The 72,089-nt window shown below is 36.3% G+C and overlaps 2 protein-coding genes across 4 annotated transcripts; both read left to right on the forward strand.

Annotated features, from left to right (window-relative positions):
- The first annotated feature begins 19,429 nt into the window (after positions 1 to 19,429).
- On the forward strand, positions 19,430 to 33,065 carry LOC107878036 (N-acetyl-D-glucosamine kinase). 3 transcript variants are annotated; one of them, XM_047393717.1, is made up of 8 exons: positions 19,430 to 19,947; positions 20,125 to 20,199; positions 28,477 to 28,624; positions 29,165 to 29,356; positions 29,846 to 29,974; positions 31,195 to 31,364; positions 32,380 to 32,510; positions 32,706 to 33,065. In XM_047393717.1, the coding sequence occupies exons 1-8, from the start codon at positions 19,818 to 19,820 to the stop codon at positions 32,799 to 32,801; spliced, it is 1,071 nt and encodes a 356-aa protein (XP_047249673.1). In that variant the 5' UTR covers positions 19,430 to 19,817; the 3' UTR covers positions 32,802 to 33,065. The 3 variants fall into 3 exon arrangements, with proteins under 3 accessions (XP_047249673.1, XP_047249672.1, XP_016580393.1); XM_047393716.1 differs by having other exon boundaries at positions 19,591 to 20,043; XM_016724907.2 differs by lacking the exon at positions 20,125 to 20,199 and having other exon boundaries at positions 19,595 to 20,043.
- LOC107878037 lies at positions 21,437 to 24,339 on the forward strand. The gene has a single exon (XM_016724908.2). The coding sequence runs from the start codon at positions 22,515 to 22,517 to the stop codon at positions 23,028 to 23,030; it is 516 nt and encodes a 171-aa protein (XP_016580394.1). The 5' UTR covers positions 21,437 to 22,514; the 3' UTR covers positions 23,031 to 24,339.
- Positions 33,066 to 72,089: the final 39,024 nt, after the last annotated feature.

Genomic DNA, 72,089 nt, shown 5'->3' on the forward strand with positions numbered 1-72,089 from the left:
TATTTCCTTTGGCATATGGTGTGCTTGATTCTGAAAATGATGCATCTTGAACTTGGTTCTTTGAGAATCTAAAGAAAGCGTACGGGAAGGACAAAACATGTGTGTTATATCTGATCGGAATCTAAGTATCATAAAGGTTGTTGGTAATGTGTACAAAGATGTTTCACATTATGCATGTATGTGGCATCTATGGGGGAATGTGAAATTTTTTTATAGAAAGTCACACGATGCATTATCAAAGATCTTTTATACAATGGCCAAAGGAAATTCAAAGTCAGAATTTCACATGTTAATGAAAGAGGTTGAGGCAGTTGATATTAGGGTGAAGAAATATTTGGAATTGGCTGGTTACGAAAAGTGGGCTAGGTCCTATGCAACAGTTCACCGAGGATGGACTTTGACTTCAAACATTGCGGAGTCAATAAATGGAGTACTTGTATCAGCTAGAGAACTGCTAATTTATGATTTTCTTAAGGAAGTTCGATTGCTGTTTGCAAAATGAAATTGCAAAAATAGGCAGGAGGCTTCATATACCTTCACACCACTCATTGGAAAGTTTAATGACATACTTAAAGAGAACGAGTCTTTGTGTGCTCGTATGACGGTATGACCTTTAAGATTTGTGAAATTTATAATTATGAAAACATAAGTAAGAAAATACCTTTCCTTCAGTTCTAAATTAATGAAAACATATACAACATAAACAATATGAACATTAAAAAATATATTATGTATTCTGCATATGTATTTTTTGTATTGAAAATTCTTAACATTGCATATGTATTTAGATGGCCAGTAAAAATGATGTACTCTGCATATGTATTTTTATTGCAAAATATTGGTATGGTTACAACATATCAGAGAATATGGTTTGCATCTTTTTGTAGTAATGCATTTACCTTTTTCTTTTGATATCAGGTTATATCAGCCACAGAATATATGTATACGGTGTACGATAAATAAAATCACTTCATCGTTTACCTCAAGGAAAGAAAGTGCTCATGTAATGCATTTCAACTCCATGAGATACCATGTGCACATGTTTGTGCGGTGTTGCACAACAAAATTTTTTTGAAGAGGTCATATTGTTGTGATTTGTTTAAACCAAAAACTGTGTTGAAGATATATGATGTTCCAATCTATCCGTCACTACACCAAGATGACTGGATAATTCCAGATAGCGTACTTAGTGAAATAGTACTGCCTCCAAAGTTCAAATGACCTCCAGAAAGACCTGCAAAGAAGGATCATAAAAAATCAGGCCAGAATATGTTTAGAAAGAAGAACATTAACTTATACGGTGGTTGTGGGGCTAAGGATCACAATAGGAGTTCTTGTAGGAAATATCAGAAATGATATATTTGTTCTTCCGTTTTATTTCTTAAAACTTTCTTTTTCATCTTTTATAATAATGAACTATTTTTTGGGGTTAATACATTTATGCATCATTTGATAACTGAACACAGTCAGATCTGAATATTGCATATGTATATGTTGCAAAATCTGAACATTGTATATGTATTTTGAAGCTACATTTTATATGTATTTTTAACATTGTATATGTAGTTTAGGGCAAAGTTAGCAACTTTGATTAACCAAACATGTATTTAGGTCCTAAATGATCAAAGATTTAAATATATATGACATATTCTGCATATATATGTTTGAATTGAAAAATCATATCACTGCATATGTATTTTTAGGTTAAATACATCTGATGTATACTGCATACGTATTTTTAAGCAAAATGTGAACACTGTATATGTATTTTTTAAATAAATGTCACAGTAAAAAAGGAAACTACATAAAATACTCAAATTAATCTTTAATTCAAATAAAAATTTAAAAGTTTGATTTACACCAAATGTATTTTGAAAAATTGATCTAGCTCAAATTTATTTTGATAATAAATGAACACATTTTAAAATACATGCATATTGAATTACTTACAAGCTTCCACTAGGTTTTTGAGGCAAATTCTCTTCAAATAACACATCAAACATATTTGTAGAGTTTTTATCTTTGTATCTTGGATGATTGTTAAGATCAATTCCTTTCTTATCGTAGAAATCACACGCTTGGAGACACAAAAGGATAATCTCAGCTAATTTCTCAATCTCAGCAAGAACAGTCGGATAATGACCAAATGATTCATATGAATCATATAAGAATATACACCTCTCTGAGAAGGATAAAACTGCAAGCACCCAATGATGTTTTTTCTTTATATTGACTGGAATATAAATGTCTTCCATTGTATGCCATGGGACAGAAGCATGCATACGAATCCCATTAATGTATTCATTAAGATAAACCTTCTGCCCTCCCGCCGTAAGATTTGGATCATCCACAGAATAAACATCATGAACAGACCTAATTATGTTCATAAAGTTGCAATCTACTGTGCTGAATTTGTAAGACCTGTTGGGGTCATACTTCGACTTCTTCTTCAAGTAGTAGAAGCAAACATTAATTTGCTGCAGTAATTAACTCCACAAATCTTAGAACATTCAAACAATTTGTATACTAATTTAGCATGTGTATGTAATATAAAATACATATGCATTTTATAGTTTAATGACTACAATTTATGTATGTATAATTATAATTGTAAACTACACTTATATATAGACAATGAAAGAAAATGGATATTCCACAGTATGTGATTGGATAGAAATTCATATGTATATTAATAAGTTATATATGTATTTTTAACACATCATTTGTAAAATAATAAAAAAATATAGTAAATATACATATGTGTACCTCCATATGTATTTACAGGTAATATAATATGTATTTTAAATAGTGCTACAACTGTAAGTAAAAAATTATCAAAATAATATACTAACCGAGTCTGTCCATGACTGATCAAGGAATCCCATTGTGTAGAACCAATTTTTATCTTCAACTGTCTCAACTTTGAAATGCATCATTGGAATGACTGATTTGCCCTTTTTGTAATGATCAATATTTCCCTTCCTGTTTTTTATTAATATATGTTAAATCATGAAAACATAATGAAATTAAGAAAAAAAAAAGTTGAAACAGTTCAAAAGAAATACCTTTTAGCATGACGTTTTAGAAGGTCAACCGAAATCCAATCCATGAACTTCTTGACAATCTTCGTATCCACTATCCCATCAATCGAGTGATAAACAAATGGATGTTTTTGGAGGAATATACGTATATGCCCTACTGAGCTCTCTATATAGTTACAGAATACAAAAACATAATTAGTAAAAACGTATTTGCATAACATATTACAATGAAAACTATATATATAACTTAGTGTACTTACCGGCTGCTGAACCAAACTTAATCGTGTATGATGACTCCTTGAATTTGGATGGTGCCTAATCCTTAACTTTTGAATGGGAGTTTGAAGTTCACGATAAGCAGAGGGTTGAACAATGATACTTTTACTACTGTAGACATTCAGACTAGGAAGCAGCTCATCAGGGATTATGTTTTGTGAATCAGGCCAAACTGATTCATCCCTTTGTTCATTAGTGGTTAGTTCTTGTATTTTAGGAGGTATCGTAATTTTCTCCTCTATACCAAGGTCAACCTCTACATACATCTCTGATTTTGAACTCAATCCAACGTTCTCTTTGTTTGTCTTCAAAAAATGAGAAAAAGTTTAGTTTGTTTTGTCCAAAATAACCCACAACCTCAAAAATATGTTCATTATACATACTTGACAATGATCTTCAACAACATACTCTGACTTTTTATCATTCAAATGTTCATCAGTATGTTCTTCTTCACGGGTTGTCGATAATGTGTGGTGATGCTTTCTCTACGGTAGGCATTTAGACTTGGTAACAACTCACCTGGGATTGTAAACTGTGAATCAGAAAAATTTGTTTCATCCATTTTATCATCACTGGTCTGCAAAAAAAATGCAAAAAATAGATAATCATCCTCTGAATTGTTAGGATTGTTATATCACATAAACTCAAAATTTAATTAATTATACATACTCGACCATCATGATGAACAATCTTCTCAGAATGTATATAATTCAAATTTATACTTCGGAGAAGCTCATCAGGGATTAAAAGTTGAGAATCAATTTTAACGTTTGTTTTATCTGGATGCAAATCAGTGCACCCCTTGCAAACAAGTAAAAAAAATTAAAACAACATCAAAGAAAAATACAATTGTGTATGTTTATATAAGTCTATATATAAAATAACATATAACTGCTAAAAAACTAAAATTACATATGTGCACTCAAATGAAAAAACATAAGTTAGTTATTATTTACCTTTGTACCATCCTGATTTTCACCCAAATTCTGATCAACATTCGGACTGAATCGTTGTGGTGATGTTTCAGCACTAGCATAATCCATATGTTAGAGTTCAGAATCTTTATTTTCATATTGTTGCTACAAATACAAGTTCAATAAACTATTAATATTTTTGTTCACTGAATATGTATATACCAAACCACTTAAAATACATATTGCTATAAACATCATTCACAAAATACATAATAATATACAAAACTAAAAAGAAACTATTTTAAATATTATAATATTTGTAATCAACCTAACAAGACATATTCTTATAACAAAATACTCACAAATACATATGTATTTTTAAATGCACTGCATATGTATTTTCGAATACACTGCATGTGTAGTTTTGAATACACTACATATATATTTCTGAATACCCTGTATATGTATTTTTGAATATTCTACATATGTATTTTTGAATACTCTGCATATGTAATAATAAATATTTTACCTTGATTTTTTACCTCATCGTGGAATGCATCAAAAACATTCTTAGAAATGAAGGATTCTTTCTTTACAAGACTATCTGGCTTTGACACGACTTCTACATCTACAGGACTTTCTGGCTTTGACTGTACCAGAGGAAAAATAGCCCTTGCTGTTTAATTCACTTTTTTCTGAAGAAGTTATCTGTCATGTTTGAATTGGCTTTAAAATTAGTGTCTTCATACCAACAGCCTTTGCAGCGCGAGGAGCTGGTGTCCTCTTTCGGGTATGCTCGTCAACAATATTGATTGGCTTTTTCCTTGATGGTTTCTTCACTGCTGGGGTTGATGAATCAACCTTTTGTTTTTTTGGATGTTCATTGATCTATTTTTGTGGTGGATCCTGGAAGTTATCATCCGAATCAACTGAACGTTCATCTTCAATTATATCCTCCTGTGGTATTTAAAACTTTGCCAATTCCGTTTGAGTTGGCTCTATGTTCTTAAATACAACCTAGGAATATAGATAAAATATGTTAAAGAATCTATTAAACAATTGTAAAAGAAAATGTATATATGTATACTATAAAATACATATTAGTGCATATGTATTTATTAACAACAAACCTTGCCATCGTTATTGTAATACCCCGTATTTTTGTGCTGGAATTCTAACCATCGTTCCTGCGCGTCTAAGCTCTAATCCAAGTGATTATCACATAAATACAAGTTGCATTATCATTATCCTAGTCTATAGAGTAGTTTAGAGGTGAAAAATGTTCATAGCAATGACCTAGAACAAAGTTGAGCTAAGACCAATTGATTCATCCAAAGTTTGACATTTGATTCTACAAGGGTTAACTTCAAACGTGAATATCTCTTAATATACATGGAATTTTTTATCCCAAGACCTATTAAATTGTAGATAATTGAATTATCTTTCCAACGATACCAATTTCATCAAAATCCGACACCCGATCAAGGAGTTATGGCTTTATGAAGTAGAGTGTGTCGTCTAACCAATCGCACATGGCTACTGGAATAGGTGTGCGATAAGCAATGAGACGCATACTTAAATGTGTGCGATAAGTAATACGACGCATACTTAAATGTGTGCGATAGCAATGCGGTGCATACTTAAATGTGTGCGATAAGCAATGCATCGTATACCTCACTTCCAAGTGCCAAAAACACCCTTATATATGTCTATAACACGAGATTAAACTCCCATAACACCAAAATAAGTTTAATTTCTCTCAAAATCACCAAGAACATTCATTAGGATTTCAACCTAAAAATTCAAATATCTCAAGATTCAACCATGAGTTTTCAATAATTCTTCGAGATTCGGAATCCCCATTCTGAGGGCTACAAGAAACACTCATTATTTTCACGAATAGAGTCCCAAGGTCAAGAGTTCATTCAAAGCTTCAAGTTTAAGGTATGTGGGATTTTTCAGCAAGAACTTCCTTTCGTTCTTGTGCCCAAAATTTGTATTATTTTACAAAGATATATGATTTTACATGCTTTGATATGAATTTGCTATAGAAACTATTATCCTACGTTCTTGTTCAAAAGACTATTATATTTTTATGATGTCTTGAAGATAAATTCCTTGAGTTTTGATGTTAATATCATGTTTGAAGTTGAATCTCCAGATTTTCATATGAATTAGACATGTTTGCTACATAAAGTGTGAATCTTGAAATATTTTGCTCAAGTATTGATATATGGGTTTTGAACCCTATTTGAGAATTATGATTTTTGTGAAAGTAATGTGTTATGCACACCTTGAGATTTGAATGATTTGACCTTTTGGTCTTGAAAGAGTTATTTTTGAACTCGAATGGGAAAAGAAATCCACATTTTGATTTATTATGAAAAAGGGGTAGCATGGTGGCTCCCGTTGTGAATTGCTGAATTATTTAGTGGTGAATTTTCTTTGAAAAGATCTGAGCTAAGTCCGGGAGTAGTCTTTAGCACCGAGTGGGAGGTATAGCTGTGTTGGTACTTCCCTAGAACTATGTGCCCCCGTAGGAGCCAAAATTGAGGCTGATTATATATAGTGATCACTAGTTTTTAGATTTGATACTTATAGTCCTACTCCGATGGCAAGGATAGGACGGCTCTCCCCAACGTGGGTTGTACGTTGGACTCCATGTGGCTCACATGGTTTATGTCGGTTATGAGATCTCCCAATGTGTGTGTGTGTGTGTATTCTCCTATCTAATATGAAAAGTCTTATTCTTCTATCTGAGATGAAAACATATTTGTTTGAAAGACTGAGTTTGAGAAAGTCATTGTTTTCAAAAGATTTAATGAACATATATTCCAAAGAGAATTGTTATGATATTTGATTGCTTTGATGATTTAGAATCGAGATGGAAGTGAATTGTGATTTATTAGAATGACTCACATGTTTCACCCGATATATTTTAATCTCTTATGATTATGATGATTTTAATTCGAGCTAAGTGAGTCATTTATATCAGCATGCATAATTTTATAAACTATGATGATATTAAGACATTATTTTATATATGCATTGCACCTCCATATGCTCGATACGTTTCCATGGTACTGACCCACATATTCGTATGTGGATTATATTTTCTCAAAATATAGGTACAAGGTATAGTGTACATCTTCAGATCCAGTCAGTTCGCGACATCCAGTTAGTTCGCGACATCCAGTCAGCAGGTGATGAGTCCTTTTGATTCAAGGGCTTGAGTTAGTTGTATAGTTCGAGAAGTGTTGTAGTTTCTTTATTCAATTGTATTGAGTTGGTTTAGTCGGGAGTCATGACCCGGCTATCTACAATCAGTACTAGTAGAGGCTTCATAGACAGTCAGTAGAAGTTGATGTAATCCATTTTAGTTTTGGTTGTTAAAGCAGAGTTGTAATCTTATAAATTTTGTTTTGTATCTATCATATTCAGAAAAGAGTTATTTTTTGCGGATTTGTATAGATTTATACTTTTCGTTCAGTTGCTTATGAGTTATGCCAGTAGAAGGGTTAGCTTGGGGTCACTTGTGATCCTAAGCACCGTGTGACGTCTCGGGATCCGATTTTGGGGCGTTACAGTTATTGAACATAACATCCATCAAATACTCAAAACATGGTTGAGGTGCATTTATCTTCCAATTTAATAATCAAAAAATTCGATTATCAACCTTCGATGCAATCTTTCGTGGGATATTTGAACAACACTCGTAAAGCCGCACTTGAATAGCAGTGGCATTCCTTGAATCAAATAAAATTTACCACCAGCTTTTAACCTATTGTTCAAACTCTTGCTAGATCGTCAAATGATAAAGTACCCCATGAAAAATTCTTATATCTTCCACTATCTACCAAATTAAAATGTAGTCGGGGTATAACTAGAGCTATCAATATCTATTGGCCCAGCCCATCTGGGCTAGCCCATACAGGCTTTGAGTTTGACAGGTTAGACCGAGCTGGCCCATTTAAATGACGGGCCAAAAAATACTAAGCCCATGCTATTACCCTGTGGGCTGCGGGCCTCTCGGTCCAGCCCACTTTTTAAAAAATAATATTTTATAATTTAATTTTACACTGTTAATAAACATAAATATTTATCACACAATAACACATAGTATTAATGTTTGTTAATCAAAAGGGAGCCAGAGCTCGAATCACCCAAAGTAGGAAGAAAACGAAGAGGTGGCACTACTCAATCAAAAATATCACGGTTGAAAGTCAAATGGCGCGTTGAGGGAGATATAGTGAAGAGGAGGCGGCTAGATGAACTAAGGAAATTAGGAAAGTGAAGAGTACAATGTACTCTTTATGTTTTAGTGGTAGATATTTAATTATTTAATTATTTATTAGATAGGAAAGTAGGAAACTTTTCAGTTTCCATTTTCTTTGTTAATGGAACCGGTCAATGGTCATCATTGGACTTGATTGTTTTTAACTCTTTTATTATTTTTCAGTATTTTATTTTATTTTTAAATTATTTATTGTTTGAATGATGGGCCGGCCCATGGGCTATCCCAACCTACATTCCTCAAGCCCTACGGGCCATGGGCTTATCCGGGCCAGGCTAAAAAACCCTGTTCTTAAATGGGCTGCAAAACTTGAAGTCCACCCCATCAAATTACAGGCTGGCCCACCGGTCCTTGGTCCATATTGACGGCTCTAGGTATAACCACAGTATCAGCATTAGATAACAAAAAAGAATGCAGGAAATACAGAATTGCAAACTTCTCAGCATCCTCGTCATTGTTCTCCCCCCAAACTTTCTCCGTGAATGCTAGAAATAGTTGCCTTTTCTGTATAAATTCTGCACCATTGAAATACTTCTTAACAATCCTGTTTGGTACGCCCTCGTCAAAAACAAAGTCGTACCTATTAGACACATAATTCAATCCAGTAACAATGGCAAATTCCCTAGGAGTAAAATTAAAAGAGGTGCCATTAGGGGTGGGCGTTCGGTACTTTGATTCGGGTTCATTTTTTTTATTTTGGTTTTTTCGATTTTCGGTTTTGAAATTATATAAACCGAAAACCGAACCGAATTTGTTTGGTTTGGTTCGATTTATATAATTTTTTTGTTTGATTTTATTTCACTTTAATAATTTTGGTTTTTCGGTTTTAAGCCGTTAAACAATTTGGAGGACCAACACAGATATACTTTAGACTAGAGAAAATAATTTGGAGGACCACCACAGATGTTAAACAATATTATATAGTCTTGTATTATACAAACAACAACATTCATGGAAACAACAAAGGAAACAACAGCAGTCATGAAAGTTGGGACCATTTTCTATCAACGTTCCAATTTACAGCAGCAGCCAGCAGTCACAGAGAAATGGTTAACACAAAATCTTTAAACACAACACTAACCTCTACATTTGATAGGCAGAGAGCAGATGCTACATATAGATTTTACTCTGATAGAAAATTCATCAGTTCTCTTGAGTCGAAATTAGTCTTAAAAAATGTGTTTTCTTTGTCCCACTTATCCTGGTATTTTGCTAATTGATATTTGATCGACCTTCAACCGTAATCCTTTTTGCAAATATCCACTAACATTAAATTCATCTTACATTATATTTCAAGACTGTATACATCTTTCACAATGATGGTACATAGTTTTTCTTTGATGATATCCGAATAAGTTTTCACAGTGATGGTACATGGTTTTGATGGACTACAGAAATAGTAGTAGTCACTGACATAACTCAACAACAACATCAAATACTCGTTAGCCAGTCACATACAACGCACTAACGCAGAAACAGGCTCACAGTCCATACATATACGCAGAAATAGGCTCACAGGCCACACATATACGTTGTCATAGGCTCACAAGCCACACATATAAGCTTCCACAGGCCCATAGGCCACACATATTCACTGTCAAAGGCTCACATGCCACACATATTCACTATCAAAGGCTCACAGGCCACACATATTCACTATCAAAGGCTCACAGGCCATACATATTCACTGTCAAAGGATCACAGGCCACACATATTCATTGTCAAAGGATCATAGGCCATACATATTCACTGTCAAAGGCTTACATGCCACAACAGATGTAATCAGCAAATCAACACACAATTAAATGGTAAATCAACACACATAAGATGTAAAAATAGTAGTAGCCTAAAAGGTTAAAACAGTAGCCGACTAGAAACCCACAAATAAAAAAAATAGTAGCAACAAGAAGTTTAAAAGTTAAAAACAACTAGGGAGTAGGGAGAATCATCTCAACTCTCAAGTGTTTAAAGACGAAGGAACTTATTCTCATCTCTTGTAACACACTTTTTGAACTGTTTACACAAATGAAATGTGCCACATTTTTTTGGATGACAATTAAATATTAAGCCATATCTCAGGCATCTTGCTTTACATACTTCTTCATTATCTTCAACCACCTCATAATGTTCCCAAATAGCCGCGTACGCTTTAGGTTTAGGAGGTATCACATGACCGTTCAACATGAAATCAAAAGTTAGGATGTATCTTATAATTTACAAGATAAACAAATAACCAAACAAATAAAATGTTGAGCTCACTAATGATCACCAATACTAAGTACTAGCAAATCACAATCATACATTAATAATGCAAGAGTCTCGTCCACTAATTGCCATCTCTAAAAATATTTTAAACAAATACGTTAAATTATAACACGAATAAGTATTTTAAAATTTTCTTGCAAAAACACTCAAAAAATACAAAGTTTTACGTACCAAGTTCAATTTTCTCAAGAAACTCCAAATTTTCTTCAACACAAATAGGACTAGTCTCTTGTCTAAGCCAATCTTGAACACAAATAAGATATTGCACACATTTAGAAGTCAATGAACTTCTAAATGGATCAAGAATACGACCACCTGTGCTAAACGCATATTTTGATGCCACACTTGACATTGGAATGGCTAATACATCACGAGCCAACTGTGAAATGATGGGAAATCTAGGAGAATTAACTTTCCACCAATTTAAGATATCAAAATCCTCAGATTCACATTCGGATCCAGGCTCGAGCACAGGCTCTTGGTCTTCACCAAGGTATTTATCCAACTCAGATTTAGTACCTCTGGTGCTACCACAATCTTTAGACTTTTTCTTTATGTGAAGATTATTTCTCAAAGTATTTGTCTTCGAACTTTGAGGATGGCCAGAATTAGATGAATCAGATCCAGATAAGTCAGATGAAGTATATCCGGGTAAAGATGAATTATTTTTAAAACTTTTTGAATACTTTCTTACATAGAAAGCAAACAAATCCTTCAAATACGATTCTACTTCATCACTTACTTACTTTTCCTTTTCTTTTCCTAACAACTCTTCAAGCGCAAAGCTAACATACTCAAACTTATTATGAGAATCCAACACAGAAGCAATAAAAATCATTTTGTTCATATTTTCAAGAGTCCCCCAATAAGTCTTGAACTTTTCTTTCATCCCCATAGCCATTTTGCGCAACTCAAGATCATCACTAGTCATATTCACTTTCAAATAAGCATCAAGTTCACATGTATCCTCAAAATGAAAATTATAAGTAACATACCGTAAACCTGAAAACTTTAGGGTGAGCTCATAAAATCTTTCAAGAAACTTGATGACATTTCTCACATTTACCCAATCATCATTTTGAATTGAACCTGCAACAGTACCATCTTGACAAACATAAAATAAAAGATAAGAATTGAAGTTATCATCATAAAGATCAAACCTCTCAAAAGCCTTCTTAGACTTTTTTGCTGCCTTTAACATCAAATAGGTGGAATTCCACCTAGTAGGCACATCCAATGATAATATCTTGCTACATTCTATTTTTTGCATTTCATAACATTTTATGAAGTTTCTTGTTCTTGCAGGAGAGAATCTAACATACTTAACAATTTGTCTTACCCGTTTGATAGAAGGACCAATTTTCTTCAAACCATCTTGCACAATTAGATTAAGTATGTGAGCCATACATCTCACGTGGAGATGATTATCATCCATGATATTAGTTCCCCATATGTCTAACTTCTTAGACAAAGCTGAAATCGCAACATTATTTGAAGAAGCATTGTCAACAGTAACACTAAAAACATTATCCAAATTCCAATAAAGAAAACAATTGCTAATACACTCCGCCAAATGCTCACCTTTATGACTAGTGATAGGACAAAAATTCAATATTCTTTTATAAAGCACCCAATCTCTGTCAATAAAGTGAGCAGTCAAACACATATAGTTAATTTTTTGCACTGATGTCCATGCGTCTATTGTAAGATAAATTCTTGGTTGCATTTCTCTAAAAAAACTCTTCAAGCTTAGTCTCAATTCACCATACACATCATAACAATCCCTTGTTATTGTTCTACAAGAAGGAATCCAAAACAAAGGTTGGGCTTTACTCATAAAATGTCTAAAGCCTTCATTTTCTATGAAGCTAAATGGTAGTTCATCTACAATTATCATCTCGACTAAAGCTCTCCTAACTACCCCTTGCTTAAATTTCTAATATTCTCCCGATGACTTCTTTGTTTGAAAGTTTAACAATGTTTGACCACTAGATGGGGTGGGCGGACGCTTATATATTTTCCATCTATTCAAATGTTGTTTCAGTCCACTTGTTCTATTTCTTGAATGAGTTGCATAATTTTGATGGCAATGCAGACAATTTACTTTAACTAATTTACCATTTTCAAATATCTTTTCAAAATATTCCCAAGAAGCAGATCTACTTTCTATTTCTTTCCTTTTCTTTTGATCAAGAATGTCAATTGAATTATTATTACTATTCATGGGTATACTATTAGATGAACCAGCCATACTAACTCGACTTTAATCAGCCATCTATGTAAAATTGAAAGAGAAAACAAAATTGTATACATCATATTAGGAGGAGCATAATAATCAAAACAATACTCTCCTAAAACACAGTTAATGAGATTATCAATACATTCATAACTTTTAAAAAGATAAAAATCTCACAAACAGAAGATAAAATTGAAATCGTGTATTCAGTCAAACATCACACATAAACTCTACATTCAGTCAAACTATCTGTATATTGTTTGTTAGTTGTTCAGATAAGAAAATGTCATGTTAAGCAAAGTGCGTCGCTAGCTAAATTAAACTAAAAACTCTTGTATCTGCAGTTTAAGGTTGAAAGTTGAAACTTTTGATTTTTCCAGAAAGAAAAGTTAGAAAGTTGAAAGAATTTAGAAGGGATCGATGAGTCAAGATTAAAAAGGTCAAATCTCACAAACAGAAGATAAACAAATGCCAAAGGCCAAAGGGTACCTGGTTCATTGGACTTGGTTCACCCGTTCGTCGTTCCCCTTCGCCACTCATTGCTCCGGTGCTCCCCTTCGTAAGTTCTTACGAGAGTTAATTTAGGAATTAGGGTTCTTGCCTTGGCTTCTTGCTGAATAATGAACGATGAAGAAATAACGGCCTTTAGGAATTTAGGAATTAGTGTTCGTTCATTCTTTGCCTTTTGGAATCAATTTTAAATTTTAGGGCCTTTTGGTTTTGGAATATATTAATTTAATAATATAAATATATTAAATAATATACACTATACAGTAATGGGCCCAGGCAGGCAGTGTGTTCCTTTAGGCTTTAATGGATTCAATTCATATCTAAATTCTAAGCCTTAAAGTTAAAAGTTAAATATATATTATTCTATTATATATATATATTATATAATTAAATAAAAGTATATTAAAAATTTTGGTTTAAACCGAAAACCAAATTATGTGAACCTAAAACCCGTAACTCGAACCAAATTACCGAAATTGTAAAAAAAAAAAAACCCGAACCAAAAAATCTAAACTGAAAAACCAAAATGATTCGGTTCGGTTCGGTATTTTGGTTTTTCGGTATTTATGCCCACCCCTAGATGCCATTAGCCCGAATGACTATCCTAGAGAAAGAACTACCCTTAACCCCGAGTGTCATAACACATTAGCACAACTGTGCTTGAACTACACAGCGCTTCTTATTCATGAAATAACCAAAAATGATATTGTCGCAAAACATTTTATACTATTCCTTGTTTAATATGGAGCGCATGCTTCCATCAATATCATTATCACTGTACGAGCACATATGTGGTGCAAATCTTGGAAGTTTTCTGACAATGAATATTTCGTCACACATCACCTATACAAAGTAAAACTAGAACTTATTAAACTGTAAAAAAATAAAATTAAATCAGCAAAAAAATATATATAATATGCATATGTATTTTGATCAGATAAAAAATGCAACTAATACTGAAAAATACATATCAAGTATACTAAAAATACATATAGCCAAAAGACTCTTCATGATTAGTTAATATAACAATATATTTTCACAATTACACTATCATCTTCACAAATCAGCTTTGTACTGAATTTTGCCCTCCTAATATCATCATAAAATAAACAACATATTAAATACTTGAAAAAAATACATATAACTCCCAAATTTGATACAAACATCTTTACTCAGAGCAAAACAAAAATTAACAGTCAATAATAGAATATTCATTCACAGCAAAAAATACCTCTTCCTCACTATCTTCTTCAGAATCATCAGCAAAAAAGTTCTGAACATCGTCATCATCCTTACTTAATTCTTCAATTTCTTTAGCTTTCCTTTTCTTCACGTATTTTTTAATTTTTTGTTTCTTTGGAGAAGGAGTTTTCTCCAACCTTTTTTTTTAAATTTCAGTCATCTTCACCTGGTCGTTGTGAAACTTTGACTTAATCTCCTATGATCTCCCAGATTTCTTCGACTGTATAGGATTTGAAACAACTTTAACTACATCTTCTTGAGTTAACCCAAGAGTAAAAGATGGTCCATAATCAGACACCAAATTAATATTCCGTATACCACTATTTGTTCGTAATTTTGGTGTTTGTTCAGCCATTAAAGCATAAAAACCTTAAAATCTAATTTTGAGATGTGTTACAGTTGAAAAAAAAGAGAAAACGCTAACATACAATAGCTAAATTAAAGAGTTACCTGAAATAGAGGAAATAATCCTTATCAAATGGTGCTAAAGTCGTGCAAAAGGAAAAAAAAAATTGAAGCGAGAAGTGATTGTTAATGGCGAAAAAAAGGAAAAAATAATTTAAATTAAGAAAAGAGAAGAATAGTGGCGTGAAAAGGGGGAAATATGCACGGTAACTTCTCTTAGGCGGTAAAAGTAGGGGACCACATTAAAATAATGCTACAGATGCTACACAATGTAATTTGATATAAGTGTTGCTATTTTTTATAATTTAATACTTAGGTATGTTACTCTATGTAGTTTTTCCTATTATTAATTCGATTTTTCAAAGCACGTCCCAATTGTATTGTAATTACTCATTACACATGTACAAATATTCCAAAAAAAAAAAATTAAAGTTCAAATAACTCCTTTTATTAGTCAATTAAACAAAAAAAACATTAAAATCAAGATAGGGTAACCAAAGTTCCAATGTCTTAATATTTTGATATTTCGATATGTCATTTATAGTCTGTTGCTTGTGATTTTAGTTTTGACGGGCTGCTTTCGCTTATTGGTGGATAGTGTTGTGTTGTTCTAGCTATTAGGCCGGATAGCGTATTTTGTGCATGCCTTCTGTTTTCCTACTATTTCTCGATTTTTCCTATTTTCCTATTATTGCTTTGTTTGTTTGTTGGTTTAGGGTTTTATCAAATTTTGAGTGGTGGCTGTGGGGATTGATAGTGAAATAAGGTCATGTCCGAGGGGGTTGGGGTTGAAGGCTATTTTGGGTGGGGGTGAAGAAGAAAGGGCAGGGTGGGGGGATGGGCGATCCGGGTCGGATGGTAGGGCTGGTGCGGTGAGGGGAGGTAGAGGTAGGCGGGAGGCGAGAGAATATAGGTTGAGGGTTGGGTCTTGGAACATAGGGACCCTTCAGGGTAAGTTCGTAGAGCTGGTGAAGATTCTTAAGAAGAAGAGGATTAATATTGCGTGTGTTCAGGAGACTAAGTGGGTAGGTTTAAGGCTAGGGATATGGATGGGTACAAGTTGTGGTACTCAGGGAGTGAAAGGCATTAGAATGGAGTAGGAATTTTAGTGGATGAGGTGCTTAGAGAGCTAGTGGTGAAGATTAAGAGGATCAGTGATAGGCTGATGACGATTAAGTTGGTTATTGAGAGGGTTTTTGCTGCATGTGTGTAGTGTTTATGAGCCGCAGGTGGGTTTGGAAGAGGAAGTGAAAATGAGATTTTAGGAGGCGTTGGGCGAGGTGGTGAGAAACGTGCATAGCTCGGAGAAGATTGTCATTGCGAGAGACTGTAATGGGCACATTAGGGTTCTATCGGGAGGTTATGACGATGTGCATGAAGGTTTTGATTTTGGTGATAGAAATGGCGAGGGAGCTGCTCTGTTGGACTTTGCGAGGGCTTTTGGGCTGGTGGTGGTGAATTCGAGCTTTTCGAAGAATAAGGATCACCTGATTACTTTCAGAAGCGTGATAGCCAAGACTCAGATTGACTTTCTGGTGCTTAGGAAGGGGCATAGGATTTTATGTAAGGACTGTAAAATCATTCCGAGTGAGCATCTTTGACCCATCACAGGCTTCTGGTGATGGACTTGATTATCAAGAAGAGCAAGAAGAGAAGGGTCAGGGAGGGTCGACCTAGAATTAAGTGGGGTGGCTTAACGCGAGTTAGTGCATTGGAGATAGAAGAGAAGGTGACAGGGTTGGGTATATGGAAGTGTAGGGGGGATGTGGATGTTAGGTGGGATAAGGTTGCCAGCTGCATCACGTAGACTGCTAGAGAAGTGTTGGGTGTTTCGAGGGGGCAGACAGGAAGGCATGAGGGAGACTGGTAGTGGAATGAAGATGTTATAAAGAAAGTGGAGATTAAGAAGAGGGCGTATGTTAAGTTGATTGAGAGTAAAGATGAAGAAGAGAAGCACGTGAATAGGGAGGTTTACAAAAAATCAAAGAAGAGGCTAAGTTAGAAGTTACGAATGCTAAGACAACAATATTTAAGAGCTTGTATGCGGGGTTAGAGGAGAAAGAAGGGGAAAAAATATTGTATAGGCTTGCTAAGGCTAGGGAGCGGAAGGGTCGTGACCTCGACCAAGTAAAGTGCATTAAGGGGGGGGATGGTAAAGTTTTGGTGGATCATGTTCATATTAAGAAGAGATGACAGGAGTATTTCCATAGATTTTTGAACGAGGAAGGGGATAGAGGCATTGAGTTAGGGGAGCTAGAGCACTCGAAGGAGAGCCGTGATTTCAGCTAGTGTAGACGTTTTAAGGTGTAGGAGGCCAGAGAGTCTATTCGTAAGATGCGGAGGGGTAGGGTGACGGGGCCCAACGAGATTTTGGTAGAATTTTAAAAGTTTATGGGAGGGGAAGGCTTAAGGTGGTTGATTGATTTGTTTAACAATATTTTTAAGACTGCGAGAATGCCTGAGGCTTGGAGATGGTGTACGATGATTCCGTTATATAAAAATAAGGGTGACATTCAGAGTTGCAACAACTATAGGGGTATTAAGTTGTTGAGTTATACTATGAAAATTTAAGAGAGGGTGGTTGAGCGGAGATTGAGGAGGATTGTGTCCATTTTGAATAATTAGTTTGGTTTTATGCCTGGTCGCTCGACGACAGAAGCAATCCACCCAGTGAGGAGATTGGTGGAGCAGTATAGGGAAAGAAAGAGGGATTTGCACATGGTGTTCATCGACCTAGAGAAAGCTTATGACAAAGTCTCTAGGGAGGTTCTTTGGAGATGCTTGGAGGTGAGAGGGGTCCCGGTAGAGTACATCAGAGCTATTAAGGACATGTATGATGGAGGCAAGACTCGGGTGAGAACATCGGGAGAAGACTCAGAGCATTTTTGATCGAGATAGGGTTGCATCAGGGTTCGACTCTTAGTCCGTTCCTGTTTGCATTGGTGATGGACGTATTGACACGGAGTATTCAAGGTGAGGTGCCTTGGTGTATGTTATTTGCGGATGATGTAGTGCTGATTGATGAGACTCAGGGGGGTGAATAAAAAATTGAAGGTATGGAGGCAAACCATAGAATCTAAGGGGTTCAGGTTGAGTAGGTCCAAGACGGAGTATTTGGAGTGCAAGTTTAGTGACTTGAGACAGGAAGACGAAGTGGTAGTGAGGTTGGATTCCTAAGATATCTGTAAGAGGGATAGTTTTAAGTATCTTGGGTCTATGATTCAGGGGAATGAAGAGATTGATGAGGATGCCTCTAATCGTATTAGAGCAGGTTGGATGAAGTGGAGGCTCGCCTCAGGAGTGTTGTGCGATAGGAAGGTACCCCTTAAGCTTATAGACAAATTTTATAGAGTGGCAGTCCGTCCAGCCGTGCTGTATGGAGCAGAGTGTTGGCCTGTCAAGAACTCCCATATTCAAAAATTAAAGGTAGCGGAAATGAGAATGTTGTGCTGGATGTGTTGGCTTACTAGAGGGGATAGAGTTAGGAATATGATTGTCTAGGAGAAAGTAGGAGTGACTTCGGTGGAGGACAAGATGCGGGAAGGAAGGTTGAGATAGTTTGGACATGTGATGAGGAAGGGAAAGGATGCCCTGTTCGTAGGTGTGAGAGGCTAGCTTTGGATGACTTCAGGAGGAGCAGGGGTAGGCCGAAGAAATACTGGAGGGAAGTGATTAAACATGACATGGAACAACTTCAGCTCACCGAGGATATGACCCTAGATAGGAAGGTGTGGAGGTCGCGGATAAGGGTAGAAGGCTAGGGTGAGTGGATGGGTTGTAGCAAGTAGTTAGGAGAGTCCTGTTAGCCAGGTTAGTAATTGTAGGACTGTGTCAAAGGTAGGAGACGCTAGTCACGAGAGTTTGGGTGTGGTGGGTGGCTTTGGTCTGTGAGTGTAGGTACTACTAGACGAGTGTCCTATTTCATATTTCTTATTTCTTATTTCTTTTTGCTTATGACTCTTAGTTCTCCTATTTCGTATTGCTCTGAGTTCTATTTTACTATTTCTGGTTCTTTACTCCTGTTAAGCCATCCATCATGCTTCACGTTTCACCACGACTTTATTTACTATTATTTATCTTGAGCCGGGGGTCTATCGGAAACAACCTCTTTACCTCTTCGGAGGTAGCGGTATGGACTGCATATATTTTACCCTCTCCAGACCCCACTGTGCGGGAATACACTGGGCTTCTTGTTGTTGTTCGGTGTGTCATTTATAAATATCAAATACCATATTGTATATCAAAAAAATTTAAGATATATATCATATACCATATCAAATATTATAATATCAAAAATTTTTAATTCAATATGATAATTTGATATATACCATGTCATACCCGTCCAAACTACGTTTTGCATCTGTCCCAGCTTTGTATAAAATTATCTAATTTGTGTTGCTGCTGAGGGCACCACTATTAAAATACGAAAACATCCGTCAATTTCACTCGCCCATGTTAGCATTAGCACTTGTCTTTTCATTGCCGTCCCAATATTCTATTCTTCTTATCAAATTAAAATATGGGTCTTTCCCTCTTCTTCTTCACCTTCAAGAACCCCCTATTTCACTTGCCAACTTCACTGGGAATTCTTGAGGGTTTTTCTTTGTTTTTGGGAGAGTAATAATATTGGGAAAATGAAGAGGTATAGGAATGGAGAAATATGGGATTTTGAGCAAGAACTGCAGCTTCTAGGAGATGGGTTTTGTGATCAAAGAGAAGTGATATTGGGATTGGATGGTGATACAACGTGTACTGTCTGTGTTTGTATGCCGTTCATCCCGTTTGCTCATTCACTACCTGACCCTCCTCCGATCCTCTCACGCGCTGTGGCTGGATGCTCTAACCACAATAGCGTGGGAGGTATTTGATTTCGCTTTTTCTTTTGATATAATGATAACAGACAATTTGATTTCGCTTTTTCTTTTGATATAATGCTAACAGACAAACTTGAAGTATTACATTTTTGTGGATTTTTTGGGCCGTTCCACTGTAAAATAATCAACAATAGCGTGGGAGGTACTTACTACTGAAATTCATGTGTTTACTTTTACTACATGCACCAACTATTTATCAAAATACATCTTGAAATTAATTAAGTTGTCACCTGCCTTTTGACTATAGTATTCAACAGCTTCGAAATGTGTTTTGAAAATTAATGGGTGATACTTCAGGTAGGAAATGCAAAGACTTGTAGTTCGGGTATGAATCGAGAAAAAGTGATACTTTATGCTTGTTTTTCACCATTATCTCTCCCTCTCTCTCTTTCTGTTGTTGTAACTTGGAAACATTTCGATATATAATCGGGGTTTGGGGATTTAGGTGAATCATGTATTGCAGCACTGGCAGTGTTAATAACTGAAAATAACCTGTCTTCATAAACAGCTAAAAAAGAACAGAAATTTCTTGGATATGTATATAATTCTGAAGGATTCTAACTGTATGCACTGACTGTGCAATTAACGTTTTATATGATTATTGTGGTTTAACTCGTGATAGCACGCTCGTTTCCGTTCTTACTAGGTTAACAATTTAATGTTTATCACAAAAATTTACTTCTACGACAAGATAATACTTAAGTTCCTTACTTTAGATACTACTGTAATACCTACGGTGAAAATATTGTAATTTTGGTTGACCACCAGTCCATCACCATTATTGACGAATGAATGGTGTCTAGTATGAATGTTTCATTTCAAGGAACAACATATTATGATACTTTGTGATAGCCCCATGGGCAATGATGATGCTATTGAAGCCCTAAGAAGAACTTCGTCAAAGCCTCAAGCTCATATTATTGGGCTTCAATGTGAAATCAAGAAGATGCTTATGATGGAAGCAGAGTTCAAGAATGAGTCCAAGAATTATGGGGAAGAATGGGCAGAGTGGTACACATATTTTATGATTCAAGTCCAACTTCAAAAGGAAGAAGATTGGGCCCATATGGGTTGTGAGTAAATTTAGAAATTTTTCCTTATTTTCTTAGGGGAGAATTCTTGGTATTATTTTTATATGCTTTCCTAGTCCTAGTAGGATTTTATTTATTATTTTCATAATAGTAGATCCTAATCCCATGCGATTTGGAATAGTTTTTTCCTAGTCCTAGTTAGATTTGATAAAGGTAGATCCCAATCCCATGTTATTTGGGATAGGTTTTTTTTCCCTATATATAGGGATTGATTTTGTTATTTTCAATTAGACAATATTATTATTAATTGAGAGTTTCTCTTATTTACACCTTTGTGTGTGGCTACTTGGGATTTATCTTGCAACCCTATAAGAATGATTCTTTAGGAGGTAAGATTAATTTTTAATTTGATATCTTTGGTTTCTATTAAAGTTAATTAAGGAGGTGATTAGTCATATACTAATTGTTGTCTTTAGTTTCTTTGAGATAGGGGTTTAGATCACTTTTGATCTAAGTTTTTGAATTGACTCTATTAGTATCATAATTAGTCTTAATCCACTAATTTTAAATACTAAGATCAATTAGGGTTCTTAGCACTTAACCTCGAAATTGGGGATTTTATTCTCCAATTTTGTTTATCTTTAATTTCTTACCTTTAATCTTAGTATTTTCTCTTCCGCATTATTTTCTTGTTTATTAACGTAACTTGATTCTTATTAAGTGGTATCAGAGTGGTTCTATCAAGGTTCCGTTCTTGATAATTCTTGGGAGTTTCCTAGTAAAAAAAAAAGAGGTTGCTTTAGATCAAGAAATTCCAAATTTATTGTGTTCTTGTTTTCCAACATCAAGGAGGAAAAATCAAGAGGAATTTTTTTTTTTTTAATTGGTCTTTTGCTTGTCTCACCAAACCCAATCCGTTTGGGAGTTGGTAATTTTTTTTATTTCTACATCTTACTTCTAAGGGATTGTTACTAGTAGGGTTAATATATAAATCCTAAAGAAATCAGCCAAAGGTTGTAATTTGAGTAGGAAAAGGCAAGAGGGGTGAGATAAAAAAAAGGGCCAAATTGAGAGTTTTTGTTTTCTTTAACTTTTGGAGATTTCTCAAACCGGAAAGGATACTGATGCTGAGACTCAAAACAATGACATAGCCGAGGCACTTAGAAGGATTTCCGCGCGATTTGGTGCATTGGAGGTCACCCACAATCCTCCTAATCCGGTGAACATAGCCGATGTAAGGAGAATGCATCAAAACCCGATGCCTCAAGTTAGGAGACAAGCGGTTCGAGCTCCTCAGTTCCAACAAGATGAGAATCCTTTTGGCGACTATGAGGATGAATTGGAGGAAGCTTACCAAAGAAGAAACGAAAGGAGAGCACCATGAGCTAGGGTTGAAGACGACAATCTTAGTAGCATTAAGTTGAAGATGCCTGCTTTCAAAGGAACAAGAGATCCAGACTTATATCTTGATTGGGAGAGAAAGGTGGAGGTTATCTTTGACTGTCATAACTACACTGAAGTTAAGAAAGTTAAACTTGCTGTTGTTGAGTTTTCAGACTATGCTGCTAGTTGGTGGAAGAAATTTAGCAGAGACAGATTAGACAATGGAGAGCTTCCTATTGCAACATGGGATGAGATGAGGAGGGTTATGAGGAAGCCCTTTGTGCCATCACACTTTCAAAGAGATCTGCAAAAACGCCTTCAAAATTTAAGGCAAGGCTCTATGTTCGTGGATGATTATTTTAAGGCTATGGATATGGCTATGATCCAAGCAAATTGTAATGAGGACGAGGAGGCCACTATGGCTAGGTTTCTTAATGGGTTAAATGGAGAAATTTCCGATGTAGTAGAATTGCAACAATATGTTGATTTAGACAAGTTAGTAGAGTTGGCTGTAAAGGTAGAAAAACAAAATAAAAGGAAGCAACAAACTAGCTCATAGAAAAATTGGTCTACTACAACTCCAAGGAAGCCATGGATGTTCTACGAGGATAAAACTATGCCTAAATCACAAGATAATAAGGGCAAAGGTAAATTGGAAGCCAAAGATGGAGGTAAAACTTTCAACTAAAAAACTTCTACTCCTTCTAGTGCTATACAATGTCACAACTGTCAAGGGAGGGGACATAAGGCATTTGAGTGTCCAAATAGAAGAGTTATCATCATTAAAGATAATGGGGAATATGAAAGTGAAAAAAGTGAAGAAGTAGAAGAAGTAGAAGAAGAAGAAAAGGGTGTTGGGAGTAAAGATGGAATATATGTGGTTGCTCATAATGAGGAAAAATTTTTGGGGGTAGTTAGGCGTCTTATGCACATTGATATGGGAGAGCTTGATGAGGCACAACGAGAAAATATTTTTCATACACGATGTGGGATAAAGGGTAGAATTTGCTCAATGATTATTGACAATGGTAGTTGTGCTAATGTGGTGAGTACATATGCGGTGGAAAGATTAGGGATTCCATGCATAAAACGTAAGGGAAATTATAAGCTCCAATGGTTGAATGAATGTGGAGAGCTCAAGGTGAGCAAACAATGCATGATTTCCTTTTCTATTGGGGAGTATTCTGATGAAGTTCTCTGTGATGTACCAATGCAAGCTTGTCATATTTTGATGGGTCGACCCTGGCAATATGATAGATATGCCATCCATGATGGGAGGAGAAATAAGTACTCTCTTGAACATAAAGGGAAGAAGTATATTCTTGCATCCTTAACTCCTTCCCAATTGTATGAAGACTAACAAAGATTGAAAGAAATAATGGAAAAACATAGGGAGGGATCAACAAAAGGGAGTGATAAAGAAGAAAGAATTGGTGGGAGGAAAGCATCTAAGGGTGACAAAATGGTGTGTCTTGCGAAAGCCAAAGAGTGTTTACTTGCAAAAAATGAGTGGATGCCTATTATAGGGAGTTATGATCAACACTAATGATGGAAGAGTTGCTTGAAAAGGGGTTTGTGAGAGAAAGTATGAGTCCATGCTCTATTCCTGTACTCTTGGTACCAAAAAAGGACGACACTTGGAGGATGTGTGTGGATTGTCGCTCTATTGATAAAATAATGGTAAAGTACCGCCATCCTATTCCTCGCCTGGATGATATGATTGACCAATTGCATGGCTCTAAGATACAAACAACAACAACAACAAACCCAGTGTATTCCCACTTAGTGGGGTCTGGGGGGGTAAGATGTACGCAGTCCATACCTCTACCTCTGATGAGGTAGAAAGGCTGTTTCCGAAAGACCCCCGGCTCAAGTCACGAGACATCATACAAACACATAGTACAGCACAGAAGCAGATGACGTAACATAGATACGGCACCCATAAAGAATATAGAACAGAGTAAAGCAGGAATGCAGGAATATAAAGCAGAGGCAAGCACACATATTCTAAAATTGATTTAAAAAGTGGATACCACAAAATCCGAATGAATCCGGGAGATGAATGGAAAACTGCTTTCAAAACTAAGTATGGTTTGTATGAGTGGTTAGTGATGCCGTTTGGCTTAACTAATGCACCTAGTACTTTCATGAGGTTAATGAAGCATATCTTCAAGGATTTTCATGGCAAATTTGTAGTGGTCTATTTTGATGATATTCTGATCTTTTCGACCTCTCTTGAAGAACATTTGGAACACTTGAGGCTAGTTTTTCAAGTGCTAAGAGAGCAACAATTGTATGCTAATCTCATGAAATGCACGTTTTGTGTTGATAAGGTAATCTTTCTTGGTTTCGTTGTTAGCTCGAATGGTGTTGAAGTTGATGAAGATAAAATTAAAGCAATAAAAGAATGGCCTACACCTAAGAGTGTGACAGAAGTTAGGAGTTTTAATGGGCTTGCTAGCTTCTACAGGAGATTTGTAAAGGACTTTAGTACAATTGCTTCACCCTTAACTGAAGTCATTAAAAATGATAAGAGTTTTATTTGGGGAGAAGAACAAGAGCATGCCTTTAATGTCTTGAAAGATAAGTTGTGTTCTGCTCCTTTGTTGCAATTACCTGATTTTACCAAATCTTTTGAAATTGAATGTGATGCTAGTGGAAAAGGCATAGGGGCCGTTCTAATGCAAGATTCTAAGCCTATTGCATATTTCAGTGAGAAATTGAGTGGAGCTATATTGAATTATTCTACGTATGATCGGGAGTTGTACGCCTTGGTAAGAGCTTTGGCTACTTGGCAACATTACTTATGGCCACAGGAGTTTGTGATAAAGACTGACCACGAATCATTGAGATACTTGAAAAGCCAAGCTAAATTGAGTAAGCGACATGCCAAGTGGGTAGAGTTCATTGAGATGTTTCCTTATATGATTTCATACAAACAAGGTAAGGACAACGTGGTGGCTGATGCATTATCCAGAAGGTACGTTCTTGTTTCTACTCTTGCTTCAAAGCTATTGGGATTTGATCACATTAAAGGTCTGTATGTTGATGATACAGACTTTAAAGTTGCTTATGTTGCATGTTTGAAGGGACCCTTTGAGAAATTCACCCTGCGTGATGGGTTTCTTTTCAAGGAAAATAAATTGTATGTGCCAATATGCTCATTGCGTAAAGTTTTTGTAAGAGGAGCACATTGTGGGGGGTCTTATGGGACACTTTGGAGTGCCAAAGACCTTAGATATACTTGCCAAAAATTTCTTTTGAATTGGCATGCGCAAGGATGTAGAAAAATTTTGTGCACAATGTTTAGAATGTAAACATGCCAAGTTTAGGGTATTACCACATGGGTCGTATACACCTTTAGCTGTCCCAATTTCATCTTGGATTGATATCTCTATGGATTTTGTTTTAGGTTTACCAAAAACAAAGTATGGTAAAGATAGCATTTTTGTTGTGGTGGATAGATTCTCTAAGATGGCTCGTTTCATTCCATACTTGAAAACTAATGATGCTTCTCATGTGACTGATCTGTTTATTAAAGAAGTTGTGAAATTACATGGCATTCCAAGGACTATTATTAGTGATAGAGATGTTAAGCTCTTGAGCCACTTTTGGCGTGTTCTTTGGGGAAGGTTGGGAACCAAATTGTTGTTTTCTACTTCTTGTCACCCACAAACTGATGGGCAAACTGAGATGGTCAATTGAACACTAGGTAACATGTTGAGGGCTATTTTGAAAGGTAAATTAACTTCTTGGGAGGATCACTTGCCATTGGTGGAATTTGCTTATAATAGAACTATTCATTCTTCTACTGGGTCTTCTCCTTTTGAAGTTGTTTATGGTTTTAATCCCCTTACTCCCCTTGATTTAGTGCCATTACCTAATAATGATATTGTTAGTCTTGATGGGAAGAATAAATCTGAGATGATGAGAAAGATACATGAGCGAACTAGATTGACCATTGAAAAGAGGAATGAACAAGTTTCTTTAAGAAGAAACAAAGGGCGAAAGCAAGTCATATTTGAGCCTGGGGACTTAGTCTGGATTCACATTCACATGCGCAAAGAAAGGTTTCCTTCCAAACGAAAGTCGAAATTGCATCCTAGAGGCGATGGACCCTTCAAAGTGCTCGAGCGAATTGGAGCCAATGCTTAGAAGATGGATCTACCCGGTAACTATCAAGTAAGTGCTACTTTCAATGTTGCGGACCTATCTTTGTTTGATGGAGGATCAAATTTGAGGACGAATTGTTTTCAAGAAGAGGGGGATGATAGCTCCATGGGCAATGATGATGCTATTGAAGCCCTAAGAAGACCTTCATCAAAGCCTCAAGCTCATATTGTTGGGCTTCAATGTGAAATCAAGAAGATGCTTATGTTGGAAGCAGAGCCCAAGAACGAGTCCAAGAATTATGGAGAAGAATGGGCAAAGTGCTACACATATTTTATGATTCAAGTTCAAGTCCAAAAGGAAGAAGATTGGGCCCATATGGATTGTGAGTAAATTTGGAAACTTTTTCTTAATTTTTTTGGGGAGAATTTTTGGTATTATTTTTATATGCTTTCCTAGTCCTAAAAGGATTTTATTTATTATTTCCATAATAGTAGATCCTAATCCCATGCTATTTGGGATAGCTTTTTCCTAGTTTTAGTTAGATTTGATAAAGGTAGATCCCAATCTCATGTTATTTGGGATAGGTTTTTTTTCCTATATATAGGGATGGATTTTGTTATTTTCAATCAGACAATATTTTTATTAATTGAGAGTTTCTCTTATTTACACCTTTGTGTGTGGCTACTTGGGATTTATCTTGTAACCCTATAAGAATGATTCTTTAGGAGGTAGGATTAATTCTTAACGATTCTTTAGGAGGTAAGATTAATTTTTAATTTGATATCTTTGGTTTCTATTAAAGTTAATTAAAGGAGGTGATTAGTTATATACTAATTGTTGTCTTTAGTTTCTTTGAAATAGGGGTGTAGATCACTTTTGATCTAAGTTCTTGAATTGACTCTATTAGTATCATAATTAGTCTTAATCTGCTAATTTTGAATACTAAGATCAATTAGGATTCTTAGCACTTAACCTCGAAATTGGAGATTTTATTCTCCAATTTTGTCTTTCTTTAATTTCTTGCCTTTAATCTTATTATTTTCGCTTCCACATTATTTTCTTGTTTATTAACGTAACCCGATTCTTATCACTTTGTGTTTTGTCGAGCTAAGAAAGTAGATCCTGCTCTAAGAAAGGAATTGCCTGTCTATTGAGAACTCATGCAAAACTGGGAAAAGGAGTAGCTTTCATCCCTAAATTTAATAGCTGGAATCATTTTGATCTCCTTTCACTAAAAGATTTTTCTAAATGGATTCTGTTCTGTCATGAGTGGAAGATCATATTCCATGAAAGCAAAAATAAAAAAAGTTGCAATCCGTAGTTTTAGAAGTCTTTTTTGATGTTGAAAGGTATTGCCACGACAACTCAATTTGTACTATTAGTACAAACTATCATAGATCCCCATGGTTTAGTAAAAGGAGGGGATATTTTTCTTCATCCTGAGGTTCATTTGCAACCTCAAAAGGAACCAGATTGCATAAATAACAAAAAGGAAGAATAATATCTTATTGAGATAAATCATATTTCTTTTGGAAATATGCTCTTCAAGCACTTGAACCTGCTACCCATGATTCATGAAAAGAAATTACATCAGAGATCATCCTGAATATTTCAACTATCTGATTGTATCAAGTTTTCAGTATACTCTTATGGTTTCGGATGTACTTCTCTTCATCTCTATCTTTAGCAAGGAGCTGAGACCAGATTATGATCTCCATCTGTTTGAGGGAGGGGAAAACAGTTAGTTTCAGTTAAAGATGATATATTTGAGTGTTTCTATGTGGACAATTGCAAGGATATGTGACAGGAACTGTTATTCCTTATCGTTCCAGTTTTGTCTACTTTATTTAAGGATCAGCTGCCCGTAGTTCTCAATAAATATCTTTCTACAGAAAGCGCCGCGAGGGATGCTCTAGAGCTAGTCATGGCTAATGCTCTTTCAAAAGCAGGCTCAACTCGTTTCTGTGTGCAAGCTGTTTGTTTGGCTGTCTCTGGTGTCAACCATCCAACAGATGTAGAACGAATAATGAACTGGCTTAGGTATGCTTTAAAGATTAAAGTATTGACACTTTCTTGTTGTCTTTCCATATCAATTTATTCATGTGATTTACTGTGTATGTCCAGTTCTAGTGGCTAGTTTCTATATGCTGTGTTCCTAGTGTGCCCTTTGCTGCAATGAGGTGAAATGAAGTGCTATTAGAGATGAGATACCGCTCTCTCTGAATACTCAATTGTACCAAGGCTGTTTGAAATGGTTGGAAAAGTTGAAAATTATTATATAATCTTTACGAAAATTCTCTTTCTAGCTACTGAAGATGCATTGTATCGCCCTTTATCTTTCTTACTTGGTAACCAGAGACTTGACTGCATTTGTCACCTTTGGCACATCATCTTGTGAGTGTGACTGGAGAGTATCTTTCATTTTTCTTCCTGTCTTCTCTACTTGTCATTGTTCTTTATTTGGATTCATTACTCTGCTGTTTATCTGCTATACTTCAATAATTTTCTTTTCTTGGATTTCATCTTTACTTTGGTATAGTTTTATCTTTGTATAAATTTCTTTCCCTCAATTTTTTGTAGAGATATATTCCCCAGCCATGTCCATTTCTTTGTTCAGAATGATGCTGTAGCAGCTCTTGCAAGTGGAACAATGGGAAAGCTTCATGGTTGTGTCCTTATTGCTGGTACAGGGACTATTGCTTATGGTTTCACTGAAGACGGTAGAGATGCTCGAGCTGCTGGTGCTGGGCCTGTATTAGGAGATTGGGGAAGGTATGCCTTTCACGGCATCAATGCATTTGTTGTCTTATTTTCATGATTTAAAGTGATGTTTCATCCTTTTGGCTTTTTCTCCCCCACCTAGCAAGTCCATTGTCAACTGTGAATGTTGAGAGCCAATAGAAGTGGTAATGGTGCTTCATCTGAGATATTGGGCTGACAACTAGATCGCAAGATGGTCACTTTCATCTGAAGATTTTTTCCTTAGTTTGCTATCTCATATTGAAGCTTAAAGCATTACTAGTGGAAGTTGCTCTGTTTGGTTACATCTTCCGTACCTCATACCAGATTTCATTACCAATTGTCATTTTAAGTTTCTGTTTTTTTATGCTGTCTCAAATTATTTGGTTCTGTAGTGCACATTTTGTTTTGATCCAGTTTGAGATATTTTGTTTTCAAACTTTGTACTTTTCTAATTTTTTGAGATGTTGTACTTTCCTTTGTTGGTTAAATATAAAGGATCAATTTCTTGTTAACATGCAGTGGATATGGTATAGCTGCACAGGCATTGACTGCTGCAATTAGAGCCTATGATGGTCGTGGTCCATACACTGCACTTACCTCAAGTATTCTAAGGAAGCTGGATCTTTCTTCTCCTGATGAGCTTATCGGGTACTTGGTCAAAACTTGATTCAATAATCTCATCATCTTTGCTTTAACAGTCAGTTGTTCTTTTAAATTATTTACTGCCCCAAAGACGTGAACAAACAGTTGTTCGTGCAGTCAAAATTTGTTATCGGAAAGATGCATGCACATTTGTGGACATTACTCATGTTGTTAAAGTGTTTTTCTTTTTAAATGCATTGGAACCACTTTTGAACTTGACACTTTAGATGTCAAAGGAACAATATTTGGAATATTCACCGGTTGTCATAGTAAACATGCATAAAGATATTATATATCTAACTTTGCAAGCTTATATTTATGTCGCATTATGAGTTATCATCGTCTAAAGTATTATCCATCTTTTGATTAATCAAAGAAGTACCATTTCTCATCTTTAAAATAATCTATCAGGGAAAGGAGTCCATGTTTCCCTTGTGTGTTTGTTGGATTGTTTTCTTATGGAACGAACACTTGAGAAACATATATTTGAGGTTGCAAATGTATTCTAAATAGGACTCTTCATGTTCTAGATAGTATCCTTCATCAACAAAGTTTTCACTATCATGAAGGCAGTGTTGCAGTAAGCTGTTTGAGACTTCAAGTAAAATATAAAAATATTATCATGCTTTTTACTCATCCAGCCATTGTGGAGAAACTATGGGAGTCTGATCTCTTCTAGGTTAATTTTCTATTCATTCATATATTCACGTCTTAATTAGCCTGAAGAAACATTTCTTTCATAGCTTGCATTATCCTCCCTTGGATGTCTTTACTGATTTTTGCATAGCAATATCATTTCTTGTAGCATGCTTGTAACATATATACAGTGAATATGCTCATGCTCTTGACAGGCAGTTACTCAAGCTTCAATTTGAGAATAATAGTAATACTTTGAACTACTAATTTAGATCTTCTTGATACGTTTTTCTGTTTAGATACTGCTATTGTTTTCCATAGTTTCTTCATAGGGCTTATAGTAACGGGAGCCTTGGAGTAACTGGTAAAGTTTCTGCCATGTGCTTAGGAGGTCATGGGTTCAAGCCTTGGAAACAGCCTCTGCGAGAAATGCAAGGTAAGGCTGTGTACCATAGACCCTTGTGGTCGGGCCCTTCCCTGGACCCTGTGCATAGCAGGAGCTTTAGTGCACTAGGCTGCCTTTCATAGGGCTTATAGGATTTGTATTCACAAGAACTCTTTCGGTCAGAATATTTTTCATTAATTTTCAGGTGGACCTATTCAGATCCATCTTGGGCTCGGATTGCGGCTCTTGTTCCAGTGGTTGTGACTTGTGCAGAGGGAGGTGATGAAGTAGCAAATAAGATATTAAGAGATGCAGTTGAAGAACTAGCTTCGAGTGTTAAAGCTGTTGTTAGAAGATTACAGTTGTGTGGTGAAGGTATGCTGTCAATCGATTAAGTGATTGCAATAGGGCTGCAGACTGCATTTGCATTATCTTTAATATCTAAATCCGTTTATGGGTCTGTGGTAGTCTCACTCTCTCTGCGGTAGTCTGTGATAGTGTTTACTTCTTCCAAAAATATGACTTCACAGAGAACTGTGCTGAAGTATTTTAGGTATAGCAGAACTTTAATACATGATTTAATATTTTGCTACTATATGCTTGACTTGCATTGTGCCTATAAGAGACAGTCACTGTGAGAAGTGTGGTGCTGGAAAAAGGAATAATAGTTGGTTTAAAGCAAGTACAGCTTTACATCTTCTTGAAATTACATATATTAAACACTTACTTGTTCAGTCATTTTTGACTTTCCAAATAATGGACTTCCTCAATTAAATTGTTGATTTTGAATCATGTAGAGAATGACATTATCTGATTGAGAATTGATGTCAAGCTAGTGGAATGTGTTTCTTCCATTGGATTAGTGTTTATGTAGAAGTTGACAAGGCCAACTTAATGGTTTTTAGAAGGGGAAGAACTAGGATAATGTTTTGCTTTTTGAGGTATCAAATATTAGAAGTAGATGATATGTCTAGTTGCATCTTTAAAGCTAAATATTTAGAACTTGAGCTTTCAAAAGAATCCCTCCAAGTCCAAGCAAGTTATTAACAGAATACGTTGGTACGGCAATACAGGATAAACGACTAAGAAAAATTCTTCTTTAACTTGTGTGATGTATTATTTTTCATTTGAAACTGCTGGGCGATTTATCAGGTTGCAATAAGATTATCAAGATGTAGCATGCTTGAGGAGTCGTTTTTAAATCTTGTTTCAACAGCAATCCAGTGTGCTAAGAAAGTGTGTATCTTAGTAAACTTCATTATTAAAAGCTCTTTATTTTTCCCAAAGATGTTTGTTTATTGCATCATCAAACTTGTCTTATTCATCAATAGTGCAAAATTATCTCCAGGCATGGCTAACAAGTTTGAGTTTTGAATTGAATTCTCTGTAGATGGAAATGATCCATTTCCTCTTGTTATGGTTGGAGCTGTTCTTGAAGCCAAAAAGAAATGGGATATAGGAAGAGAAGTCATTAACTGTATATGCAAGGACTTCCCTGGGGTTCATCCCATTTGTCCGAAGGTAAGCATATATTCCTCAATAATGCTCAATATAATTTCTCATATTTGAAAATAAAAAGGTTATACTTTACCAAAAAATGCTATACTGGAATATGCGAGACGTTAACTGGTTCTGTGAACATTGCACATCACTAGGCTCACTGCCTAGCAATGTCAACACATTGGTTACCTCATTTTCTCAACCCTTGGTAATTAGGTGGAACCTGCCATTGGAGCTGCGTTGCTTGCTTGGAACTTGTTGGCTAGATATAATCGACAAGGGAATCTGAGAAGTGAAACCAATTCTCCTTAAGAGATTTTCGATCAATTGTACAGCAGTAAGGATGAATGGAAGGTTATTTGAGCATATACTCTTGCAAAGAAAAATATGTATTTTGTTTTTCTATTTTTGTTATATAGATTCGTTTTCCTCTTGTTTAGGTTCAATTTCTTCTTTCCCTGTTAGTGGGAATTGTTTGGTTACATACTAATTTGGTATTAGTTAGTAAAGGTAATTCTGCTTATTAGTTATTGTATACTACCCCTATTTAATACAGAGTTATGCTTCCTCCTCGTTTCTCTTTTCCCACTCTCCGGTCTGGTACTCACTACTTCACATATGATAATTCAAACACTTAGCTATAGACTCCATAATATCCTCCTTCATCCTACACCACCAATAATGTTGCTTCAAGTCATGATACATCTTGACTGCGCATTTGGATGAATAAAATACCTCAAACTATGAGCCTATTCCATGATCAATCTAGTTAAGTCACCAACTCTAAGAACACAAATCTGTCCCTTGATCCTCAAAATACCCTCATGGTCAAGAATTGCTTCCTTGATTAACCTTTCAACACTTTTATCTTGATTAATGCATAGCTTTCTTCCTCAAACTATCTATCCTTAAGTTGCTCCATCAACAATGACAAGGCCTCAACACAAGCAAGATTTTTACCACTCTCATAAATATCAAGTCTGACAAAGATATTGACTAAACTCGGAGAATCCGAAGCCAAAAGTCGCTACTATACTGATATCAAGGCAATGCTACCCATATTCATCGCCTTCCTACACAAGGTATTTGACACTATATTGGCCTTGCGTGGGTCATAAGGAATAGTCATATCATAGTCCTTCAACATCTCCAACTACTTGTGTTGTCTCAAATTCAGATTCTTCTAGTTGAATATGTAATGTAGGTTGTGATGATCGGTGAATGCCTCACAATGATCTCTATTCAAAAAGTGCCTTCACAACTTCAAAGCAAAAACTACCATTGCCAACTCCAAATCATGAGTGGGACAGTTTATACGAGTCTTCAACTACTTCAAATAATAGGCTCTAACCTTTCTCTCTGCATCAAAACACCACCAAGACGACCACTTGAAGTATCACAACACACCGTAAAGCCTTCACCTTCCATAGGTTAGGTCAATATAGGTGCTGAAGTCAACAAAATCTTGAGCTTTTGAAATCCCTCCTCACACTCATCAAACCATAGAAAACAACATTTTTTTAGTGAAACTGGTCAAAAGAGCTCTAATAGTAGAAAAACCCTCAACAAACTTTGTAATAGCTAGCCAAACAAACAACATTTTTTTGAGTCATCCCCTCTCCACCGTTTGCTGAGCCTTAAGGAAAGAAATTACCCTCTTAGGATATGAACCCTGGGTATCCTTCTGCTCCAACCGTGGCACACTTGGCATAATTAAAGTAACTGTCTTGGCATGACAATCCAAGATAATATGATACAAAAAAGCCAATCCATATTCAAAATCACATCAAAATCTACTACATAAAAAATAATCAAGTCCACCCATGTATCATATCCCCAAATATTCATAGTATAGGATCGGTACACCCGATCCACTAATAAAAAATCACCTACTGAGGTAGCAATAGGAATAGGTACAATAAGAGATTCACACATCATAGCCCCAATTCAAATCTGCAAACACATAAGAGAAAGTAGAACCAAAATCAAATAATACTGAAGAAGGTCAGAGGCATATTGGGATGATACCTGTGATAACTACATCAGAAGACGCTATCTTGGGTCAACCCGAAAAAGCATAAGACTGAGCCCAATCAGTTCATGGTTGAGTAGATCCTCTACCACCCACTTGTTAGCTAGTGGCATAACTCTACTTGCTCGAGCCCCACCACAATCCCTAACTTGTGGTGGTGCTATCCTAGTTAGATCCTGAAATTCCTGTTGCAGACCCCTCTAGTTGAACTGTGGCCAATCCTTTCTAAAGTGCCAAAGATCCCCATATGTGAAATTTCTTGATCAAGTACAAACCAATTGGTAGGGGTGTACATGGGCGGGTTGCTTTGAGTTTTTTAAATCCCAAACCAAACCATTCACGTCAATTTTTAAATCGATAGATCAAACCAAACCAATAAAATTCAGCTTTTTCAACTTTGAATTTTTTCGATTTTCTCAGGTTTTTATTTTTTTCGGTGAAGTATTCATCAAACATATAATTAACTTATGCTTTTTAATATTTCTTTAGTCCTAGCAAGATAGAACTATAGGTGTTCCTTAAAATAATAATACTAAATTAAATAAAAAATAAATTTAGGTTATGTATTTATATAAAATTAAAGAATAGATAACCAATATTATTGTCATTCCTAGTATTTAGTTGCATTTTTTCCTTAGCATTATTAGTATTGGTTATTTTAGTTACTAATATCTGTGGACTATAGAACTTATTGGACCATTAAAAATTCTAAGTTTAAACTTGAAATAATATGTTGAAAGATAAAAACAATGAAAAACTTTAAGAAATATTTATAAATTACACCATAATAAATATTTTTATGTTTAAATGTTTTTAAAAATTATACAAATGTAATATTAAGTTGGTTTGGTTCGGTTTGAACCTTTTTAGCTAAAATCAAAACAAACCAATTATAGTTGGGTTCTTTTCCAACACCAAACCAAGTCAAATCAAATTATTAGTCCATTTTTTTCGATTTGACTCAATTTGCAATTTGATGTGGTTTGTGGTTCAATTTTATTCACCCCTACTTGTTGGAATGAATACGAAAAACCAAAAGGACCAGAATAACCGCCATAGCCTGGAAACCTCTGAGACCTCTGAGAAGTTTGCCATGGACTAAGGAGTCTCATCCAAAAATACCAACTCTCAAGCACCTAATAGCTGGATGAATTGGTCTACTATGCTGAGGACGAAAGCCCCTGTTGAATGAAGCCATACCTCAAGGTGAGGTGCCACTGAATTGATCAAAAGTGTGAGACCTCTTGTCACTCAAGTCCCCAAACTCCTTATGACACATGAGCTTGAAATCCTTGGCCGCCTTGACCACTCTCTAAAAGAATCCCTAGCCTAAGTTGTAGGAAAGACTTTCTCTTTAATTAGAAAGGTCTAACCCCTCAAAAATCTTCGAATCTTTTCACTCTCATATGAAAAAATCACCATGGTATGGTAAAAAAGTGCATAGAATAGTGTCTCATACCTAGTCACAGAAATCCATCGAGTCAAATGCTTTAACTAATGCCTCCACTCTTCTCTCAAACTAAGAGGAAAAAACCTATCAAAGAAAGCCTGATCGAACAACTCCCAAGTCATAGGCGGAGATCCGATAGGTCTAGAGTCAACATAAGAATGCCACCATTGCTTGGCAGTTCCAAGCATATGAAGAGTTTTATAATAAATAATAAAATCCTTACCCTCTACAGGAAAGGTAAGGATATGAAGTTCCTAAGCTTTTGAAAGTTCTTCTCATACTCATAGGACTAAAAAGAAGGTATATCCTTATGAGTCAGTGGTGTCATATGAGTAGCAATAGAAGCAAACCCTTTCACAAAACTATGGTAATAGCTGGCTAACCCCATAAAACTCTGAACCTCTATCACTGACATAGTCCTAGATCAATTCATAATCACTTCAATTTTCTGCAGGTCTAGCATCACCGCATCCTTCAAAACCATATGCCTAAAACAGTACACAAAAGCTATCTAGATTTATATTTACAAAACTTTGCAAAAAGCTTTTTCTCTTTTGACAATTTCAGAACCATTCTTAAGTGATCCTCATGTTTCTCCCTACTATTAGAATAAAACAAAATATCATCAATGAATCCAATCATAAAAGACTACAAGCAAGGCTTAATATCCTATTCATCAAACTCATAAAAGAAGACAGCGCATTATTTAGTCCAAAAGATATCACAAGAAACTCATAGTGCCCATACTTGGTCCAAAATGCAGTCTTAGGCACATCATTAGCCCGAAAGTTAAGTTGATGATATTCAGACGTCAAATTAACATTAGAGAAAATGGATGCACCCTGAAACTGGTCAAATGAATCATCAATACGGGGTAAAGAATACTTGTTATATATCGTAACCTTGTTCAACAATCTATATTCTATGCACATACAAAGACTACCATATTTGTTTTTCACAAACAGGATAAGACCACCCTACAAAGAAGCACTCAAACGAATAAATATCCTACCTAACAAATCTTACAACTAGGCTTTTATCTCTCTCAACTTAATCAAAGCTATCCTATAGGGAATAGAAATAGGATGAGTACCCAACTCTAGATCAATATAGAGATTAATATCACAGTCCAACGGCATGCCAGACAAATATGTAGGAAACACCTCATGGAATTCATACACCATAAGAACTAACTAAATAAATAGAACCTCTACATTAGTGTCCCAAAGATGTGCTAGAAAGGTCAAACACCCATCTTAATTAACCTCTTGGCACAAATAATGCAAATAAGTTTCATTAGAGCAGGATTGTAATCACCCCCACTCAAGTCTATCCATCCTCAACATAGCTACAATCACTATCTTAGCATGACAGTCTATTGCATGATATGGGGACAACTAACTCATTCCCTAAATTTTGTCAAAATCTACCATTTATAGAATTACTAAATTTTCCCTAGTTTGATACCCCATAAACATAATAGAACAAGAGTAGTAAACCCTATCAACAATAACAAAATCACCAACAGGGTAGACACATGAACAGGAAAATCAAGTAGATCGTACTCCATGTTCATCCCTTAGCAAAACCTACATATATATATATATATATGAGAAAGTAGAACCAGAATCAAATAATATAGTGGCTATCTATTCATAGAAAAGAATAGTATTATACTAACAATATCTGATGCCTCTACCTTATGCCTACCTAAAAAAACATAGAAAAGGACCCTATGACCAGTCTAAGTGTCACCCTACTGAGCTGAAAACCACCTCGATCCATATTCCTACCACCTCGGTGGGGTTGGTTTCCATCACTTCCCGTCTAATGGCCATTTGGATGACCTCTACTATTACCATAACCTCTTTTACCTTTTGGAGTTGGAGCTCGGGGAGATTGCTGTTGCCAGACTGATGATACTACTTGAAATTAGGACAATACCTCTAAATAGGACCAACCCTACCATACTGATAACATGTATGATCCAAGGTGGGTTGCCGAGATATAGAAGATAAAGTGAGGTAACTACCAAAGTATGAAGACGATTGACTAACCCATGACGGGCCCCTAGTATATACCTGTATCATTGACTGAATGGGGCGGGTAGGGCATCTATGAAAACTTTGATCTCTAGAATAAGAACAACTAAAATTGCCTATTTGAGGGTCTTCTTTCCTACCTCATGTCATAACTCTCTTTCCTTACACCCTTCACCTTCTTAATGAAATCAACCATCTCCTAAAAATACTTATTTGTAGATATCATCTGAAGAGCAAAAATTCAAAGACCTGTGTTTAAACCCTTTAAAAATAGATGAATCTTTTCATTTTTAATTTGCAACGACTAAGATGAATATCAAGATAATGAATGGTATTTGGCCTCAGAGGACACAACTAATATATTACCTTGATCAAGATTAGTGAAATCATCTCTTTTTTTGTCCCTCAATGTAAGAGGCACATACTTCTCTAGAAAGAAATTAAGTCTGAGGCAAACCTGCAGCCCTACACTCTATAAAGCTCTCCACCACATCTTCAGATCTCACTGAAATTGAAAAGTGATCAATTCCAAACCATACCTCTCAATCACTCTCATTTTGTGATGTCTCTCATGGCAATCAATAATAACTCACAGGTATCATCAAACTTGGTGCTATAAAAATAGGAGGGTTAATCTTGATAAACATGCCAAACATATCATTCTCATGTCTTACCATTAGCAAAACCACTACTTATCTAAAAAAACACCCAACTAAGACACCTATTCTACTAGAGGAGCTACAACAACAACATGCAATACCATCAAATGCTTAACTCTAGGTACTATTGACATAGTCTCATTTCTTACGAACCAACTAAAGAATCTCAAAACCTTCTAAATCACGTTGAAAGATATTTGGATAAGAGATTCATCTCTCTGAACTGGTGCTTCCCCATCATAAACTGGCATCCCTTTATCGTACATTGATATCGCTTTATCCTCTACTATCTCAGGCATATCCTCATATAGGGGAGGAGTATAACACTCTATATATTTCAAAACATATACACCCAACTTAGCATTGATAAAAGTATTTAAACTTGAGATAATACGAAAGTATTTGAGATTAAAATTAGAGTTAAGTGTTAATTTGAGTAGTGGGATTAAGATATTGGAAAAATAGATAAAATAAGTGAGGTGCTTGCTTGACTTAATTAGGCTAATAGGTGACAAGTAGGTGCATCACCTACTTAGATTAAAGGAACAAATTGGGGGTGTATATTAAGTGACTAATTTGAGGCCCTAATTAAGTAAAAAAAGATGAGGGGAATGGTAGCTCAAGGCCTAATGTGTCCAAACCCACAAAGAGGTAATTAAAAATATCCTAGTTGCTGCATCGCCTTCTTGGACTTTTGACCAACTTAAATGCCAAAGTAGGTGCTTCTTAGCATTAGTGGACCAAATTAGAGCCAAATATTGTCTGAAAATAAAGAAGAGAATAAGCCAGTAAAGTGAGGCCTTTAAATGGCAAAATCTAACTTCAACTCTCATATTTTTCTCACCAAATTCAAGTTCTCTCAAGTCTTTCAATCTCTCTTTTCTATCCTCTAAACAACCTCTTTATTTTTTATTAGGGTTTTAAGTGTTCTTCAAGTTATTTCCTGTAAAGCATCCCATAATATCATTTTCTCTTCTCTATTGTTTCAAATATATTAGAAAGTTATTTAAGGGGAGTGAATATATAGGTGTTGGAAGCCAAGGTGCTTCCACTAACTTCCAAAGATTAAGGTAAGAATTTCATGTTATAAGCTTGGGTTGTGGTTCTATTTTCATATAATGTTTGTACTAATATTCATTTCCTATTTTGTGGTTTAGAGAAGGTTACAAAAAGGGTAATTAAGGGAAAACTGACAAATCAAGACATACGTATTCTAGACATACTTGTGTATTGGAACTCATGGGATGGTAATTAGAAGCTGTGAGCTAAATTTTAGTGATTATATTATGATATCAGGGCCGTATTACTATATTAAGAAGTTTGAGAAGTCGTGAATGGCCTTAGAAAATGATTGGTTAATGCTATTATGGGGCAAAAATGAAGGGTGTGAACTTGGGGCGTTGTTTTAGTGGTTTATAGATTTTGTGATTATTTATAGGCTGATTTATATATATATTGTTATGAGTCACCTTATAGGATTTTTGAATGGAGTTTTATTGAAGCATAAAAGGAGGATGTAGTGATACACCATGTGTTTGGGTGGTTTGGATGGTCTTATTGTTCATCAAGTGTTTAGCCACTATTTTGAAGGCTTAGCTTCATTATGTATTTATATTGTAGAGTAAAACTTAAAGGAAAGGCTAGATTAGTGTAGTCACATTGGTCGAAAGTTAAGTTATGTAAAAGTCATGACCCAAACGATCATGATTGACACTCACCCTAACATATGACAAGAGAACCATACTACACTCACCTTCACTTGCTTAAGTGTTACCACCACGTTCATAATAATTGTCAACTCATTCTTTTTACCAACTACTAAAGTGGTCTCATTCAATAACTAATATTCATCTAATATCATTATCAACCATAAAACGAATAGAGTACAAAAACCTTTATTCGTAATAATCTTCAAGACCTGAAGTCACCTTAAAAGAACATCTAAAAACTACTAGGTGTAGATATAACTAGAATATCCCAAAACATAACCAAGGAATCATCTTAGTTCCAAAACAAGGAACATCAAAATCATAGGAAGATTTGAAGGTTGCCCTGACATGGTACTCACCCTTAAAATCAGGTCTGAACTACTAACTAGAGACAAGGTCGCGTGTTAATACCGAAAGATGCTCTATATTCAACAAAAAGAAAAGTACAGGTAGCATCAGTACATCACCCAGTACTGGTAAGAATCATAGGCCAACTAACTTAATAACGCACAATTAAGCAAGCCTAACAAGTATAAAATTTATCATAACTGAATTCATAGCTAATGATATCATTCAAATATACCCATTATGTATCATCACATTATTACAAGTCTCAAATTTACTTTCACAGACTTTCATATATAGCCAGTTTCATCAATAATTCATCAACATGTAAATTCATAATAAGGCACTCGGTGCATATGTATGAGGGCATGTATGCAAGATGTATGCATCATCTCTTACTTTTCTCAACTACATCATCAATATCACATTATACTACGTGGTACTCAACCCATTATCACATTGTATGATATTCATACTAATGTGGTACTCGACCCATCATCATCACATATCATATTCATAATTGCATGGTACTCGATCCATTTTCACAATATTTCCTCATAATGCAAATAAAATGTAATGTAGTCATCAAGTCACAAATCATGCTAGAAGGCAATCATAGAGTTACGTTCATAAATAGTCACAAATCCATAAAAGTCTAAGTGCTACAAAAAAATCACAGCCAACCTCAAATCCTTGCTAAAAATTACTTTAAGCCACACTTTTTCCCTTTCGTTCTCGTTCAATTCATCCTTGATCTGTACAACACAAGAGTATCCACCCATATAAATAGTTCATTATCGTTTAATTGTTAGGGATCATAACCCATTAATTTTAGTTAGTCACTTACCTTAGTTCATCATCTTAGTATTTCTTATCATCTAAACATCATGAAACCTAACTTGAATTACCATTAACAATCGTAAATCTAGTCCCATTGGTGTTTTCTACCACCTAGGATCTTTATGTACTGAATTTATAGACAATGACATCATTTTTCATTATTTTTTATAAATTATAGTTAAACTCCCAAAAACCACCATTAATCCATTCTCTAGTGATTTTATAAGGCTTAATGAAGTAAATCCAAATCTAGCATGTAATTACTTACCCTAAAGATGAAAAACTCCACAAACCTTCTGGAAATTTCCTTTCTAAGAGCTCTATCAAAATTTTTAAAAGGGTGGGGAGTGAAAACATTTTTTGTTTTTTATGAACTAAAATTTTACTAGGAAATAATGCTACAGTAGATAATTACTGCTGTAGTAGTTAAAGTTCATGTAGCGGTTCACACCCTTTTTCACGGAAGCCACCATTACAATTTTTGTTTCTGTCATAGCGATACTACTGCGGCGGTTAATTTTTTTGTAGTATTTGTCCATGGCATAAAATCTAGACCTCTCTTAGTTTTCCTTATTTTACAACACACACCATAAATTTTTACATCCTGAACCAACCCCTCCATGATATATGCTATAATTAGAGTCCTATAACTTCATTTCAGATGCCAAAATTTTCTACGACCTCCTACACTCATTGGCTATCTAATTATTACATTGAATCCTACTATTACCAACCACAGTAACACCAAATACATTTGACTATCACACCTTTAAAATAGACCAATCCTATTCTAGCCTTGAATTCTTCAAATTTTGAATAAGAGGAATCTAGGTGAAATTTTTACGTCCTATTTCAGCTTAACAATATTTTGGGTTGTTAGATCCAATACCAATTAAGCACTCATTCATCCTCAAATGTTAACTTGTAACGCCCCGGAAAATGGGTCACGGAGCATCACACGACGCTTGAGGCTATGAGTAGCCCCAAGCTAACCCTTTGAGCCATATTCATTCAGTTCAACATAAATCAACGGGGTTTCCATAAATAACCCTCAAATATCAACAGAGTAATCATCATCCAAGAATAAAAGAATTTTAGGAAGATAAAAAAATACGACTTATTAGTCAACTCCCAATATCTATACTAGTCTGACGAGCCTCTAAGAAAATCAATAAAACCAGCGAGCCATTGAGACATGCCCCAACTGACTCATACTCAGTTATCAAATGTAAACAATTCCGTGAAACCAACATTAGAAATCATGTCCTCGGAACATGAGGACTCACCAAAATAGAGGATGTAGAACAGCGTGCTCGAAGAATCACTGTCGAACCTAGAACTGAGCACCTGTACCTATATTTTGAGAAAATGCCGCCCACATTCGAAGATGTGGGTCAGTATCATGGAAAGGAACCGAGTATATGGGGGTGTATGCAGTTGTATAAACATCATCATCAAAAATATTTATAAGAAATATGCAGGATGTATGAAAGACTCACATAGCCCGAAGAAAATCATCATAATCATGAGAGGATGAAATAAGTACAATAACACATGTGAGTCATCATAAAATTTGTCAATCACTTTCAGTTTATCAAGAATATCAATTCTCATAATGTAAATATCATTTAAATCTTTCGAAAGAATAACTTTCACAATTCCACTTTCAAATCACTTCACCATTCACCATAGACACAAGGAAACACACACACACACTAGGAGATCCTATAACCGACATAAACCATGTGAGCTATAGGGAGTCCAACGTACAACCCACATTGGGGAGAGCTATCCTATCCTTGCCATTGGAGTAGGACTATCGATATCAAATCCACACAAACTAGTGATCACTATATAAATCAGCCTCAGGCTCACTCCTACGGGGGCATGTAGTTCTAGGTAAGTAAGGTCGCTTTATACCTCCCACTCGGTGTTAAAGATTTCTCTTGGACTTAACTCAGATCATTTCAAAGAAAATTCACAATAAAATAATTTCAGTAATATATAAATATACATCGGGAGCCATCATGCTTCCCATCTATCAAAATCAATCACGTTGTGAATTTCTTTCACACTCGAGTTCAAAACAACTCCATTAAGATCAAAAGATAAAATCATTCAAAATATCTCAAATATTCAACATCAACGTGCTTATAACACACACTTTCTAAAAAAAACATAATTTCCAATGGGGATTCACGACCCAAATATCAAAATCATGATAAATATCGTTCAAGATTCATGATTTATATCTCTACACACGTAAATTCATCTTTCAAAATCATAAACATCAAGATTTCATAATAATCATCATAAGATATGGGTTCATGCTTCAAATTCATAAAAAATCAAATAAAAATCATGCCTTTGTAAAGAAAATTACTTTTGGGGCACAAGAACGAAAGAGAGTTCTTGTTGAAAAACCTCACATACCTTGAATGATGAAATTTAGATCGATACTCATTTTTGAGATGTTAATCGTGCCTTTGAATGATGGTTCTTGGAGTTCTTGAACTAGGAACTTAGAATCTTGAATAAATTTGCAGAATTAATGGTGAACTTTGGAGGTTCTTGAAGTTGGATGTAAGAGCTTAGGGTTTTCTTTTTGAGGGAATTTGATGAAATATAACATATAATGTTTCTAATAGGCTTTAATATAGGGTTTGGACGGATTTTGGGTGAGGGAGAATGACCAAAACGCCCCTAAAAATTAAAAAAATTCTTGAATCTGTCCTTTGGTGGACTGTTTTGATAGTCTAAAGTATATCAACCATAACGTTTTACTCCGATATTCAAATTGGATGAAACCAATTTCATTAGAAAGAGGACTCTCATATATTTCCATTGATATATAGTATCTCACCCAGATCATTGTGTACGAGGAGTTATGATCGTTTGAAGTTGACCCAAAAATTCACTTTTGATAGGCTGAAGTAGATCGACCATAACGTTTTGCTCCGATAGAAAAATTGGATGAAACTAATTTCATTGGAAAGAGGACTCGCAGAGATTTTCGTTGATACATAGTAGATCACCCAGATCATTATGTACAAGGAGTTATAGTTGTTCAAAGTTGGAGCAAAAATACGCCAGGCCTCAGTACTTTTTCCTGCACGTTTTACTGTTCACTACTATTCACGGTTCGATCAAAATGTTCATAACTCGTCGCTTGGGTGTCCGTCTTGGATGATCCACATATCTTTGGAAAGATTATTCGATATTCTACGCAATGGTGGGTCATAATCTAATAAATTCCGCTTGAAAAAATTTATAATTCATTGTAGAAGATAGAACCCAACACGTTTACGCATAAAATTTCAACAAAAAATTTCCCGGGGTATTACATCATCCCCCCTTGGAAACATTCATCCTCGAATGATGCTAGACATGCCAAGATTAGATAGGGAATAGAGCATACAGTGGAAACCATTCGTTTGACTCATCACCACATCGTTTCTCACTCCGAATGCAACATTGAATGCATAAATTCAAGAAACTACAGCTGAACACATAATAAATGACAGCTGAACTGCTGCAACTTTTATCAAAAGTGCATGACTTAGGAAAGAACGGTACCTTCGGCTTGATCAGAGTTTGTGGAAAATAGGTGCGGGTACTTGGATCGCATATCCGCCTCAGCTTCCCAAGTTGCACCCTCAACAGATTGGTTTCGCTACAACACCTTAACCAAGGAAACTTCTTTGTTCCTTAGTCTTCGGACACTGAAATCAAGAATCTCAACAGGAATCTCATCAAAAGAAAGATTTTCTTGAATGTTAGTGCTCACAGAGGAATCCACTACCACAGCATCGCTAATATGCTTTCTAAGCATGGAGACATGGAATATTGGATGAACAGAGGACAACTCGGAAGGCAACTCGACCTCATAAGCTACCTTACCAACACGGCTAAGAATTTTGTAAGGACAAACATAACGGGGACTAAGCTTCTCCTTTTTTTCGAATCCTTCACCCCCCCCATGGGTGAAATTTTCAGATACACTAGGTCACCAACTTCAAACTCAAGGTCTCTCCTTCTAACATCCACATATGACTTTTGACGACTCTGCACAGTTTTCAACCTTTTCCTAATCAACTTAACTTTTTCCATAGCCTCAAATACCAAATCAGGACCACTCACAGCCGCTTCACCCACCTCGAACCAACCTATGGGTGATCTATACTTCTTCCCATATAAGGTTTCAAATGGAGCCATGCCAATACTAGAGTGGAAACTGTTATTGTAAGCAAACTCTATCAACGGTAATTGATCATCCCAACTTCCCTTAAAGTCAAGTGCACAAGCTCTCAGCATATCCTAAACCGTAATACCCTAAGTTTTGAACTATGAATTTTTCTCAGTGGTTATGCTTAATTCTCAGGTTACGACTAAGACCCTATGATTCATGAAAACTCCTTACAAGTTGTATAGTTCCAATCATGGTATAACCAGTGAGAGGTCCATTATTTCTATCTTAAGTACAACTAAGACCCCATGAGTTGTAAGCTCTAGTCATGAGTTATAGGGTGGGAATCATGACCAAACTAGTATGGTGGCCCTGTGTCACTGCCTAGACTATAAGTCACGGTGATGACTTGTGACCAGTGACCATGAGTCATTACTTGCCCCGTAGCGATTGGGAGTATTTTTCTACACATTTTTCATTAAGGGTAATTCAATATTTTCCTTTATTTTACACTATTCCTATGACATAAAATATTCCCTTAGCCCTATTTACACCTATTTAACATAACATAAATACTCTCTTCTCTCTCAAATTCCCAAATCAGTAACAAAGCTAGAGTTTCTAAGGGCTGGTCATCTAAGGCTTAAAGTGTCGTTTCTTCTCCAAATTATTGGTATTTTCAGGCATGTATCTCTTTTCTAAACTTTTATTCTATCATTGCATGTAATTTTTGATATTAATGTGATTTAATCTTTGGTTTTGGAATTTAGGTTGAGGGTTTTGGACGGGTTTTGTATAAATGGTATTTCCATGGTTTTCATGCATCTGTTATGCTTTATTTATGGATGTTGGAACCCATTGGGTGCATGGGTATGGTAGATGGAATGGGGGTCATAGATTTACCCAAGACTATGAATTTTGATAGTGGAATTGGTAATAACCTTAACACACCTTATGAAATTAGTTTTGAAACATGTCTATATGCATAATTTAACCACTTTTGAAACTATTGCATTCCAGAAATGGTTGATGGAATATAAATTGTTTTGAAAGGCCTTGGTGGCCACGAATTGATTTTAAATTGGAACTTTAGAGTCTCATGGAAAATTAGTTTGGTTTGTTATAATGGAATTGGCTTGCAAGCATAATTAATTGGTATGACGATACCATTCGGTAAATGCCTAAATGGATGACTCCTTGGTTAAAAGGATGGGTTATGAGTAAAGGTTTTAATTTTGGATTAAAAGGGGTTACGTATCTCTCCATAGAAGGTGGAGGTCCTAGGAGGACCGATACTGGAAACCATATTTACCGATATAGGGGAGATAGTGGCCATTTTCATAGTTCACACTTTATACATATATATTTTGGAAATGTTAGAGCCTCGATGGCTCTGGACCTTCTTGGGATTTCTCCAATTTGGGCGGCTAACACATGCTGGAGCCCTTTCAGTAGGAGAAGCTGAACCCATATAGCTCGTGGGTGCCCTTAGGATGGTTAGAGCTACACAGTCTAGGTTAATGGTTTTAAATCTCATGCTAAACCTTTTTCTCTATCCCAATATCTTATATATATATATATATGTATGTATGTATGTATGTATGCATGCATGTATGTGAACATGTACATTTGGATTGGTTTTGTTTTAGAAAATGACATTATTTTATCCCTATCCTAAGTTACATGATACTACTAACCCCGCTAACCATCCTAGGAGGTTTGAAGATACCTTTTTTACCACTATATAGTGTTAGGTGGATTTTGGTTCATCGATTGGTCTGTGTGAAAGTGGTGAGCCTCCATCTTTTATAAGGATGAATATTTCATTTCTTCTTTTATGAGTATCAAAATCCTATCGATATCTTTTCATACTTTGTATTTCCTTTTTGGCTATGATCCCATGTCCCGACTTACCTCGGTATTTTGGTTTAGAGGCTTTTATGGAAAAAGTGTAGGAATGATTATTATTGACTCTTGGAGTTCACTTTTGTGTTACTATCGCTATTTTATCTTTATATTCTAGATATATTCCACTATTTTTTTAGGTTTTGCTTGGTTGAACAGGCTATAAGTGTGGTCTCTGGTCCTCGATAGAGTCAAGATACCTTTTATGGATAGGCTCGGGGTTGGGTCATGACAAGCTTGGTATCAGACCATAGGTTGAGGGTCGTTGGGTGTCCATAAAGCCATGTCAAGTAGAGTCTCTTTTATAGGTATGTAGGACACCACATTTATAAGGGAGAGGCTATGAGATATTTAGGAATGTTTTCCTTTCTTGTGTTCTATTTTTGGGCTATAGAGTCTGGTGTCTTGGATTTTCCTAACTCTGTTTTACTCACATTTCTGATCATGCCTCCATAAAGATCTGATATTCATAGAAACTCTGCTAGACCCTCTATCCTACTTGAGGACAATTTAGATGAAACTCTCTTTGTGTATGGAGTAAAGACCCGGTCTAGGGTCTCTACTCTCGATTTTACCATCCCACGTAGAGTTACACTGGTTTTCACTAGTCCTCCTTAGGCTTCCCAAGTGGCTGATACTCACGTCCCGATGACACAAGGTGACATCTTTAATGCAAAGTTCCACCTGTCTATTTATTTGCTTACTCAGTTTGTGACTTCTCAGTTTCGATAGTCGGATCGTGTTGGTTTTATCGCTCCATCTTCTGAGATTACCCGAGTTGGTTGGATCATAAGGTTAAAGCCCCCAACCTTTAATGGATTTAAGGTTAAGGAAGATACTCAATGATTTATTGGTGATATTAAGAAAATTTTTAGTGTGAGGTATGATTTTGATTCTAAGAGTGTGGAGTTTGCTACATATCAGTGGTATGAAAAGTGGGAGCAGTTGAGAGGTGATGATACCGAGCCATCTATATGGGATGAGTTCTCTGGTGTATTCCTTGATCATTTATTTACTTAGGAATTGAGGGAAGCAAAGGCAGAAGAGTTTGTGAATCTGAAAGTAGGGCAAGATGAGTGCGATGGCATAGGCATTGAGATTCCATTAGTTGTCTCACTATGTTCTCGAGTTAGTGTCTAGTATAAGAGCCAGAATAAGGAAGTTTACGTCTAGTTTGTCTCATGATTTAGTACTGGGGTGCAAGTCTACAATATTGAACAATGATGTGGATATCTCTAGGCTTGTGGTTTGTATGCAACAAGTTAAGGATAAGAAAAAGAAGCAGGCATAGGAGAAAGGTAGAGTAAGAAGTTTAGATATTCAAAGCATGGTGGGGGTCAGTAGAATAGTGCGAAAGATGGTAGGCAGTGGAGCAAGAAGAAGACTTGGGGAAATTTTGGTTCATATTATTTGGCTAGTGCTTTTTATCCGAAGTCATCTAGTGATCGTCAATTTTAGACTAGTAGTGTCCCTAAGGCACAGGGTGCCCAGTCTCAGGACAGTAGAGCTTATTCATCCCCGTATATCCTCTATGTATATTTTATGGTCAACTTCAACTAGGTTATTTTGATGAGGTAGGAATAGGTTCTTTAACTGTGGTCAACTTGGTCACATGTAGTGGAATTGCCTTGTAGCTAAGGTAGCCATTGGGAATAATAAAGTTCTGATCACCACCTCTTCAAATTTTGCACCAAAGGGTGCTATTTCTGGTACTGACACTGGCTGAAATCATCTTTATTCTCTTGCTACCCATTAGGAAATTAAGGCATCTCCCGATATTATTACTGGTATGTTAAATGTTTTCTCTCGAGATGTGTATTGTTTGATTGATCCAGGGCTACTCTTTCTTATATGACCCCTTATGTGGCTGTGCATTTTAGTTTTGGTCTTGAAAGTCTTCCCAACCTTTTTTTTTGTGTGTACTCTAGTGGGTGACTATATTTTGGCTAGAAAAATCTATAGGGGTTGTGTAGTGTATATCTTTCATAGAGAGACATTGGTAGGTTTGGTAGATCTTGATATAGTATATTTTGATATGATCTTGGAGATGGATTGACTCCATTCATGCTATGCTTCTTTAGACTGTAGAACTCGAAAATCAGTTTCCAATTCCCTAATGAACTAGTAATCAAATAGGAGGGAAGCTCCTTAGTGCCAAAAGAAAGGTTTATTTCTTATCTTAGATCTTAGAAGTTGATTTCCAAGGAATGTATTTATCATTTGGTTCAGGTTAAAGATTCTAGTTCTAAGGTTCCTTTTTGCAATCTATCCCTGTGGTTAATGAGTTTCTCGATGATCTTCTTGGTATTCCCCTAATAGGGAAATAGATTTCAAGAGTGATCTTCTACTGGATACCCGTCCTATCTCAATTCCTCCTTATAGAATGGCTACGATTGAGTTAAATAATCTAAAAAAGCAGTTAAAAGATCTTCTTGATATGGGTTTCATGCATCCTAGTGTTTGTTCGTGGGGTGCCCCTGTGCTTTTCATGTGAAAAAAATATGGGTCTTTTCAAATGTGTATAGATTATCGGTAGTTGAACAAAGTGACAGTGAAGAATAAGTATCCTTTTCCTAGGATCTATGATCTTTTTGACTAGCTTCAGGATGCTAGAGTTTCTCCATAATTAATCTTTGCTCGGGTTATCATCAATCGAAGATTAGGGAGACTGATATTCCCAAGACTTCTTTTCGAACCCGATATGGTCACTATGAGTTCTTGGTTATGTCATTTGAATTAACTAATGCCCCAACTATCTTTATAGATCTTATGAATTACGTTTAAAGGCAACTTTTTGACTTGTTTGTTATTGTCTTCATTGATAATATTTTAGTGTATTCTAAGAGTGAGGAGGATCATGCCAATCACCTCCGAATTGTGTTGCAGACTCTTAAGGATCAAAAACTATATGCTAAATTCACTAAGTATGCATTTTGGTTAAATGATGTGACCTTTCTTAGGCATGTTGTTTTTAGTGAGGGGATCGGGATAGATCCACATAAAGTTAAGGTGGTAAAGAGGTGACCTAGACCCTCGACTTTGTTCGATATTCAGAGCTTCTTGGGCTTGACCGGGTATTATAAGAGGTTTGTGGAGAGATTCTCTTCTATTGTTGCTCAATTGGCGAAGTTGACTCAAAAAAAAGTTGACTCAAAAAAAAGTTTAGTTCTTGTAGCCCAATGCTTGTGAGGGTAGCTTTGAGAAGTTGAAGGATAAGTTGATTTCGATACCAGTTTTGGCCCTACCGGAGGGTACTGATGGATTAGTTGTTTATTGTGATGTGTCCCAAGTGGGACTGGGTTGTGTGTTGATGCAACATTGTAAGGTTATGGCTTATGCTTCTAGGCAACTTAAGGTTCATGAAAGGAATTACCTAACTCACTATTTGGAGTTGGCGGTTGTGGTTTTTGCTTTGAAGATTTGGCATCATTATTTGTATGGGGTCCATGTAGACATTTATTTAGATCATAAGAGCTTATAGTATGTGTTCACTCAGAAGGAGTTGAATCTCAGGAAAAGGCGGCGGCTTGAGTTACTTAAGGACTACGACATGAGTTTGTACTACCATCCAGGTAAAGCTAATATGACTGTTGATGCTCTTAGCAGGTTGTCCATTAAGAGCTTACCTCATATGGATGAGGAGAAGAGAGGATTGGTAAAAGATATTCACTTGTTGGCCAACTTGGGAGTTCATCTTTTAGACTCTGATAATGGAAAGGTAAGTGTTCAAGAAGTGGTTAAATCATCTCTTGGTGCTGATATGAAGGAGAAGCAAGCTTTGGATCCCATTCTTACGCAGATGAAGGAGGGACAACAAAAGGTTATGGCATTTGAGATTGGTGATGATGGTATCTTGAGCTACCAAGGCAGGTTGTGTGTTCCTGATGTTGATAGGCTACGAGAACGGATCTTGACTGAGGATCATGAGTCAAGGTGTATGGTTCACCCAGGCTCGACAAACATATGTCATGATTTGAAAAAGATCTATTGGTGGAACAATATGAAGAGGAATGTGGCAATATCTTCATGGATAAGTGTATGGTTTGTAACATGTCCCGAACTAGGGCCTTGTCGTAACGGGCATCTTAGGACAAACATGGACCGTAGAACACCCTATTACCTAAACCAACCAGCCAAGCATATACCCGGAGTTGAATGAATTCCGAATGTATAAAAATATATTAGCATCACAAAGACTTTGGGATTGGTCCAAGACCATGACCAACCCAAACATGTCTATCCATCCAATGCTCAACCAATAATCGTAACAAAACCAAAATAATAACCAAGTCCATATCTATAAAGTAACAAAATGGAACAATCATAAATTAATTACAATTGTACGACATCAACCCCAACACCAATACAAATGCCAAGACTGACACCACTGCCGGCACCGCCCATACCAACCCATAGTAGTCTCATAAAGCCTCTATCCGAAGTCAAAACAACATTCGATTGGGACATGCCCCAGACCATAGCCAAAACTGATGTCCAAGACTAAATCAATGGAAACATAAGAAACTAAAACTAGAAATGGAGCCTTTCGAAGTATGGAATCTCACCACTTCAAGTCAACACAAGATGTTCCAGAGTCCAATCACTTGGTAGGAGGTATAGTATGACTAACAACTGCATCGCGTGGGAATACAATGTTGAGGGCGGTCTGCGGTTGAAGCGCTAGCATGTAACTCAAGGATAAGGATAAAATAGTGCCAATAGTTCAAAACTAATTAATCAGTGCTTATACAAATGAAATACATACTTATACATATATACATATTTACAACATGACAGGATAGGGACCAAGATTAGCATGAACTTTAGATATCATTAACCTAGGATGTATAGCATGACCGTCATAGAAAAAGAAACTCATGGGATATATGGGCCCAACTCTTCCCTAGCTGGAATGGCCCTAGTACATGTAGCCACACGAACTAAAGAATAGCTATATTCGTGTATCCCTTTATGGGGAACTTGAACCTCCCGACATAAGTAAGGTGACTTAAGCACAAATTGTCATGACCCGAGCTGAGGCCCTGTCCGCGATGGGTATCCCGAACCAACCAGGACCGAGAGACCTCTATAACTCACCAACCCACTAGTGATATTGTCCGCTCTGGGCCTAGGCTTGCACGACTTTAAAATGCGTCACTAGGAAGTAAGGCTTGCTTACCTATATACCTATCATCCCTTCTGTGTTCATAAGTTGGGGTGTCACATATACCGCTTCTTATGGAATCAGCATCCTCGCTGAGGTTTGACCGACCGAATGGGATTTACCTAGACTCAGGACTGAGGTTTGCCCCTCCTTATCGAGATTTTCCTAAACTCAGTTGGAACTCTGGCCCATATCGACAGGGCTGACATATGAGCGACTTTGATACTAAGTTTTGTCACGACTCAAGGCTACCCTCTAGTCGCGACAATGGTTCTTACGATCAAAATTGACCACAAGCTAACCCTTGAGCTGGTACGTGCCATGAGCACTGAACAATATAATGACAATAGATATACACATAAAATAACTTATAAGGCCATAAGGTTTAGATACTGAAAATACAACTAAATTCAAAAGTCTAAAAATATTTGTCATGAGTAATAAAGCTTATAAAACTAACTGACTGTCTAAAAAGCCTCTAACTGACTGACTATGGAGTTGATAGGACAAACCCCCAACTAACTCCAAATGGCTATAATAAAGGAATGCTGGAATAACTAAATTAAAGATAAACTTGTCCTTGAAGGATGAGGACTCACCACTATTGCTGCTGCTGTAATGCTGAACTATCTAAGCGCGGTAAGAAAACTGAGCGTCCAAACCTATGATATAAGACATCATAGCGCAAAGAAAGTATGTGGTTAGTACTTTGAATGTACTGGTATATGAGAGGAGGTTAGGATGAAATACATGAGTTAACTGTTCATGAATATAATGACTGACTGAATAACATGAGATAACTGAGTATGCATGCATGAAAACTGAAATACTGAGAATGCAAGACCAAGCATATAATATTTCTGAAATAATCTGTAAACTGAATGACTAAAATCTGATAACTGAATAACTAGAAGTCTGTAGGCTATGGTTAACCAAACCTAAATTGAATTCTGTACTAAATATTATTTTGAGACTATGAAAGGTATCATCTAATCTATATGCCCAAATCTGAGCTAATCGGGGTCCAAATTGTACTCGAGTTGGACGAGTGTCAGTGCCGTTCCACGGTACTAACATATGGCTATGTGGATCCACTCAACTGGTGTCCCAAAGGACTAGGTAGTTATTCCTAAATTGGAGGGTGACCCATAAGAGAATGTCAGTCCTAAAATGGAGGGTGACATCTCAAATAATATCAGTCCTAAACTAGCGGGTGACATATCATAATCCTAAGATGGCTACGTAGTTATGGAACTTAGGGATTGCTTCTAGGACCCAGCCCTAGCTGGCGGGTAAGCCCTCATCCCTATGTTTGGTCGATGCTAAATCCTACTTCGAACTGAGCTGACATTGATTACTGGACTGAACTAAGCTTAACTGAACAAACAACTGATCATAATAACCGACTGAATGATAATGCTTATGGTATATATGAAATTATTCTGAAGATACTGAAATAATGTAAACGACTAGTTATCGGCTGTTCATAACCCTCCAGCATTGAATGGAAATAATGATACAGACATATAAAATCTTTGAAACCATAGTAGGGGATCATTTTTCGAAATCCAACAGTTAGGCATTTCATCAAACATATGAGAGTCATGAACTTAAACACGGGAATGAGTAAATAATGTGATAATAACATAATTACAATACTAAAACCATGAGTTAAGGATTTAACATAAAAATTTCATCATTTAAGCGTGTAAAGGCTCATTCCACCAAAAACACTTGTAAACATAATTTATAATCAAAATTCGTAAGAGCTTCATGGAAATAATTCATCATAAACATGTAAAATTCATCATTTAAAACATAAAAATGGATTCTTGGACTCCATGGGTGAAAAGGGCTCATGGATGAACATCACACATACCTTAAACCCTTAAGCTTGAACGAAGAACACCAATATTGAAGCTTTGTTGGCGGTTCTAGGATTTTGGAAGCTTGAATTTGTGGTTTTATTGGAGAGGTGGTAATTGAATTTGATGCTCTTAGGAGATGGTTAGGTTTTTATTGAGAGAAGAATTGGGGAAAATAGGCATATAATGCCCTAACCGATGCTTTAATTCATGTTTTTACGAATTGAATTGAGAGAAAAAGACTCAATTGCCCCTCAGAGAATCAAATTCACAATTAGAACGTGAATTAAAGGTTCATCGTGTTGCGGTGAGGCTTTCACCGCTATAGCCACCATGACACGCCACTATCGTGGTGAGGTTCTGGAATCAAAATCCAAACACGACCCAATCCCCGTCTGAAAAATCCAAAACTTCCCCGAAAATTCTCTTTACACCCTTGTACATGAATTAACTCAAAAACCTACATCTCGAGGTCGGAAAGACCCATTTAAAAATCCTCAAAGTTAAGAGGATAAAAATATGACTAAGTCCCCAACACTTAGTGAAATTTTCAGGCTGTAAGCCTTTTATGCATGCAACTAGGAGCTGAACTGAGCTAAGAAAACTATGGGGTATTACTCCAATACATATAGTAAGTGGGACTCTAACCACCCTTTCATATGTTCATTCGGGGTACTCGAACCACCCGATCATAAGACATCCGTATAGGCTAGTGTGGTTTCCAGTTTTAGTCCTTCGAATTTCACTTTCACGGCCCGACTATACCTCCCACTATAAAGCCTAATTTAAAACTATCACTTAACATACACAACCATTAAGCCAATTACTTAACAAAAGGTACTTCGTTGGTATCGTCATACCAACACTACTTGCAAGTATACCACATGCCATTACCAATATCAATTAACCAATCATTCTTTTGACTTTGGGGCTCGAACCCATTATCTAACACAGACAATTGTTCAATTCAAAGTTTAGGGACCCAAACCCATTATCAAGTGAACACATAAATCGATTTAATGCTAGGGAGTCAAAATAATGTAACCAATTAAACCAACAAGGTTACCATTTAAATCATTACATGTCCAACAAGGCCTTCACAAAACCATTTACAAACCATTTATATTCATTAGGCCAATGCCTTAGTTCAAAACATTATTAACATGTGACTAGTTTACTCTTCTAGGCATTTTCACAAATACTTTGAGGGCATACCTTTACCAAGTCCAAAACCAAAGTAAAGCCATTAAGTTTAGGGTAAACCATTACCCATTTGTTAAACCACCATTACAAAGCACCCACATGTTCAAACCATCACCAAAAACATGTATAAACACAAGTTAAACCAAAAGTAAACAATACTCAACCATATGCAATAAAACCCTCAACTTTGGTTTTCAAAACCACTATTTAAGACTCATAATCACACTTTAAAACACATGATATTTATGGACTAACATTGAGTGAAGAGTCACATGCCTTATTCCAGAAGATTCTTCGAAGAAACTTGACTCTTAAGCCTCAAGATGTACACCTTTAAAGAACCCTAGCCCCAATCTTCAAGAGAGAGTTTACAAAGGATTTTGATGTGTTTGATATTTCAATAGTAGGTTATGAGAGGCCACAACATGTTTTAAGACGTGGGGACTTAAGGGTTTTGGGGTAATAAATGTTTGATACGACCATACCACCTAAATCGTACCCTAGGGTATGAGTGGTACCCCCATACTGACCAACATACGACCATAAAGGACTAACTCGTATCCTAACATACAAGAAATACCCTTACAATCGTACCTTGGTCAAAATGATCTAGACTAAACTTAGGGCATCATATGTCTTAACAATATACACCTCGTACCCTATCATATGAATGGTAAGATGCCTAGTCATACCTTGGACAGAACCTAACCAAACTATACTGACTACCATACGGGAGAGGGATGTTATACTGTATCTTAGCATACGACAAGTATGCTCAAATCATATGTTGTCTAAAAACTAAAACTCAAGAATTTTTTCTCAGGGTCAAAAGCCAAGGTGCTTCAATTCTCCCCCACATGGATCATTCATCCTTGAATGATGGGTAAGGCAAGCACAAGCATGAGTTAACATAATATTACACATCAAACTAACCTTTTAACCAAGTTAGAATATAAAGATGTGATAAAGAACATATATCTTCCGCATGAATATCCGGAGCAAGGAACAAATGTGGATACTTGGACTTGATGTCCTCTTCCACCTCCCAAGTAGTTTCTTAAACCTTATGGTTCCTCCAAAGAACCTTTACTGAAGCCACATCCTTTGTTTGCAACCGATGAACTTGATGGTCTAAGATCTCAACTGGGACTACCTCATAAGATAAGGAGTCCAAAATAGCCAACCCTTCTAAATAAAAAACCGATGAATGATCACCCACATACTTCCTCAACATAGAGACATAGAAATCAGATAAATGGAGCACAAACTAGAGGTCAATTCTAATTTATAGGACCAATTTCCAACCCTCTTCAAAACAACCACGTAGGGACCAACATACCGAGGAATTAACTTTCTCTTCTTGCAAAACTGCATCACTTCTTCATGGGAGATACCTTTAAGAACACTCAATCACAAGCATTGAACTCCAACCCCCTACGTCTCACATCCGCATAGGAATTTTGGCGACTTTGAGTGGATTTTAATTTATCACGAATCACCTTCACCTTCTCTAAGGCTCGGTGAACCAAATCAGGGCCAAACAACTTACCCTGGCCAACTTCATACCACCCAATAGAAGAACAATATCTCTTACTATAAAATACCTCAAAAGGAGCCATACCAATGCTAGAGTTATAACTATTATTGTGAGCATATTCAATCAAAGGTAAATGGTCAAACCAACTACCGCCATAGTCAATCACGTAAGCATAAAGCATATCTTCCAATGTCTGGATGGTCCTCTTCGCTTGTCCATCCGACTGCCGGTGGAAAGCGGTACTAAGGAACACCTTAGTTCCCAAACCTTTCTGGAATGACTTCTCAAAGTGACATCAGAGGTGATTACCATAATTTGAAATTATAGAAACTGGAGTGCCATACAATTTCACAATCTCTGCAAGATACTACTTAGCATAATCCTCCGCCGAATAACTAGTTCTCACTGATAAGAAATAAGCAAACTTGGTCATTCTATCCGTAATGACCTAAATTGAATAACATTGGTTCTGAGACTGAGGAAGATCGGAAACAAAATCTATGTTAATCATTTCCCACTTCTATTTAGGCAACTCTATCTCTTGGTACAAACCACCAGGTCTCATGTGCTCAACTTTCACATGTTGACACACCATATATTTAGCCACATAATTAGCCACATCTCGCTTCATATTATTCTACCAATAGAACTCCTTGGGATCATAATACATCTTTGAAAAACCAGGATGAATAGCATAATGAGATCCATGAGCTTTGGCCAAAATCCTTTCCCTCAATCCATCAATATCGAGAACACATACCCTGCCTTGGTACCTTAAGATACCATCACTATCAATTACAAAGTCAACAATATTTTGCTGACTCATATTTCCCCTAACCTTCAACAAATTAGGATCCAGTATTTGCTTTTCTTTTGTCTTAACAACTAGAGATGACTGCTATACTTGATGCACAAACGTACAACCATTCTCAGAGACCTTAAGACGAATTCCAAGGTTATCCAACCGGTAATGTCCTTTACCAACTCCCACTTATCCTCATCCAAATGAGCCATACTCTCTATGCATAACCTTCTAAGAGCATCAATAACTACATTAACTTTACCTGGATGGTAGTGAAGACTCATATCGTAGTCCTTTAGCAACCCAAGCCATCTTCTTTGCTTGAGATTTAACTCTTTATGAGTAAACACATATCGCGGGCTCATATGATCATAAAAGATCTCAACATAAAACCTATAGAGATAGTGATGCCAAATTTTTAATGCAAATACTATGGCTAATAAGTCCAAGTCATGAGTAGGGTAGTTCTTCTCATGAAATTTCAATTGCCTAAAAGCATAAGCTACCACCCTACTATGCTTTATCAACACACAACCCATACCAACATGAGAAGCATCACAATACACTATGAAGCTATCATTACCCTCGAGCAGGGTCAAAACTGGAGCTAAAGTCAACTCATTCTTTAACTTCTCAAAACTACCCTCACACACATCCGACCATAAGAACTTGGCCTTCTTCTACGTCAACTTAGTTAAGGGGCAGCTATAGTTAAAAAACTTTTCACAAATCTCCTATAGTAACCACCTAAACCACGAAGCTTCAAATATCGGTTGGAGTCACATGTCTAAGCCATTTCTTAACTACCACAACCTTTTATGGATCCACTATGATCCCTTCACTAGAGATAACATGACCAAGAAAAGTCACAACCTTCAACCAAAACTCACATTAGGGAACTTGGCATACAAGAACTGATCCTTTAAGGTCTACAATATAGTACAGAGGTGATTAACATGATCTGCCTCATTCTTAGAGTAGACCAAGATGTCATCGATAAAGACAATGACAAACAAGTCCTTAAACTAAAAGAAGACCATATTGATCAAATCCATAAATGCTGCTGAAGTATTGGTCAGCCTAAAAGGCTTAACTAGAAACTTATAGTGACCATATCAGGTCTTGAAGGCAGTCTTAGGGATATCCACTTCTCTAATCTTAAGCTGATGATAACCCGACCTAAGATCAATCTTAGATAAATGCTTCGCATCTTGAAGCTAATCAAACAAGTCATCGATCCTCAGAAAAGGATACTTATTCTTTATGGTCACCTTATTTAACTAATGATAATCAATGCACATGTGAAGAGAACCATCCTTACTATGAACGAACAACACCGGAGAACCCCAAGGGGATGAACTAGGATAAATAAAACCTTTATCTAAGAGATTCTTCAATTGCACCTTAAGCTCCTTCAACTCAGCCGGAGCCATTCTATAAGGAGGGATAGAAATAGGACGAGTGTCCAGAATAAGATCAATCCCAAAATCAATTTCCTTAAAAGAAGGAATACCAGGAAGATCATTAGGAAAAACTTTGAGAATCTCATTAACCATAGGAATGGATTATAGAGAAGGACTTTTCGAGTTACATTCTTTAACCCAGAACAAATGATACAAACACCCTTTAGAAATCAATTTTTGATCTCTAAGATATGAGATGAACCTCCCCTTTGGCATTAAAGAACCCGATTCCCATAAAATGATTGGATCATTAGGGAATTTGAATATGACCTTACATGTTCGGCAATTTAAGGAATCATAACACGAATGCAACCAATCCATCCCCAATATGACATCAACGTCACCCATATCTAACTCTATCAAATCAACAAGATTTTCTCTACCACTAATAGATACCACATACCTCTTATTGACTCTTTTAGTAATCATAGAGTCACCTACTAGGGTAGATGAAAAAAGGATCAGAAACAAATTTAGGATCAAAACTAAAATACATAACCACAAATGGGGTCACATAAGAAAGAGTGGACCCTGGATCAAGTAAACAATACATATCATGGGAGAAAAGTTTCAACATACTAGTAACGACATCGAGAGATGCCTCAGAATCCTGGAAAGACGCAAGAGCATATAATTAATTTCAACCAGTACCGATGTTAGAAGAAGAAATAGATGTAGAAAAAATACCCTTTTGTGAAGGAGCAGATGAAGAGGCAACCAGAACGTTGTTAGCCCCCGAAGCCATTCTAGAATGACAATCACGCTGCATGTGACCATAATAAAAACATTTGTTCTCCCCTTCCTTATAAAACCCATGGTACAACTGCCTACAAAATCTATAAGGAGGGTGGGATAGAGTTGACTGAGCCCCACTAGCCAGATATTTAGAACCCTGTGCTCAGGACCCTCCATTATGCTGAGACCGACAATTACCCGACAACTTTGGGTAAGGAGCACTAGCCGTGGAGAAAGAATTAGAAGTACTCCACTTCTTCTTTGTCCACTTACCACTATCTCTACCACTTTATTTAGAAGTCCTAAATTTCATTCCCTGCCTCTTACTAAACTCAGCCTGCTTTCTTTTTTCTTTCTTTACTTGCTACATATAAAAAACCAACCTAGAGATATCCATGTCCTCGATCAGCAAAGTAACCTTACTTTTAAGGATCAATTGACGAGATAGTCTTGAAGCAGATTTCCTCATCTATGCCGTCATACCAAACACTATCTCCTGAGCATACTGAGACAACTGATAATACTTCAAGGCATACTTCTTGACCGATATCCTTCCTTGTTTTAGATTAACAAACTCCTCCACTTTTGATTCTCTTAACTCATGAGGAAAGAAGCAGTCTAGAAATGTATTAGAGAAATTCTCCCACAAAGATGACTCATCATCATCACCCTTATCCTGATCCCATTCTTCATACCACTGGTATGTTAGTGGTATGCATAACCGTAAATGTTTTTTCAATCTTATCTAGAAAACCTGTGGATACTTCTCTACCTTAACACCAATAAAAATTAGAGGATTAAACCTCATGTACTGGCCAACTCTTGTGGCCTTAGAAGATGGAGTAATTGATTCACCATACTTAGCTTGAGAATCTACCAACTGTACAATCATATCAATCGATTGAAGAAACTCAACATTCATCACATCAGCCTAAGAAGGACTAGAGGGAACTAGTAGAACTCTTGGACAATCAGGAACTAGACCCCTAGATCGAGTATGGATTCCATGAATAGAGCATGTTCCATCAACATTGTACTCAGTTGGGACAGAGGAGTTTCTATAAGCTTCAGATCGTCGAGGCATGATTTGAAAGACAATCAAATAAAATTAGAAGAATCCAAGGCCTTAGACTCTATATCTCAAAATAAGACAACAAGAAATTAAAACATTCCTAAATACCTTATAGCCTCTTTCTTATGAGTGTGGCGCGCTAAACACCCTTAAAAGAGACTCTACTTTACACAACTTTTGGGATTCTTAATAACCATGAACCTAAAGCTCTAATACTAACTTGACATGACCCAAACTAGGGCCTTTTCGTATTGGATATCTCAGGTCAACATGGATTAGAGACCACCCCATTACCCAAACTAACCAACCAAGCATATACCCTGAGGCAGATAAATTCCAAACTTATAACAAGATATAGCAATTAGCAGCACAAGATTTTAGGATAGGTCCAAGACCATGACCAACCCAAACAATTCTATCTGTCTAATGCTCAACCAACAATCATAACAAAACCAAAATAATAACCAAGTCCATATACATAACATAACAAAATGGAACAATCATAAATTAAATACAGTCATATGGAATCAACCTAAATACCAATACCAATACCAATGCCAAAGCTAACACCAATGCTGACACCACCTATACCAACCCATATTAGTCTCACAAAGCCTCTATCCAAAGTCAAAATAATATTCGGTCGGTACATGCCTCCGACCATAGCCAAAACTAATGTCCAAGACTAAACTAATGGAAACATAGAAACTAAAACTTGAAATGGATTCTTCTGAAGGATGGAAGCTCACCAGTACAAGTTAACACAAGCTATTCTCGAGTCCAATCATAGGGTAGGAGATGTAGTATGACCAACACCTGTATTGTGCGGAGATATAACATCAAGGACAGTTAATGTTTGGAGCGCTAGCATGTAACTCAAGGATAAGGATAAAATAGTGCCAACAGTTCAAAACCAATAAATAAATGCATATACCAATGCAATAGATAAATATACATATATACATATTTACACCATGCCAGGATAGGAACAAGACTAGCATGAATTTGGGAAATCAATAACTTGGGCAGTGTAGCATGACTATCATAGAACAAGGCACCCACATGCTATATGGGCCCAACTCTTTTCTAGTTGAAGGGGCCCCAGTGCGTGTAGCCACATGAACCAGAGAATATCCATATTCGTATATGCCTTTATAGAGGACTCAAATCTCCCAGCAAAATTAAGGTGACTTAAGCACCAATTATTATAGTATGGGGGACTTGAACCTCTCTTTCATATGTTTATTTAGGGGACTCGAACCACCCGATAATAAGACACCCGTACCAACTAGTTCTGTTTTCAGTGTTAGTCCTTCAGACTCTACTTTCAAGGCCCAGATACACATACCGCTATTAAGCCTAATTTAAAACCATCATTAAACATACACAACCATTAAGCCAATTACTTAACAAAAGGTAATTCATTGGTATTGTCATACCAACACTACTTGCAAGTAAACCACATGGCATTCCCATTATCAATCAACCAATCATTCTTTTAATTTTAGGACTCGAACCTATCATCTAACAAAGACACTTGCTCAGTTCAACGTTTAGGGACTCAAACCCATTATCAAGTGAAGACATAAATCAATTTAATATTAGGGACTCAAACCTATGTAATCAATTAAACCTCCAAGGTTACCATTTAAATTATTACATAGCCAACAAGGCCTTCACAAAACCATTTACCAACCATTCATTTTTATTAGGCCAATGCCTTAGTTCAAAACATTATTAATATGTGAATAGTTTACTCTTCTAGGTATTTTCACAAACACTTTGAGGGTATACCATTACCAAGTTCAAAACCAAAGTAAAACATCAAGTTTAGGGTAACTCATGTGTTGCAGCTCAAACGTACACGCAAGTGCACGTGATCGTACAAGTAATATAGTGACTTAGACAGTCAGATATCATTCCCACGAGGACTAAGAACCTAGAAATTTACCTAACTCTAAGCTTTAGAAAATGAGGTATTAAGTATTGTAAATTATCAAGATGATTGTGAATTTAAGAATTAAGAGTATAAATTAATAAATAAGAAATAAAAGTTTATGACGAGCAAAGAAAGCAATAATTGTAAATAGTAATGAGAAGGATTCCAGGGTTGAGGCATATCGAACAATCATACAAATCTCTATTCTTATTGAAGTCTAATTGGTTATCGGTTTGTTGATTCACAAGGTTTATGCTACGATCTTGGTCTCCCGACCTCAAATCTTCTATCTATTGAATATTGCAACTACCACTCTCGTAGAGATACAACAATTCTTCTAGATTGATAAAGTTGTCTTCTTGCAATTGAACCAAGCAAGGCTTCTAGGTATATCCCTATCCTAGATGCTAATTCAAACCCTTTATTTTATAAAAGAATAAGAACCTTTCTCCTTAAGTTCTTCGCTCTATCCTACGATTCTCCTCCCGAATTCTCATAGAAATATAGATTTATTCTAATGGTGGCCAGTTATTAAAAAAGAAACCTCAAGAAATTAAGAACAACCCAAATGATAATCCAAAAAGTAACTATGATAAAAAATATCAAAGAGTAATCATATTCTTGGCCTCAACCCTAGAACACGGGTGTTTAGCCACTCATGTTTGAATTCAACATAACAAATAAGTAATTAATCATACCTAAAGTAAATCTTTAAGTAAATAAGTTCAAAAGAAATAAGAACCCAAAATGAGAGAATTTTATGCTTTTCCGCCGCTGCTATGCTTGCAAAAAGTGTTTGGATTTGTGCTCACGTGTTCCTTCTATACTTGGGAAAATTTCACCAGATCTGGACTAATAATGCGATATTTCACTAAAGCCAATGCGTCGAGTCAATTTAGAGTTGAGCTACTAGAATTATGCTTTAAAAATCCATCCAAGTCTCTCATCACATCACCCAAAATGATGCGTTGACATCGCGTCGTGTCACTGGAATTGCCATCTAAAATTTTGACTAAGTCCCCAAACTCATGGATCGACGCGACACATCAACTTCACGTTGATGTTTTGGAAGTTCCTTCTAAAATTTTGGCTAAGGCATAGGATTTACGAACTAAAACAAAGCGTTGAGTTAGCATCGCATCACTAGAATTTCATACCAAATGTTCAATTTAAACTCGTAAATCACTCTTTTTCAGTTGCTACCTTTTACTCTTGCTCTCGTTCATCTACACATGTTCTTGGACTCGATAAAAATGGTCTTTTACATCAACATAATTAATTCCACATCATCAATAAACAATTGCTTCATAATATATGTCCAATTTTCATTCGAATCCCTTGGAAATTTATCCAGTATCTCTATTTGGTTAGCCAAAATGCACAATTTAGCTCAAATAAAATATAATTAACACAATATTTGTTCTCAAAATAAGTCCAAATATGGGTGGATAGCTATGTTTGGACATAAAAATACACCCAAGATCATCACCCCACACTTAAAACCTCGTTCTTTCTCGAACAACTTCAAGCAACACAATCACATAAACCTTCTAATCACAACCTCAGAGTAATGCCAGCGTTGGGCCTTTACACAAACATGTCAAGAATACTCTTTTGCACATGAACAATTTTTTCTAAACCTCATTATGTCAACAGTGAAATTCAATTCATTAGCAAGCTTAATCAAAGCGCGTAATCAAACAACAAATAAGTAATCCAGCCAATCATTCGAAATAGACATCGCTACCATCTCTGGAAGTACCCTTGTGGTTTTTACCACAAGTCTGACATAGGGGATTAGTTCGAGCATTGCTAACACTTCCCTGATACCTAGAGCCTGGTGCTCTATCTCCGTTACCCTCCCCGAACTTAGGAACTGGAGCACTGGCTGAAGAAGGGACTGGAACTGATGACTTAGGATAAAACTGGGAATGGTTTGTTCCTTTTAATTTAGGCTGAGCGAAGTTAAAACTATATGTCTTTGCTCTCTTATTCTGCTTCTCCCTTTACTTAATCTTCTGCTCCTCTATCTGCTAAGCATGATTCATAAGCCTGGCTAAAGTCATGTCACTATTTAGCATGGAATATCTGTACTCATTTACCACGCTATCATTTACCCCTAAAATGAACTTACTCATCTTGGCTCTACTGTCTACAACCACATAAGGGGCATATCTGTCTAATTAAGAAAATTTAAGAGAATACTCTTTCACCGTCATATTGCCTTACCCGAGGTTGATAAATTCTAGAAACTTAGCCTCTCTAAGCTCTTGGGCAAAGAATCTGTCTAAGAATGCAGTGACAAACTCCTCCCACTCTATAGGACCTACATCATCTGAGCTCTCTAACTTTCACTATTTAAACCAAGTATGAGCCACATCCTGCAACTGATATGCAGCTAGCTCAGCACTTTCAACAGTAGTCATCCCCATGATGTCTATCACCTTCTAAACCTGATTAATAAATTCCTGAGGGTCATCATCTACCTTAGACCCGAGGAAGGATGGAGGATTCATTCGGGTGAATTCCTGAATCCTAGCTGCGGCTGAAAAAGCCACTAGGTTGGCCGAAATAACTACTGGCCATTTATTTTGAGCGAAAACTGACTGAGATAGAGTAGTGAATGCGGCCCTAAACTCCACATGAGAAACATGATCGCCCAAAGGATCTTTGGGTTGAGGGGCTGACTAATTTCCGTTTCTTCTTTTAGGAGGCATGTTCTGTAGAAGAAAAGCATAAACAAATTAGACTGAGAGATTGACTTTAGATTATGCTCACTGGAATAACATGAATACCAAAATAAGGGAAATTGTTCTTAAAACATTTTATAGCCTCTTGTACATAAATGTGGCGCGCAATACATCCAGGTACAAGACACTACTAGATGCGGCTTTCAGACTTCCTAGGACTCTATTGAACCTTAGGCTCTGATACCAAGTTTGTAACGCCCTGAATCTGGTACCCAAAATGCTACACAGTGCTCATGATCTCGAAGGACCACAAGCTAACCTATGACTGATATCTGTACCTGTATATTGCATAAAATACTTTATAATGCAGAAACATGAACTAAAAGGCCATAAAGTTCAATACTGAACATGATATGAATGATATAACATCTATGTAGGGTAATGGAATACCAAAAACAAAACTGAACATATTGAAGTCTGAAACATGATAGTCTAGAAAGCCTCTAACTGACTGAACTATCTGAGTAAGAAGTTGATGGGATGTGTCCCTACCTAACTCCAACTAATAAATTGATTTAATGAGATAATAGGGAAATAATCATTTCCTCAAAAGATGAAAACTCACTTCTAACTCTGTTTTCGGATATCTAGAATCTACTGTTGCTCTGGAGCTCGTGTCTCTGAACCTATGGTATAAGACACCATAGCACAAATACGTCAGTACTTTGAATGTAATGGTATGTATGTGAGGTAGGCTGAATGGATGGGGTTCATATGCATAAATAATAATAATAACTGACTAACTATCATGAGCGTGAGAATACATGCATGAGACATAACAACTGACACTAATACTATGACAACATGATTACTGAATCTGAATATAACTGATAACATGAGTGACTGTATCTGGCAGTCCTGAATTTGATGAAACTATATGAGTTCCATACTATATCTGAGTTGACTGTATCTGACAATCCTAAAATCTAAAGAACTATCTGAGTTTTATTATTGAGCTTGTTTGACTATATCTAACAGTCCTGATTCTGTAACATAAAAATATAGGAAGTAGTTATCTAACCAACATACCCTTGATACACCATTATGGCTGAGTTGGGGTCCAATCTTTAACCCCAATTAGAAGGGTGTCAATACCGCATCACTGGTAAGGAAAAGTTGTGGGCGGCCCTTATCTGATAGTATCCCCTATATGAGAATGGTGGGGCCCTTATCTGGTAGTGCTTATCCATCTCATCAAATCTTATCAGACAGTGTTGATGTCTTAACCTATGCTGGCTACATAGTTCAGGAATACAACGATGAATTTTAAGAATCACACCCTAATTTGATAGTGTGTGTTTTTGTCCTTAGGTTCACTTGATGCTAATTTCTATTCCTATCTGAATAGACTTTGAACATGATTTACTGAACTGAACATAGGTTGAGTTACTGAATTCCATTGGCTGATGGAATACTACTGATATCTAATAACTGACTGATTTCATGAGATCATGGAGATTTCCTGAGTCATAAGACTACCTGAAGTCTAAGGATCATAGCTTGACTGAGAGTATCGTGAAAACATGACATGACTCTAGGCACATAGCTAATATTTTGGGTACGAGTACCCTAGGACTCAATGGAAGGAAACTGACCAAGCATAACTTACTTGAACATATAACAAACATCATAATCCATAATGCATTTATAGAAGCATTTCATCAAAACATGTAATAGGCATAACTTGTACATACATGGGGATTTCATGGTATCATGCCAGTTAGGCACTTTTCCTTCATCTAGGCATTTAATCAAACATATTGTAGGCATGGAACATGTAAACATCATTGTACAATAATTAAACATCATGGTTCAGTTCTAATTTCATCATTCAAGGGTTTAGTCATAGGTTTGCATTAATTTATATCTATAATAATTTATCCCACATAGAATTTATCACCCAACATGGAGTAGAATTCAATTTCTCATTATCCATATGAACAAGAGCAGACCAATTATGAAATTCATAAGAAAATCCATAAACTTGAATTTAGAAAAGGAATTCTTAGGCTTCATGGACGAAAGGAGTCCATGAATGAACACTATAAGTACCTTAGTTCGTGATTTCTTGAAGATTGACGGAGGAAATTCTTGATTCTAAATCTTATATGAAAAGCCCTAGGTTGTTCTTGAGAGTTTTTTTTTGAGAGAAGAGAGTGTATTTTGGGTGAAAAGTGGCTGAATCACGTGTTAAAGGGCTTAAATAGGGGGTGAGAAATTGACCCTTTTAACCCTTGACGTGTCTTGTAATTTCAGTAAAAAAATTTCCTGAATTGGACCCTTGGTACTGTCGCGCCGTGTCACTAGATTTTGATAATTGGAAAATTGAGGGATGGCGTGACGTGGGGCCATCGCGTTGCCACTTCCTTTGTGACCTAGAACTTTGGCGTGACGCGGGGGAAATTGCGCTAAGACACTGGAAAATGGATAGTTTTGAATTTGGGCCCTTGCGCGACGTGCCATAATCGTGGACCCCTACTGGAATTTTCCCAATGCCATTTCCTCTTGTGGCGCAGCGTGCCACTGACTAATATGGCGCTGTTTTACAATGGGAACTTAAAATAGTCGTAACTTCTGACCCGGTTATCGAATTTGGGTGAATCTTATATTGATGGAAAGCTTATTGAATTTCCATATGACAGAAAGTGAAAATATTGAAAATTCCTCATAGAATAACCATCATTAAATTTAGAAGCTAATATTAGATATTCTTGAGATGAAATTAGCTAGGAAAAAGTATGGGGTATTACAGTTCACATCTAAAAACATTCATTCTTTTGTTTAAAAACAATTGAACTTATAATCACAAAAATATTTTGTTCCACACCAAGTATTTTTCGAAGGTCGCAATCGGGATATTATCACTTTCCCAACTTTTAAAGACAAACTCCCCTTAAGACGGTCGTCATCCATCTATCATAAGGGGGGGGGGGGTGCAGAGTACTAGCTAGGACAAGTTATTTAGAATTGCCAAAAAGGGCCAAAAATAATACTGTAAACTCAAATTCGCCAACAATCCAAACTGTAAACTTACTAACTATTACAGACAAAATGTTCTGAATAGCTAAAAAATCATCTAAACACATCATTAAATGAAAATTATTCAAACACCACATAAAACATAAGAAAGAAGATTAAATGAGAAATTTCACCCCATCCCACACTTAAAAATGAAGAACTATCCTAGTGCTATCAAATAAGCATACGGTAAGGTAGTGTCATGCACCCTGCTCAGTCGAATGGTACTAGTGCCGTCATGTCATCATCGGTACCCTCATCATTACCAGAATCGCCATCATCAGAATGCTCTTCCTCTTCTGACTCTTCATCAGAATAGCTCATCCGCCTCTCCTCATCCATGGGGATATCATCATCTAGTGGTTCATCAAAGTTGGGACCTATTGTCAGCATGGTACGAGCATGAGGCCGTAGTGGGTAGTCCAACTCTACAACACGAACCTCCTATTAGGTGGCTGGACGCCCCCAATCTTTAACTGCAACATTGTTAGCCTATACATCCAGGCTGTTATTTCATTATTCCGAGCTTGACGCTCGGGCATAGTCAAAGTAACACCATAAGAGGAAGTCCCCTTAGTACGTGAGAAATCCAATGGTCTAAAATTAATAGGTGGTCTGTAAACAACATCCTCATCAGGCACACCCTGCTGCCATAGAAATTGAGTCAACAGCCCACCAAACCCATATCGACGGCCACCCAAAAACCTAGTTTTTCTCATGGCGGAGAAGATAATCGCGCCAGCATTCAACTCCATATCTTTATGCATAAGAACATAAATGATACACACCCTATCACGCACACCTCTATCATATGTGTCCCATGGACAAGGAAGGCATAAATAATTTTTACCCATAAGCGAGCCTCCCAGTTCATATGAGAAAATAGGAGTGACACATGAGTACCACCCTCCTTATGGCAAATCCACCTGGCTATCGAATATGTACCACATAAGAGATGGTGAATGTGTTGGTACGGTGGTTTAATATTCAGTCTTTTCAGTGGCTCAACATCCACTACAGGTGTACCTAGTATGTTATTCATAGTATTAACATTAAAAATGACCACACGACCCCTTACCTCAACCTCTGCATCCTTGTTTTGCGAGTCCCAATTAGCATAAAACTCCCTTACAAGGCTTAAGTTGCACACGGATGGATGTTCAAATAAGAAATTCATATGCAGACCCTTAATTCTGCACACCATACTTGGATACTCTTTCATCAGGCTAGCCTTATCAATGAATTGATCCACTGAATACTTAGACTCTTTATATTGGGAATACCATTTTCTCCCTGATTCCACTACGACCTTAGTCCCATACCTCCATGCTTGACCTTATGGAATATGTGGTGCTAGGGGCACACGGTCAGCATGTCAAATCCTTTTGTGCCTGGATTCAGATGAATCAACCATATTCTTTCCCTTGCTACTCTGTTCCTGGCTAAACATTGTACCATTAATCACAATAGCCCACAAACACATCAAACAAGCACCTTAGAAACTAACAACCACTAAGTGTGGAATTCACCCCACACTTGGTTGCTAGCACAGGTTCATAAATAAGTGACCCAAGGTACTCAGACTTCCCTTGTTCAACATATAATTACCATCTTCAGTTATCCAACATCACACAAAAAGGCATTTGAGAGAAGTGGCAGTTCACAGTCTTATCTTAATAGCTTAACGGTCTAATAACTTCTGCATTTACTATCACATTACCTTTCTTCAATAATTTCACAAGTGTACATTCACAATGTCAAACATATGCTCAACTTAATGGCACTTAATTTAGAGATTTATAGCTACTACTAAGGTGGTGTGAGATCGGCATTCACCCCACACTTAGTTGCTATCATGTAGTGAACTTTAACACCCCAATATTATTTAAATTCGCATTAGTATTTAGCAAAATAACTCCTCATATACGAACAAGATCAACTTAAGGTGCAATTGATTATTTCAATTATAGCAAGCACGCAAGCACTTATATTTCATCACAGATTGCTATCACCCGTACAAATACTATACATGACTAATAGTGCAACCACATAATTTTAAAATATCACCATTTTAAACCCCAAAACTCATATGTAATCAGCCTCAAATTTTACCCAACACAATTTCTAAATTAACATTCAGCTGAAGCCCTCAATTTTGCCTTTAATTTTTAATAAATCTAAGTACAACACACAAGACATTTAACTTTTATGCATGCCAATTTCACATATCTTAAATTATAAAAAAATTATATCATGTCTTCATGTTTTATATTTAAGTCCATAAAAAAATAAAGACTTACCTTAGTCTTGGTTGAAAAGATAAAGATAAAGTTGAATGATGTAGCTAGTGCCAAGAAGGGACAAGATTCAAAGGAAACAAATTGGGGTCTTTACGTATTTAGGGACGATAGCTAGGTTTAGTTACATGAATAGTAAAATATGAAGAAAAGGGGTATTTATAGAGGGGGTGAATGAGGGGTCTATTTAGGTTTAACTTTATACTAACAGGTGCTGGCGATGCAATTCATCAAAAATTGCATCAAAGAATCGACGTGATGCATCGAGTTTGCATCGGGACACTAGAAGTTGAATCAACAATTTATTCTAAGTGTTACCTGGGTGACCATCGACGCGATGCGGTGGGTACCGCATTGGATAGACTGACACAACACGTTGACATCGCGTCGATTCACTGGATCTAGCCTTTGAAAAAATTTCTAAGTGTGGGAGTGATGCATATCAACGTGATGTGTCAACTTAGAGTTGCTCCACTAGAATTTTCCTAGAATTTTTTTTTCTAAGTGTGAGCATAGTCAAGGTGACGCGACGCGTCGAGTTAGCGTTGTGTCACTGAAATTGGTATCCCAAAATTTTTCTAAGGAAA

The sequence above is a fragment of the Capsicum annuum genome, chromosome 7 (genome assembly GCF_002878395.1).
Source record: "Capsicum annuum cultivar UCD-10X-F1 chromosome 7, UCD10Xv1.1, whole genome shotgun sequence".
Taxonomy (NCBI): Eukaryota; Viridiplantae; Streptophyta; class Magnoliopsida; order Solanales; family Solanaceae; genus Capsicum; species Capsicum annuum.

Excerpts from the sequence above, each read along its gene's own strand:
- LOC107878036 (XM_047393716.1), top strand. The coding sequence starts at position 19,818 with ATGAAGAGGTATAGGAATGGAGAAATATGGGATTTTGAGCAAGAACTG. Across the intron at positions 20,044-20,124 it reads TAACCACAATAGCGTGGGAG|ACAAACTTGAAGTATTACAT; the intron begins GTATTTGATTTC and ends TAATGCTAACAG. Across the intron at positions 20,200-28,476 it reads AATCAACAATAGCGTGGGAG|AAAGCGCCGCGAGGGATGCT; the intron begins GTACTTACTACT and ends ATCTTTCTACAG.
- LOC107878037 (XM_016724908.2), top strand. The coding sequence starts at position 22,515 with ATGCCTGCTTTCAAAGGAACAAGAGATCCAGACTTATATCTTGATTGG.